The sequence below is a fragment of the Castor canadensis genome, chromosome 12 (genome assembly GCF_047511655.1).
Source record: "Castor canadensis chromosome 12, mCasCan1.hap1v2, whole genome shotgun sequence".
Taxonomy (NCBI): domain Eukaryota; kingdom Metazoa; phylum Chordata; class Mammalia; order Rodentia; family Castoridae; genus Castor; species Castor canadensis.
In genome coordinates, this window is record NC_133397.1 from 71,597,861 (window position 1) to 71,669,949 (window position 72,089).

Here is a 72,089-nt window from a genome sequence, read left to right on the forward strand (position 1 = left end):
GGCCAAACAGGTTCTGCCTGGAAGCAAGGGGGGTTGGGGAGGAGAAGGTAGGGGCATGGGGCAGGGAGGATGTATGCACATGTGAATAAATGAATAATAATAATAAAAAAAGGTTGACAAAATGAATAGACTTTTTTCTTCACTTTTAAAAATCACCATGTTAAAAGACATATCATGACTCATCTGACACTAGTACAATCAATATTTACAACTAATTATAAACAAATGAAGCCTATGGTACACCTACATCTTTATTTTTTCATGATTTCCTCCATCACTTGGCTAGGCACTAAATCCTTGTTATGCTCTCAAATGCAAATATATCACCTACACAAGAGTAGACTATTCTAGTATTCTTAATTAGGGCTATGCTTTCAGTTCACAGGACAAATTAATACAAGTAGTATAGGAAATATTCATAAAGTAGTACATGAAATTAAAAACTCTGAGGAATTAAACAAATTGTCAAAAATACTATGGGGAGTAAGCAGTTGAGTTAGAATTTGAACTCAGGTCTCCTAACCATGAATGTGGTAAATTGATTCCTTAAGCTACTTTTGATTTTTCTTCCCTTTTGCTTCATAATATGGAAAGGTGATACTTCCTTCTCTAAAACAAAACATAATGTTTTAGAATCTTCAAAAACATTTTCCTTATCCAATTGATGGGTTATATTTGAAGTTCATAATCTCATAATTCTTTTTAATTTTTTTCTTTTTTAAAATTGTTGTGCTGGGTGTGTGTATTTGCAAAAGTTCTTACTGTATATTAAATATATCATACTTGAACTCACCCCTCCTGCTGCTCTCTTTCATTCCCCCCCCATTCCTGGAACAATCTCAACAGGTATCATTTTGCATACATTATTTGCACCACCTCCCCCCTTCCCTCCCCCTTCCCAATGCCACCTGCCCCCCTGCCCCACCTCTGTGCAGAACCTGTTCTGCCCTCTTGTTCTCTGATAATCTCAGAATTCTTGTCTTTTAAATAATAGCTTTCTTTCACTTCATGCTAGAATAAATGTCTCCAAAGGATATATAATAGAAATATGTATAACATGAGTTTCTCCAGTGTCCCTACTTGAAACCATCAGGGTTTTTGATTCTGTGGAATAAAATATATTAAGGTTCTAAAACTCTCTTTCTAGTTGAAGAATTTTCCTACAGAGACATAACATCATAATTTGTTACAAATAGTATATTGTACTTACTGTAAGTAAGCATGGAATGTTGAAGTTATTTACTTGCTGAAATCCAATCACTATACTGAAGTACATATTTAGGTAATTAAAAGAGGTCTGACTTAAACTTTGAAGATATTATATGAAAAGAAAATATCATGAGTATTTTGGGGTGGAAAAACCAATTTGACAAAGGAAAGGAACATTGCTTTGTAACGTTATTTTGTGTGTTCTGCGAGAAAAAGACTTCACAGGCAGAACTTATTTATGTATTTGAAATTACTTCCTATTTCTCACCTCAGGTATCTCTCCATAGGTGCCAGCTGTAATACATCAATAGGTAAATAGCTTGCTGACCTCAAGTGTTTTTGCTTATGCCTGACTAAACGATGGAAGGAGCTGCTCAGATTTTAGGCCCTTGTAGAATACTTCTCCCAGCAGATGTTGTAAGTTTGGTTTCTTCTCAGTTTCTGCTTTTTTCCATCAAAGAACCGGTGTTTGGTGGTTCACTAGATGCCTATAATCAGGCAAAAAACAATCTTTACCCTGTCCATGAAACCAAAAGGAAGCTAGATGTGTTGGTGGACATCTCTAACCCCAGCCCTTAGGAGCCTTAAGAGTTTGAGAACAGCTAAATGCTAAATAGTGAAACCCTGTCCCAAAAAATAAACTTATCATAGAGCCAGACAAAGGGGCTCTCACCTGTAATCCTAGCTACTCAGGAGGCAGAGCTCAAGAGGACAGCAATTTGAGGCTAGCTCTGGCAAAAGAAAAAAAGTTCATGAGGTCCCCATCTCACCCAGTAAATGATGGTAGTGGTGGTGAATGCCTATCATCCCAGCTACTCAGGAGCATAAATCAAAGACTTGTGGTCCATACTGGCCAAGACATAAACACAAGACCCAATTTGAAAGATAAATAAGCAAAAAGAATTGGGGTATGGTTCAAGGGGTAGGATACTTGCCTAGTGTGAAGCCCTGTGTTCATACCCAGTACTAGCAAAATGTGAATAAATAAATAGGTTAATTAATTAATTAACTAATGAAGAAAGAGGAAGGAAGGAGAAAAGGGAGACTCTGCCAATGTAGAAACCTCTGTCATTTACTTTATTGAATTAAGATTCCCAATAAGTTATAATGTATTATTTCCAAAAGAAACTTAAAGTTATACTATCCTGAATGTATTCACTTTCTGATTCCATTTCTTATGCCTAGGTGGCTGAGAAAAGGCCACAAAATCTCCTGGGCTTTTGTGCCATGCTTTCTCCATGTGCAGCAGTCATATATATTAATTACCATGTTTCCAAGCATAAGAGCATTTCACTTCCCTGCCCTCTTTTCAGGTAGCCATGACAATATGACTCGCCATGACCAATAGCAGTACAGTATCTCATTCTTGAAAGGAAGGTCTAAGAGTTGGAATGTAATGCTCCATACTGTTTCCTGCTGTTTATTGAATTTTATTGGAAATCTATTTCAATAAGGAGCCTCTCATATCCTAGATTCTGGAGCAACTATGATGATTCAAAAGTCCAAGCTGATCCAAGCTATTTGTGAGTAAGAAATGTATTTTTATTAGGTTCATGCACTGTGATTTTTCCCTTTACCTTAGCTTAACCTACTATCTTGACAGATACACTGTGTTCTCTCAGAGTTTGCTCAATAAAAATACATTAGTTGAGTTGTGAAAATGAACTGGAACTCTACTGAAATGTAGCACTGTGTATATATTAGGTTTTATTTATGTGAAATTAAATTCAGAGAAATTTGCTGTTGCTACTAGCAACTTGCTCCTTATTAACCACCCAAACAATATTAAGAACCCAAAGCATGCTTACTATAAAGAAAGAAAGACAGTGTACTAAATATTCTTGCTGCTCCTCTCCAACTCCCCATATTATCTCGGATTTCTCATGGAAATCTTCAGAGCTGGAGTCTTTGTGTACTTCCTAGACTCTCACGTCCTCATGATCCTGGCTGTCTCATCTCAAACAGACTATTTTTGGGGAGGAGGAAGCTTTCTCTTGATCTCTCATATTCCTTTTGTTCCCCCAAACTGACTTAAATACACTTTTAAAACAGCTGGCTCTTGACTCAGGTCAACTGGGTCCAAATGTTGACTGTACTATTTGCTAACTGTAGGGCAGTGAATGATTTCATTAAACTTTTCTCTTTTTCACCTTCATAAAAGAATAAAGGAAAGTACGTTCTAACTTATAAGAGAATTATCTGAAATATTATATAAGATAATTAGTATGGATAGTTTTACACAAAAATGCTATAATTACCACCTGTACCAAAAGTTGGGAATACAGGAAACTTGCTACTCTGTCTTCCCATTGCATCCTGGGAGAACCTCTCTCAAATATTCCACAATAGTGCAAACACACATTACTTTGTCTCTATCTTAAAATTTAAGAAAGCTCTCTAGAATGGTTCACAAATAGGACTTTTTAGCTTTTGTCACAAAGGCATTTTAATACTGTTTACTCAGTAACTTTACTGGATATTGTAGTCCAAAACACCTTTACCAATACTTCCTCTGGGGAGGATGTAGGTATATATTGCTTTTATTCAGAAAATTCAGACCTAATTGAACAATTAAGCAATTTTTAAATCAGTGAATAAAAATTATCTCATTTTACAATTAAGATCATCGGAGTTTTAAAAATACCTCCAAATCTTTGGTTATCCATTCACTCTTGTACACTGCATTCAAGGAAACCTGGCCCATAACACTAGAGACTTATTTAAAGAATTTAACATGACATCCTCCTCAAGGCAAAGGTGTGCTTTTGGATTTTTCTGCATTTTGTTTTTCATTTCCTAATAACTATTTAAAAATCTTGGACATATCTTGTTCTTACTATGGAAACAATTTTGTCCAGTTTAAAGGCATTCTGTTTTTTGCCTTGGAATTAGGTTTAGGAAAGGTATTCTTCTAATCTTATGAATGTTGTCTTCAAAAATATAATTTTCTAAATGGTTTAACATAAAGGTCCTATGTGCCTGATGCACAGAAAATATTTCCATTATTTTACACAAATTTTGAATTTTATACTTGTAATATAAAATGATTCTAAGATGGGAAAGAATAGGAGATATTAACAATACACAGGAATCTAACAAAAAATGAAGAAGTCCTTTATCTGCATAAGAACGGACATTTAGATTTAGCAGATACTTTTTTTAAAAATCTACTTTTCATTGAGAGGAAAATTACAATGAAGTTACATAAATAGTCTCATGTCAAAATCATAGTGGAAATGTTAGATTGCTGGACTGTCTTTCTACATCTCATTATCTTTTCAAGAAAGAAATGGAGATGCAAGAAGTACTAAAATCTAATGAAATAAAAAGCCACTAGAAGACTTTTTCATCCAACAGGTGAAATGCTTGACAATTTTTATATTATAATTATTGTGAGAAAAACCTGGAAGTCTGTGGTTGTTGGTTGTCTTTTTTCCAGCTTCAGAGATTATGATGGTATTCTATCTATGAGCATAATTATATATAATTTGTGTTTCCAGTAAAGGCTTCAAATTAAACAGAGTTTTATAGAAGAACATCCAAGGTTTAGCTTGTTCTGTAACTGTTACTTTTTGTTTTCAAAGCTACTCAATCAAAATTAAGTAAAAAATAGGAGAAAAACACTTATAAGACATGGTTTTTGCAGCTATTGTTTCTCTCTGACAATTTGCCAGTGCAGAAGAAAGGTGAGTTACTGTATTTTTATGATGTAGTATATTTGGGGTATAAAAGTTGAGGTCTGAGGCAAACATAAGTGTGGGCCTGATAAAACCCTCACATTTGAGGTAGAGATCCAAAATCCTTAGAAAAGGGCATAAATAACACTAAATAGTATTTGCATAAACTGTAGCTCAGTATTGACTAATCTTCAGCACTCTAGATATAGTTCAATGCCCAAACACCAAACATAGATGAAGGCACTCTAAAGTTTTAGTCCACTTGAGCACCAGAAAGCAGCAAATAGCAGTATCCTCTAAGAGTTTAGCATATCTGGGCACCAGAAAGAAGCAAATAAAAGTTCTTAGTAAGTAATGATATCCTAGACCACATTGTTTTTCTAATCACAATTTTTTTCAAACTTAACCAGAAAAATAGGGAGACAAGGCAGTACAAACAAGAATCATCATTTCCAAAAGATAATAATTATAAGCAGTCTTAAAATTGGAGCTATCCTAAGAAACTTGATACATATATTGCTTACCATGTTTACAAACAAAATATGAGAAAAAATGAATTTCAAGGAATATGTACACTATTTTAAAAGCTAAAAAGCAGATTTTTAAACAGAACAAAATAGGATTTGTAGAACTCTAAAACAAAATAATAGCCAGAATTAAAAATATAATAGTTGATTAAAATAAAGAACAAACATTTCTGAAGGGGGTTATTTAACTAAAATATAAGTCAGTTGGATATTTCTAAGCTAAAGACAAAAGAAAGAAATGAATAAAATAGAGAGCTGTTAAGAGAATAAGATATGAATAGGGAGATCAAACTTTTAATTATCTGGACAGCTGAATTGACAAGAGGGGTTAAGAAGCAAAATACAAAGAAAAATCTTCTGAAATTTTTAAAAGGTATTAAAGAAATCTAAACACAGATTTAAGAAATCAAATAAAAATAAGAAAAACCAGGGACAACAAATGAAGTCACATGCATAAATCATCACTAAAATATTGTAGAACATCTAAGAAAAGGAGATATTGAATGACAAAAACATTAATACATTTGAAGGAGAAATATTTAGACTGACAAATAATTTCATCACAGAGAAAAAAGAACATAAATCTACAGCGTGATGAAAGAAAATGTCTGCAACTTTCTTTAAGTGTTGCTATATACTTAGGGAAGACATACTTTAAGATATAATATTTAAGAACATTGCAAATGTACCACACAAAAGTTAACAGGAGTTAATGTCAAGAAAAAATTTACTGAAGGTAATAGAAAATGCCTTTCAAGAGGAAGAAAAATGATACCATATGGAAGTTGAGGGATGAGGAATGAATTGAAAGCCATGAAAATAAAAATGTTTACATGATACATACATAGTTGTACATATATATATATATTTCACACATTTTGTATATATTCACATTATTGAATTTGTAAAAGTATTATCTCATAAATGTGTGTATGTATGTGTAACTATGTTATGTACTCAAATAGATATATAAATTCATGTAGTTTGGGAGGGAACCACTAAATAAATTTGAACTTAAAGATCTATATATCATTTGTAGGAAAGTTAAAAACAGAATTACAGTAGGCTTTGAAATTTCATATACATGGGTTGTAGTTCTTAGGATATTCTTTCTAATATTTCCATTTAAATTTAAATAAATTGATTAAAATTTAAGTAAAATGTCATATTAGCCACATTTCAAGTATTTAATTGCCATATGTGACTAGTGGCTATTAATCTAGACAAAATAGATATTTAGCATCTCTCAGAAAGCTTTATTGCAAATAAGTGAATACATAGCAATGAGTAAAATAATAAGTATGTGATAGTCCAGATAACCAAGAAAATTAAATACTTTTTGAACACATTTACCCACACACATAATATTTCTAATGTTGCATGTAAGAAACTGGAAGCTATAATCCCATCCTAAAAACAAGCAAAAAGATGAATGAACTAAGAAAAAAATAGGCGTCTTCAACTCTACTTAGTTATGTAAAAGAGGTATGGTCTCAGTTTTTCCAAGTTGGAAAAACTGGACGGTGAATAAAGAGAGACTCAGAAAAGTAGGAATGTAAAGCTACATCTGAACCTGTGGTGAGGCAGGAAAACCTGAACTGTAGCTGATGTACTGCTGGAATTCTTAGTTCAAGCCTGAGAGATGAAAGGGCAGAAAGACCTATGTATTGGGAGTCATCATGCATGTGGGATTTTACCTCCAGGATCTGCACAAGGCTCCTACTTTGAATAACAGAGAGAATTCCCTTGGATTGCCAGGAGAAAAAGGTAAAAGAAACCAGTTAAAAATATAGTAGAACATCCTGTTGTTCTTAACAACGTCAGTTTCTAGGAAAAAGAAACTAAGCACAGCCTAACATTACATCTTTTATCTGAGTCTAAACATCCTGGGAAAAGAGAAATAGCCTAGTGACAGCCAATTTTAACCTTCCTTGTGATGGGAAGAAAATGCCCAACTCCAACTCACTGTAGCCACACTGACCCTTTGAAGGAGATAAATAAAAATGAGAAGCACCTGTGATGTTCACAGCACAGAAGTTGAGGGTTAACAAAAGACCTCAACATACTCAGGGGACTAAAGAACACTTCCCATCTCTAGATTTTAACAGCATATCACGTATGTGTGTGTGTGTGTAGGAAAATTTACAGTATTGAATGCATGTATTAGGGAAAAAGATGTAAAATCAGTCACATAAGATTCCACAAGTTAAATCCAACGTTAAGGAGAAGAAAAGAAATTATAAAAGAGCAGAAGCCAATGAAATTGAAACCAGGAAATCGATAGAGGAGATAACTAAAGTGAAAAGCTGGCTCTTTGATAAGCCTCTCTCTAGACCAAGAGCTGCAACAGTAACACCACAACATATTGTTACAACAAGAAAAACAGCAACATCAAAAAAAGAAAATTTACTAACACTCAAAAGGAAACAGGGGTCATTACTACAGAGCTCAAGGACATTAAAAGGATAATAAAGGAATATGAGGAACAACCCTATGTAGATTTGATAACCTACATGAAATTGACCAATTCAATTACAAAATGTATATCAGATGGTATAAACAATCTGAACATGTTGAAAAAATTGAACCAGGCCAATGTGGGCTCACTGATGAATGCTACCTAACATTTTAGGAAGGAATTATAGCAATTCTCAATAGATGCAAAAATAGCCTTCTACAAAATTCAGCATCCTTTCATGATAAAAACCCTGATGAAACTAGTCATAGAAGGAATGTACCTCAGCATAATAAAGACTATATATGACAAGCCTGTAGCCAACATCATACTAAATGGGAAAAACTGAAATCATTTCCTCTAAAATCAGGAATGAGACAAGGGTGCTCAATATCTCCACTCTTACTCAACAAAGTCTTGGAATTCCAAGCCAGAGTAATAAGACAGGAAAAAGAAATGAAAGGAATATAAATAGGAAAGAAGTCAAACTATCCCTATTTGCAGATGAAATGATCTTACACCTAAAAAACCTGAAAAACTCCACCAAAAAAACTGCTTAGATACCATAAACAGTTTCAGCAGACTAGCAGGATACAAAATCAATTTACAAAAATCAGTAGCCTTGCTCCACATGAACATTGAACAAACTGAGAAACAACATAGGACAATAATTCTATTTATAGTAGCCTGAAGAAAAAACAACAATGAAATATCTAGGAATAAACTTAACAAAGGAAGTGAAAGACCTCTACAAGGTAAACTATGAACCACTGAAGAAAGAAATCTAATACTTCTTAAAACCATTGAAGAAATCCAACAACTCTTTAAAAGAACAAACTGTCAGTAATTAGGAAAAAAGGAGAATTTTCTCAACTTATTAAACAATGGTTACAGAAAACTTACTGCCAAGATCATTGTGGCTTAACATGCCTTTCCAAACAGAATGGGACCAAAGTGTTTGTGACCTTTTTTTGATATTGAAATGTCTGCATTACATAATGAGATATGAGATATTGTGGGGATAAGGGCCAGGTCTAAACCCAAAGTACATTTATATTTCACATAGGCTTTATATATATATATAATTTTGTGCATGAAACTAAAAGGTTTTTTTGGCAGTATTTATATTTGAATCCAGGGCCTTATACTTGCATGACAAGTGCCTCTACTACTTGAGCCATACCTTTTGCTTTTTAGCTTGTTATTCAGATAGCATCTTCTGCCTTTGACCAGCCTTTGACCTCCAGCCATAATCCTCCTACTTCTGTCTCTCAAGTGTCTGGGAATACAGATATGCACTATCATATGACTTGTTTTTGACATGGAATTTTGCTGATTTTTTTCCATGCTGGCCTTTATATGTGATCCTCCTGTCTCCCAAGAACTGGATGATTTTGTAAAATGGTTCCCACTGAGCTATCTGCTTCATTAACAATAGCTTTTGTCTTGGAACTTTCCTTTTGATTTTATAAACTGACATGATTTCTTCTTGTTCTACTATGAATGCATACTTCAGTCCTTCAGTGAGACCACTGCATATTTCACAGTGTCATCAGGCAATTTTTCTGCAGTTCTAGCAATACCATCTTCATCATCGTTATTATAATCACCTTGATACTGAACCATTTCAACTGTCAGGCTATGCATCAGTGAATGAACTGGAGCTTCATTATTAATGTTAAAATCTTCAATACTCACTTCTTCCAGGTTACTGATGGACTCAGCAGGTATGCTTTTTGCACATGTAAAGAAATCAGACATTTTTTTCACTTGACAGGTGGACTCTGTAACCTTGCTCATCATGAGTGCTGAACACAGTTGCAGTCCAGAGGTTGTATCAGGCATGTTTGCTTTTTGGTCAATATCTGCTAAGCATATCCTGCACCCTTCATGCTAAACAATTTTTGAAAACTTTCTATACCCCAGTCTCTGTTGACTGCTGTTTGCAATGTTTTCAAGAATGTGTTTTTGTATTTACTCTTCATTGATCTTGCTTGAATTAACATACAACTGAATTAATAAAGTCACATTTTGGAGAAGCATATGGCATAAAAATTTCTTTTGATGAGAATTTCAGTTAAAGAATGAATAGTATAGTCATCAATAGATAGATAGTAAAATCTCATATGTCATCCAGCTCAGCTTCCCTGCAGTGAACACAAGTCACTGATAAAAATGCTTATGAAACCAATAAGAAAAAATGTGGCTGGTAATCTATGGTCTTTTTGTTAGCAAAATAGTGAACTGGTAAGAAAATCACTCTTTTTCAACAGTGAGGGCACAGCTTTTGCACATCACAGCAAGTTAACTTTTTCCCACTGCATTGACATAGCTCATCACAATTATTTTGTCCTTGGCTTCTTTAATTGCTGTAAGTGCTATCTTAGCAGCTGTACTCAGTGTCTTTCTGCAGCAATAATGCCAAAACAAGTGGTGTTTCATCAGCTATATAGATGTCTTCTGTTGTCAGGTTTTTATCAGTGATGACCTTGGAAGCTCATCAATAAATTTCTCCACTGCTTCATGCGTTTTTACAACACAAATCTTTAGAAATTGAATGCATGTCTTCTTACATTTCTGCAATCAATGTATTGCATATTCACAGTTCTCCTGCTTCATAGTGTGAATATATTATTGAAAAATGTCAAAAAGGCCTGCAGATACCCTCTGGATAACAGTGATAAGAAAAAATGGAAGCATTTTTGTTTAACAATAGCATGAAAGTCAAGCTGTTATCTGTCTCAGCTTCACTGGATCACACAGGTTCAGTGTATACTTGGCATATTTTAAGGAAGAGAGAGAGGGAGGAACCCTCCTAATGCACTGCAGACCTGCCCCAAAGTGGTCTTTCTGTTCCTAGGAATGTGATATTTTGTGGTCTGGGGAGCTTATCTCATGTCAAGTCACCAATATTCCTAATTGTTCTCTAGCCAAGGCTACCTTTGATGCCATCTCCAAGATCTCAATTACCTGACCTCCAACCTCTGAAAAGAGATTTGTTCATCAAGTCTCCTTCTCAGGTACTGCTGACCCACCCAGTGCCTTTGGCTGAAACTTGTCACCAAGCTAGGCTTTTTTGTCATGTGTTAGCAAGCTCAGAGGCAGTGTTGGTGCTGGTTACAAAGCCTCATTTGTTTTTGTCAGGAATTCACTGACCAGCTTATGAAAACCTATACCAAAGTCTCTGTCTAAAAGACTGAGGCTCCAGCTGTGGCTACAATATATGTCAATATATGTTTTCTTTCTTTTTTTTTTCCAGTACTGGGGCTTGAACTCAGGGCCCACACCTTGAGTCACTCCACCAGCCCTTTTTTGTGAAGGATTTTTTCGAGATATCGAGATAGGGTTTTTTGAACTACTTACTTACCTGTGTTGGCTTAGAACGGCAATCCTTTAGATCTCTGCCTCATGAGAAGCTAGGATTTCAGGCTTGAGCCACTGTGCCTGGCAACATATGCTTTCTATACAAGATAAATATAGTGCATTAACCCTGTTTAAATAAAAAAAGAAAGTCAAGCTGTTGACTGAACAGTGGGTGAATATTCTTGTTCATCTTTGGTTCGTCATGATTGATCTTTGTTTGCTTCATGATTAGCATACCATTAAAGAATACGTGCTCACTGGTATACACATCAACTCTACCAATATACAACATGTCCATATTTAACTTTAAACAGAGCTATTCCATTTTTCATTAACCTGTGCTCATAATTTTAGCATAGAACTTCAGTAGCTTATCCTTTTGCTTCTTCAGGTTACATATGGTAGCCATTCCAATATACTATTTTCTAAGACACTTAACTCTATTTTTGTGGAACTGGAGTTTGAACTCAGGGCCTTGTTCTTGCTGGACAGGAGCTCTACTATTTGAGCCATGCCCCTAACCTAAGAAACTTCACTCTTAAACCATTATCCAGCTTGTCCAACATCTTGACTTTCTGTGCTATAGATAAACATAAATACTTCCATTTTTCTTATCACTATCATCCATAGTAGTATTTGTTTGTGTGAACTAGGCATATGAGGGAAAGTTGTATCACAGCTGAAATGGGGAAAGGGCCATTTTTCCCTTGGGAATACTGAAAAAATTGTGAAAGGCAAATGTATATTTTGGCTGCAACCCATAATATATGGTCAATTGTAAAATATTCTAGTGATTTTTTTTTTTTTCCTTTTTTTTCCGGTGCTGGGGACCGAACTCAGGGCCTTACACTTGCCAGGCAAGCGCTCTTCCACTGAGCTAAATCTCCAACCCCTATTCTAGTGATTTGAAAATAGGATTCAAAGATTTTAGATTTCAGAACATTTCAGATTTCAGGTTTTTGGATTAGGGATGCTTACCTTGTACATTATTGACAAAAAGGCAAGGGTAATATAATGGGCATGAAATCGTCTTTGCAACAAATGGTACTGGAATAACTGGACAAACATATGTAAACAAATGAATGTAGACATAGACTTTACATCGTTTACAAAAATAAACTCAAAGGGGATCACAGTCTTATATGTAAAAACAAAGCTATAAAATTCCTAGAAGATAATACAGGATAAAATATAGATTACCTCGGGTTTCACAATTACCTTTTACATGTAACAACAGAGGCATAGGCATGAAAGAAGGAATTGATAAACCAGCAATCTTATCCCTGTTTAAAAGACTGCCTAAGGTATTTTGAAGTCCTAATGGAATCTTTTGAAGTTTCTTTTACATATCCAGAGTAGACTGGGTTATGAACTTATCTCTTAGTATTAATTGTCCTGCAGAGGAGTTGGAGGTCATACTAGTATGATTGGTCAAAGCTTTTCTCAGTCTTTTTTTTTTTAAGTCTTTTTTTTAAAGGTTTAGTACCTTGTATGGCCAGAGATAACTGGAAGTAATTTAGGGGTTTAGTACAGTGAGAGAGGATCCAGTAGAGCCTGCTTTAAATGCAGTCAAAAAGGACATTTCCAATGAAAACGTACTTGTGGAAAAGAACCCCCAAAGCCTTGTCCCATTTATAGGGGAGACTACTGGAGATCTGACTGTCCCCAGCAGTGAAGGACTCTGTGGCCAGACCCCTTCAAATGTCTCAGCAACATGATTGAGGGGGCCTGAGGTGTCCTCAATTAGCTCCCATTCTTCAAACTGACCTTTCCAAACTAGAACCTCCAGTGATTTTAAATGTGAAGGAAATGCCTGTAAATTTCCTCCTCAGTAAGGGAGCTAGTTATTTAGTCCTTCTTTTGAACCCTGGACTCCTGTATCCACAAAAGCCTCTAACCAAATAATTCTCTCAGCTATTCAATTATAACTTAATGGCATCCTTTTCACACATGCCTTCCTAATTATGCCAGAGAGCCCAACCCCCTTATTGGGGAGAGAAATTTTGACTTATATGCACACTACTATTTTCATAGAACCCAGACAATTGTTATGTCTACCTTTAATGGAGACTGTTATGGATGGAGAGTGTGGGCCTCTCAGGTAAAATAGAGCACTTGATGCTACCACTGTTAAAATCCGTCTTGAAGTCCTCACAGCTTTCCCTCACCAGAGACAACATCCTGTAAGGTATAAAGCAAAGAAAGGATTACAAACTAGCAGCTATCAATCTACTATACTGTTTCTATAAATGACAGGTGGTTTTGGTAGACTTTATACATTTTTTTTAATGTTTTTATGATTCTTCTTAAAAAGCCTACCTGTTTTATCCACATATAAAAACATCTTTTATTTTAAAGGATGGCTTTCACTAATTTCTGTTTGATTTCTCTTGTAGTAAAAAATAAATAGAAGGCTCTTGGTCCTGGTCCTGGCAATGGGTCAAATAAATTTCCTGCCAACTAAATTTCCCTTGTCGCATCCTGGGTTTGGGATAAGGATGGGAACCTCAAATAAAGACCTCTATCTACCAGGAACACTTCAGCCTCTGTGAGAGGGCCCTGACTTCCATTTCCTACCAATTCCCCTTTCTAGCTCAACATAGCCAAAGAACAGTAGTCACCCCTTTTCCCTAATGGAAGTAACGGTTACTTCTTCAGAGGAGGGGAATGAGAGAGGAAGGGCCCTGGGAAACCTCCATTATGACCTCCCTGTGACCTTAAAATATGGAAAGAAAGAAAAGCAAGACAGGTGGTGTGAGGATCATGACCAACCAATCAGACCATTGCATTCATAACCAACCAAAATGCTGCTTTCTGCACACCTGGTTAGCAGAGATTGAACAGCGCCATGGAGAAAATGTATAAAACCCTCAGACTATGTCACTTCTCAGGCACTCTCTCTTGGGAAATCCACCAATTCTGGGGGCATTACTCTCCCACTTTACACTTTTCTAGCTCAATAAACTCTTCTATTTTACACTTGAAAAAAATGAAAAATGTTTTGTCTTTGAAATATGCTATCTAGAGAATGTATTGGGGTTATAATAGATATATATATAATACACATAATTCATTTATGGAAATATCACAAGGAAACGCTCTGTGTTTCACAAACAAGCAAAAATGTCATTTTTTTTCAATGTGTACCAGTAAGAACTGGTACATTCTGACAATCGAATGTTATTCAATGCTAAAGGGAAATAAGCTATCAAGACATGAAAAGACATGGAGCAAACTTGAATATGTAATGTTGAGTGTAAAAAGCCAATCTGAAAAGTCTGAATGCTGGATTTTGCATTATACCAACTATGTGACAGTCTGCACAGATAATACAATGGAGGCTGTGAAAGGACTGGTTTCCGGGAGTCAGGGGAAGGGAAGAATGAATAAATTAAGCACAGAGGATTTTAAGATCAGTAAACTACTATGTAGATGATATAATGGTGGGTATATATTTTATGTTGTTGACCAAACCCATAGAATGTACAACACCAAGTGATTCCTACTATGAACTACGAGTAATAATACATTACAATGTATGGATATCAACTATAACAAACTTACCACCATGGTTGGTAATATTGATAACAGGGAAGCCATACCTGTGAGGAGCAGAAAGTATGTAAGAAATCTATACCTTCTACTAGTTTTATTGTGAATATAAACTCACTTTAAAAATAAAATCATTTAAGCGCACACAGACTTTAAGAGTTCAAGAGAGTAGAATGTGTGTAAAAATGATGGCAGAAATTGAAAGCATACAATGATGTGGTTAATTTTAATTCTCAATATTGGCAATTACCTGAATGTAAATGGACTAAGTTCTTCCAATTAAAATATCAAATATTGTCAGAGAACAGAAATAAAATCCACTCGTGTAATCTTTTTGAGAGTATTAGCTGAAGGCTGGCAGAATGACTCAAGCTGTAGAGCTCCTGGCTAGCACATGTGAGGCCCTGAGTTCAACTGCCAGGAATCCTCTCCTACAAAAAAAAAAAGTGCCATTGGAATCATCAATACATGAAAGAAAATATATGATACATCAATATATGATAGAGAATGTTGTATCATGCCAAAAAGCACAAGAAAGAAGGTATAACTATTTTAACGTCTAATAAACACCAATAAGGAATAAACTATTGCTAGACATGCATAGAATCTTTAGATTTTATAAAACTTTTGGGATTGCAAGTAATTTTATAATAAGAATTTTAAATGTATAAGTGAAACCGATATTTTTTTTGACAAATAACATTTGCCAAACCTGATGGAAGGAATAGAAAATGATGACATGACTATAAAATAAACATCAAGTTTGCATCAATCATTCACTAAGAAATTTTCATTAGCGATGATGAAAATCACCAGATGGCTTCACTGGTGATTTCTATGAACAGGTATAGACAATATCAAATTGTGATAGCATTTCTCTTATTTTCTACAGTGCTACAATGATATAGTCTCAATAAAGAAATCTAGCACAAGTAATAAAATTGTATATTAGTCTCAATGTGAATATATGAATCTTAAAGGAAATATTACCAAACTAAAGACTAAAGATATATAGCAATGTAGATAATATTGATAAATATCAAATTTTTTTAAAAAAATTGTTTAAAGACCATCAATAGCTATTCACTTTAAACTTTCAGCAAAGTACAGATTAAAGTTGTCTTACTTAAAATATATTTTTTTAATTTATTTATTTATTTTTGAATGTAATTTTTTATTATTCTTTTATTATTCATATGTGCATACAAGGCTTGGGTCATTTCTCCCCCCTGCCCCCACCTCCTCCCTTACCACCCACTCTGCCCCCTCCCTCTCCCCCTCACCCTCTCAATATCCAGCAGAAAGTATTTTGCCCTTATCTCTAATTTTGTTGAAGAGAGAGTATAAGCAATAATAGGAAGGAACAAGGGTTTTTGCTGGTTGAGATAAGGATAGCTATACAGGGCATTGACTCACATTAATTTCCTGTGCATGTGTGTTACCTTCTAGGCTAATTCTTTTTGATCTAACCTTTTCTCTAGTTCCTGGTCTCCTTTTCCTATTGGCCTCAGTTGCTTTTAAGGTATCTGCTTTAGTTTCTCTGTGTTAAGGGCAACAAATGCTAGCTAATTTTTTAGGTGTCTTACCTATCCTCACCCCTCCCTTGTGTGCACTTGCTTTTATCATGTGCTCAAAGTCCAATCCCCTTGTTGTGTTTGCCCTTGATCTAATGTCCACATATGAGGGAGAACATACGATTTTTGGTCTTTTGGGCCAGGCTAACCTCACTCAGAATGATGTTCTCCAATTCCATCCATTTACCAGTGAATGATAACATTTTGTTCTTCTTCATGGCTGTATAAAATTCCATTGTGTATAGATATCACATTTTCTTAATCCAGAAATGGTCTCTAAACTGAAGAGAACACCCACAGAGTGGGAGAAAATATTTGCCAGCTACACATCAGACAAAGGACTGATAACCAGAATATATAAGGAACTTAAAAAATTAAATTCTCCCAAAACTAATGAACCAATAAAGAAATGGGCAAGTGAACTAAACAGAACTTTCTCAAAAGAAGAAATTCAAATGGCCAAAATACACATGAAAAAATGCTCACCATCTCTAGCAATAAAGGAAATGCAAATTAAAACCACATTAAGATTCCACCTCACCCCTGTTAGAATAGCCATCATTAGCAACACCACCAACAAAAGGTGTTGGTGAGGATGCGGGGAAAAAGGAACCCTCTTACACTGTTGGTGGGAATGTAAACTAGTACAACCACTCTGGAAAAAAATTTGGAGGCTACTTAAAAAGCTAAACATTGATCTACCATTTGATCCAGCAATACCACTCTTGGGGATATACCCAAAAGAATTGACACAGGTTACTCCAGAGGCACCTGCACACCCATGTTTATTGCAGCACTATTCACGATAGCCAAGTTATGGAATCAGCCAAGATGCCCCACCTCTTACTTAAAATATAAAGCAAATCGTGGTGATATAAACCAGTTAATATTCTACTCAAATGTGAGGATTGGAAAATAATTTAACTTGACACCATTTGCAGATGTGATTACAATGTAATAAATCAGAATTTTGGCATGGATTATGAGAATTAATAAGTGAGTTTATCAAGAGAGTTGGACATAATCTTAATACAGAGAAAGAGCCATATTTTATATACCAATAAGGAAAGGTGATAGAAGTATTGAATAAAATCAAAGTGCAGTATGTGCATATATGGAAATATCACAATGAAACCCCTTTGTATAATTAATAGATGCACTAATAAAAAAGAAAAAGAAGATACTAAAATTAAAATAATTTTATTTTTAAAATATCATCAAGTCTTAGGAGGTATAGCTCAGTGGTATAGCCCTTACCAATGATTCTTAAGGCCTTGGGTTAGATCCCTAGGACTGCAACATAACCAACTGTCTAACTAGCTAACTAACTAACTAGCAAACTAAAATACCAGTAGAATTTAAACTACATGGAACCAAACCTAGCAAACAATATGTAAGGGATATATATAGAAAAGTATAAGTTACTAAGAACTTGTGAAGACAAAAGTAAATACAAAGATATACTACTTCCTTTGACTGTAAGACTGAGTATTATAAAATGTCAACCCTTCACTGAAACTGATATATTGACACAATGAAGCTCCAAAAATGCTAGCAAATTTTTTGGAAGTGGGACTTAATAAGCTATTTTTCAAATAGAAATAATTCAACAGCATTAATGACGCCCTGAATAATGAAGAACAATTTGGAAGACCATTTACACAATGAAAAAATCCTCATTTGTTATAGAGATTTAGTAATTAGGACATTGTGATATTAAGAGAAAATATTGACATAGATAAATGGAACATAACAATGAATCCAGAAATAGAACAGCACATACATGTACACTTCATATGTGACAACAGTGGCACTTCATTGTAATGTTGAAAAGAAAAAAATATGTAAATATTCCTATACATGCATATTATGTTTGTATATAATGTTAATGTATTACTTAGAGATTCATAGGGTGCATGTAACAATTCTTGGCTCTATTATAGACCAAACCAATTCATTATTGCTTAGATCTCAATGAATAAATCAGAAGATACTAAAGGATATTATTGAGACTGCAAAATAGAGAAAATCCAAACAGGATATAAATTCTTTAACATTATAAAGTAAAAGTTGTACTTCATTTTCAATATTGGATAGAATATCCAGATTGAATACCAGTAAAGAAAGACTGGTTTTGAACAACACTGTAGACAGAAATTATCAAAAAGATTTATATCTAACTTTTCACCCAACAGCAAAATACACATTATTTTCAAATGCACATGGAATTTTCAACAGCACAGATCACATACTAAGTCATTAAAACTTTTAATGGCTTTAAAAAGATGGAAATAACTGAAAGATGAAGTGAAGAGCAGAAGCAAAATTAGAAAATCCAAAATGATGTGTATAATAAGCACACTTTGAACAGTGCAGTCAAAAATGAAACAAAGAAGGAAATTGGAAAACACCTCAAAATGATGACTGAATTGCCAAATACTTACAATATTTACTTAAATAAATTCTATAGAAGTATACAATCTTATCGAAACTGCTATCAGCAGCCATGTATAAATAATTTTAAGAAATATAACATCATAACTATATTGACATTTTGTAAAAAGACAAGATTATTTACACAAGATTTTTTTGCCTTTCTATGGAATATTCTTGACACTACCATTGATCTCAACTAAAAATTCACATTAGAGAGGATGGACAGGGTAAAAGAGGGAGATCAATAGAAGATGGGTAAAGAGGTACAACAGTGTTGCTGAATATGAAGGAAAACTTCTAATGCTTTATGGCACAGAAATTGTCACATATTTCAAAAATATCTGTAGTGAGGATTTTAAATGTTCCTAATACAAAAAATGATAAATGTATGAGGTGATGGTTATACCAATTAAACTGATCTGATCGTTACATATTGGATGCATGTATTAGAATATCGCATTGTACATCACCAGTATATTCAGTTATTCTGAATCAATTAAATATTTCTAAAACTACAAGTGAAAAAACTGATCACTTAGGCTGTTGCTTCTTCTCAATCCTTTCCTTCTGCTTAGTTTGAACACCTTCAGTCTCAAAGTCAATAAGAACAAAAAACACATTCTTTTTTTTTTTTGTGCTGGGAAAAATTTTTAATTTCATATGTCTTACGAGTACATCACAAACATTTATTCTTGATGAAACAAATCTAGTTACCTGAAGAGGATGGAAAATTGCAATAAACACTTTCAAAGCCTATTTCCACCAGGTGCCTAGCTACTTTGAGGGCTAGATCAGGAAGATCATGGTTTGAGGCCAGTCTGCACAAATAGTTTTCAGAAAACCCTCTCCAAAATAATCAGAGCAAAATGGACTGCATTTGTGGCTCAAGTAGTAGAATGCCTGCTTTATAACTGTGAAACTCTGAGTTCAAACCCCTGTCACATCAAAAACAAAAAAGTCTATTTCCAAGCTTTTGTAACTTCCTTCACTTGAATATTCTCCACATTATAGACTTTGTGATCTTCCTAAAATGAAAGTGTAATTTATTTTTCTCCATGAGATTCATAGGACATTTTTATATGTCTGTTTTTCATTTATCCTCTCCTACCTCCTAGTACTTACCTTCCAGACTCTTTCTTCTTCTGTATGAATTGTATGAAGTAGAGGAAACAAATATTATTATCGTCCATTACTTCACTGGCCAATCAGCAGGTTGAATTGATTGATCCAAGATTAATCACTTACCTGAGGAAAGCATTCCATTGTTAAAGGGAAATGGTTCAGTGTATAGATGGAACCCTACTTAGTTCAGCAAGTTATGAGGGAATTTGGTTAAAGTGGTGTCAGAAAAGAAGTTTTGTTGACTACAGCAGAGCGTCACCAGATGAGACACTCTTATTCTGAGTATTATGTAAAGCCATTTTTCCCCATGAAGGAACCCAGCATCAATGAGGAAAAAATGTAAAGGGAAGAGGATTTCTTAGGGAAATAGCCCTAGAGTCACTAGGGTGAGTCACTCCTGAAGCCCTTTCACCCTCTAGATTTACATTTGCATTTGCACGAGTCCACATATTTTCACATGGTTTTACATGCTTGAGTTGAATTCCCAGTTTCTTGCCATTAGTACCATCTAAATTAACTTATAACCCTTCTTTGACTTTCAAAATATCTATAAAAAATAAATATTACCTTATTTCCCAAATTGCAAAGTTTTTCTCTCAATACAACACTTTTGAAAATGCCTGGAATTCCATTTTCAATCCCCTAAACTTTGGCTAATTCTCATACAACATTTCCATTTCATCTAAGATGTGCCCTTCTGATGTATCAACTAACCACCACTCTTTTCTGTGACTCTTTTGTCGTGTGATAATAAAGGAATATAGACATTCTTTATTGAAACCTCTACACACAGGATTGTATAGAATTATATTTTTATCACAGTAGGATAACACCAAATACTGGTCTTACTATCCTAGTATGCATTTTTCCAATTTATGAGTCTGGAATACAATAGTGTCTGAATAAATAATATTAAGTCAAATTACATGTAAGTGAATGAATGGATGCATGAATGAATATAAAATGTAGTTTTATACACTCTAATCTCTCTGGCAATGCTGGATAATACTTCACATGGTAAGGAAGTAAACTCTCTTTTCTCATCCTTTGTTACTCTATGTCTTCAAGGGCAATGTGAATACTCCAAAATTGCTATAAGAGATACCAGCATTGTATACTGAGATGGTGTCAATATACAACTGTATATTGAGGTCACCAGTATGTTTCATGAATATTCTAAATAGCTAACTGCTAAAAACACCAAATGAGTTGTGTGTGTTCACATGTAGTTTATAAATGTGTATGAGATTATTGCAGCCATCATTAAATAACAATTTTATTCATTTTTCAATAGTTTCATTAAGTGAAATCCTGTAGTATAGGTTGATTTTTAAGTTTTCATTTGCACAAAATGAATAAATTATGTAGCACATAAGAATTAGATCTAGAGTCCTGAATAGAAACTACCTTCTAGCATTCATATGCTCTGTAGTTTTGGGCACCTGGATCTGTTTCTTTTGAAATATGAGCTTGTGATTCCCATATGATTTTCTAAATATTCAAAATAATAAAAAAAAAATTTTAGGACAATTTCTTCTAATTTTAATAATAATAAGTTTTTGATAAACAGTGGATTTTGTTGCTGTTGTTATTATTAAAGATCACCATGTAGTTTAAAATTGTTTCCAGAGTTGTACTATTTAATATAATACTTCCATGTACTTAAAAGGAAAAATAATGCTAACAGAACTAAATGTACCAGCTGTCTAACTGAAACCATTTATCTTTGTTTTGTTTCAGTTCTTGAGAAAGTATGAGGTTAGGAGCTGGGAGAGTGAGATGTTGACAAGAGTTATGAAGAGAGGGTGAGATGTGGATGATGTGAATGTGAAGCTCAGGAAAAGAACCAGAACTTGTTGCTTTCCCATGTGTTTCACTTATGATTATTAATCACATTCTTCAAAATAAAAATCATAACAACCATTTTATAAATGAGTAACTGATGCTCAAACAACTAAAATCACTTCTCTAGATCACAGAGCTAGTAAGTTTCAAAGCCAGGAGTCAAGCCTAGATTTTTACAAATCCCATTGCTGTAGTTTTGTACTATGAGATTTGTCTTCAAATTAAATATCAGTAGATATTTTCTATTAAACTTTAATGGCAAGTGGAGATGAATATACCAAAATGTTAATAGCTTTTAAGAAGCTAAAATGGGAAGGATATGCTATCAGCCATCATGGCTAACTACCAACCTAACATGAAACTGATATAATTTAATGAAAATAAAGGTACTTTTCTTCATAACACCAAGCTTTTCATTAATGTGTCTTTTGCATAAAGGAAAGAATACTCTTATAGAGTAATTATTTCTTCAAATAAAAATATAAAATGATAAAATGAATTTATCTACTTGCTATAGTTATGACAATGTAAGCATATTAAATTGTAAAAGCAATCAGAGAGAAAATATCAAAAATGAAGGAGTTGGTAAATTAAGACAAGAAAATTATGATTTTCCTTCAAAATTTAAGTAATCCTGAGACATTTCTTTCAAGATACAAAATTAAAAATGAAGAAATTCAATGTTATAGAACTTAGATTAAAAAAAAAAAAGAACAGAGGAAAATGTACCAGAAAAGTCAAATTTCAGGGAAAAATACATAGAATTCATAAAACAGATATCATGAAATTCAAACCCAATGTTCTTCATTTGTATTGTTTTGGAAACATTTCTCATTTTTACCTCACAGAACATTGAAACTTGCCACTGCTATGAAATTATTCACTCTTTAATTTTTTCATATCTTATGATTTTGGGCTTAATCTATGCATACAGCATACTGCTAGACACAAAACAAGTTCAAGTTTGATCTAAATTCCAGAAGAGTATAAGTCCATTGCAGAGGAAGGATATTTGAAGGTTTCATAGCATAACCCCATGCTTCTAGGTAATAAGATAAGGTAGAATATTATCAGTGCTTAGAATGGTTAGGGCAGATATGTTCCAGCATAAGAGGGAATCAAGATACCATTTTGGCTAGCATTTTTAGAGAATGCATCACAAAGATGAAGACCATGACAAGACAAGGGATTTAGTCCAGCAATAGCGTGCTCATCTAGGATGAATGAGGCCCTGTGTTTGATCCCTGGCACCATGAACGATGTGAAGACCTTGAAAAATAAGCTAGACAACCTCAGAAGGGTAACAATACTTCCCTAAAAATAAATAAATCGTTTTTATTCCATAAAGTTATAAATCTAGACATATCTCTACCTCTTTATTCAAAAGTGACTTATTCAATTCTTTGCATTATCAGCAATCAGTAAATTATTTAATCATTTATTTATTTTATAAATATTTATTGGCATTAATTTATTTGAAGTATTATGCTAGATTAGGATACAGAGGTGTGTTAAACAGACCACTCTTTGTTTTGTTTTGTTTTAGTAACATTAATAGTCTATTAGGAATCAGGATCTAATAAATAAATAGCTCAAACTACTACTTCTGTACTGTTTCCATTTGTGATAAGGATCAGGAAAGAGAGATATAGGTTGATAAAGTAACAATTATGAGGAAAATGTAGATCCTTGGCATAAGCCAGACAGTCTGTGCACACCACAACACCAGGAACATCTTTCACAAATATTACAGTGAGAATGTATTTGAATGTTAATTGAATGGGAGAGTACTGCTGGGAGTGACATAATCAGCTATGCATTGGTCTGGCCAAAATATGAAGAATAGATTTGGGACTGAAAGCAGGTTTGGTATAAAAAGCACTAACAGTTTTTTAATGGACTGTTGGACAAATGGTAATGGTGATGAGAACAGAGTCAGAAGAGGTGGGTGAATTTATTTAGAAAACAGAGAGACAAGACTTGCTGTCGGTTGTACATAGAGTGTCAGAAAAAGAATGGTGCAAACATATCAATTGTTATTTACTACCAAGGACACAAATTTGATGAGAATACTAACAAAATTGTAGGATTTGTCAATAGAAATCTTAAATGGCAGCATCTACCTGGCATTAGGAAACATATAAATTGGACTAGAGATTTCTACTTGAAATGAGAGTATATAAAGTAATCTAAAAGAAAGTAATACTGACAACAGAAACTAGGATTCAAATCATTTCCAAAGGCACAGTATGTAAGTGAACTTCATCATTCTTAGCACATTAGCTTGATTCCTTAATTCACATTTGCTAAATTTAAGGCTGGTAGGAACTCTTTCCCTACCCTTATGCCTTTATCTTTGACTCTTGGCTCAGCACCAGTATGGGCTTCTGATATTCCAATAGGAAGTCCTTGGCAGATTCTGCAGGATTCCAATACATTTAGTCTAGGAAAGCTCCCATGAGCTATCCTCTCTGGCTCCTAGCCTTCTATTTCATTTGTCCGCAATGATAAACAGACAGACTTGGCTTAAATTACAGCTGTTCTTGCTTTGAATGAGTGACTCCATCTATTCTATTCTACTTTGTGAATATTAAATATGTAACAATGCCCAGCATATATCAATTGCACAACAACTATTTACTTTATGTTTTCTTCCAATGGACAGTCTCACTGCTTTTATTTCCTTCTACTCTACACTTCTGATCATGGGTTTTCCTATCTATAAGAAGTTATACATGTTTTCAGTCCAAGACCAGGATCTCTATTGCCCCATCATAGTACAGGCCCTGAATCTATTTCTGGATGATTTATTTTAAGGAAAATCTTCTGTGGGATCAGTGTATGCACATAGATTGCTGTTTGTTTACTGAGTAAAAATATATAATTACAGTGTACAAAGAAGTGAGGAGGGCTTAGTAATCAAAACCCAATTACAGAAAATAGAGTGGAATAATAATGACTTGTCATTTCACAGGTCAAAGAGGGCTCTGGAAGATCTGAACTAGTAATAATTCTTATTATAGACATTTTTAGCTTTCAAGATATTTCACATGCATAATATTTATTAATGATAATAATTTTATGGGGAAATAAAGGGTGATATAATTCTCACTTTAAATATAAGAAAATAAAGGCTCAGAGAAATCAGTAGGTTTAGTGATTACCCAAATGGTTCAAAGAGATATGAATTCTAGGTCAGGCTCTTATTAAGCCAGCTGTTTTTACAACTCACTTACACTCTCTGGGGTGCTCAGTCTTCCTTATTGGAAGGCACATGTCTTGTTTAGAATCTATTTTGTGCTTGAAAGTAATGACATGGCACATTTTAGCTAACAAAAGAGGTAATTGATAGAAAATTTGCAAGAATTATGTTGACTAATTCACAGCCTCTCCAGTGAGTTACCATGCTCAAGGCACTGTTCTAGGCTCGGAAGTCATAAAAATTGTGATTTGTTCTAAATACAACAAATCCGGTTAACAAAAGAAGATAGAAAAGAACAGACAGGAGCCATACCAAGTCTTAAAATATTCTCTTGATGCCTCCCTGTTATTGAGCTTATGATCAAGATACTGCATCAGCAGGACAACAATTCTTAGTAAAGACTATAGTATACATATGAAAATCCAGGACACAATGTAGAAGTAGTTTGTATCAGTAGTTATTAAAGAATTAAGGCTGGTATTAGGAATTTGACATTATATTTTTAAAGTAACAGATAAATGAGAAGGAGGAAGAATGTCTAAAACACTAGAATGTTTTAGAGATGTAGAAAAAGGATCGTATAAAGTCTTCTCTGGATATGAAGGGATTATAGAATGAGCTCCAACTTCCTGGATTGCTACCTTTCTCCATGGCATTCTAAGTAAGCACTATTACAATATCTTCTAAATAGGAATCTGTTGGAAATAAGTATGAAACTCTTTTTTTTCTCTCTTTTTACTAGGGTCAGATGCATAACCAGGTAATAGAATAATGTAGTGGTTAGTAAGCTGGACAGCATCTCACTCATCTCAACAACCATGTTTTGTGTACTTTTACTCTTATGTAGATTCTGTAGAGCAGGAAAAACTATTTTCACTTTGCACTCTGCGTAGGAAAAGTTCCTTGGATAATATGCATAGATAGAGTAATGATAGAGATAAAAATGGTCAAAATATTTTTCAGTTCCTGAGAAATTATCACCAAAACAAAAGATATATGTATTTTTACTATATATTTTGTTTAGTTTATAAATAGCAAGAACTGGGAATTTTGACTAGGATATCAGTGCAAATAATAATTTAAAGAAAATAACAGAATTTGTTATTTAATTTATTCAGCAAATGTTTAACAAGTGCATATTATGCTTGAAGCATCATGCTTGATATTAAGTATAAATATGTATGTGAACATTAATATAGATTATTTAGATACAGATTTAGATTGAAAGTATTAACAGTCTTCTGGAGACAGATATGTAAAGCATAATAGAAAAGAATTCTGTACAAAATTTTCAGGTGCAAATTTCTTCCCAAAATGCAAGCATAAAAGGATTTAGCACTGCTGGGGGAAGTTAGGGAAGACCTCACACACTGAAGGTTTTATTGAAAGACTTGAAGAATAAGCATAATATGAAGAGATCTAAATATAGACCTTATACAAAACAAAAAAAGAGAGAACAAGTGACAAATTGTTCAATAAAACTACAAGGTTAAATGTTTCTGAATCCTGGAACAAGATTTAGCTTGGTAGAAGAGAAGAATTAAAAGGCATAGAGACAAGACCAGAACATGAAGTGTTTTATAATGTGTAAATAAACTTAAATTATATCTTGGAAACTATGGGAGAAAATATTGGGGAATTTTAAGAACAGAAATGGCATCCAAAATATCTCAAAAAGTTTCTTTTTATAAGGCTGGTTAGTTTTAGGATAGGATTAGTTTTAGGGTGAGGAACATATCCTTGATGCAAGAATGAGGTTAAGGAGTTATTTTACTCTACCACAGGTAAGAGAAATGTTTGAAGTAGGGACCTGATCTTGAAGCTTCAAAGCAGAAAATACATGCAGGTTGACACATCTATATAGGCTTATTTTCTGTGCTTCATCTCAGGAAATAGAGAGATAATTGATACAATTCAACAGAGTCATCCTACCTGAAGCAGAGGAAGGGGAAAGATGAAACATTTGGATTTGTAGGTATGTTAACCTGAAGATTTTTGCTAGGTTTTCCAGACTTCAAATCAAATGTTAAGTTCCAGAGTGAAGAGGCCATTGAAGGAGAAAACCACATTCATTATTTACTACTGATAATTGCTAAGTTTAGTCTAAGGGGCAATCAACTCATCAATTTAAATGTAGTTTAAGTTGCTTTGCTCGGTCATTAGGATATGATTGTTTATGTAAGACTCCTGTTGCATATTGTGAGCAATCACATTGTTATCTTGAAATATTAGACTATATTATTTTCAGTGTTTTGATAAAAAACATCTTTTCTTTTCAGGGGAACCATAATATATTGCTACTATTAAGATTATTGGAATATCAAAAAAGACATGGCTAAGCCACACAGCTGTTACTTTCAACAGTTTAAAAATGAACACAATTCTTCATTTAAAGCTCCTTAGCTTGCTGTGGTGCCACATAACTATTGTTGCCTGCTACATGGGAAGTGGAGGCCAGTCAGGGCAAATTTAGTAATACCTTATCACAAAAACACAAACAAAAGAACCACTGCTTGACTCAAATGGTGGTAGAGGGCATGCATGAGGCCCTGAGTTTGATCCCCAGCATGGGGGTGGGGTGGGAGTCGTAGGGTAAGGAGCTCCTTATGTGAATCAAATATAATGTTCTAGAAATGTCTTAAAACCAGGAAGCAAAAGAAGAGTTTCCAAATTCCCATAAAATTAAGTAATGTCAGGACCGTTCGCTTGCTTAGCCTCCTAGGAATGTATTCACTGTAAAGATGTGGTCATCTTTATGTAAAATTTGATTAAGTATACTATTTAAACCACAATCAATTAAAAAAAAAAACTCTTACTATACTGACAGCCCCTAAATCATTTGTACTTTAGTCAGGTGTTGTGACAGCTTCTGAAATAATGAGGTACACTAAATATGTTAACAGGGAAATCTGAGCCCAATAAAGACAACATAACATATAAAGTGTCCAGTTATAGTAAAATATCAACAACAGACTGGCTAACAAGTGACATTAACTCAGAGTATTTTGTTAGTCAACAGAGGAAAACACAATGTCCAAAAAAACTTCCAATGTTCATTTGTGAATAAAGCTTGATAGATATTTTCCTAAATCTGACAAACATCCCAAAGATGTCCATGACATTACCCATAACAACTTGAAAAGTAGAGAAAATAATAATAAATAAATAATCATGGTAAAACAATATGTCATTATTTTTCCTGTATAGGAAGTAGTATTAATGTTCAGTCTTACGAGCAAGTGACTTATAATAAAAATATAGGTCTACGGGAGTAAAACAAAGTACTTGAGGCTATTCATACCTATAAAAATTGTGTTACAGATTTTTAGTGCCTATGTTAGTTTTTAAATTTTAAAATTGGTCATGACTACTGGTTCTAAGAATTCTGCTTCATATCTTTTTATGTTCATTGTTTTGTATAAAAGAGGCCTCTAAATTATGTAAGCATTGGGTGACACAAAACACTGTAACATTCTTTTTAAAGTTCCTAGCCCCACACCAAGTGTTCTATATAAAATTACTTGACGAGAATTTAGACACAGGGAACTCCAAAGATAAATTACTCTCAGTCCTATTAGTTCATTCTTGAGTGGTTATTGTTGGAACTCATGAACCAGATGGGGGTGGAAAATAAGTTAATAAGCTGTTTGGGCATGGAACTTGACAGATGTCCAGACCTTGGAGAAAGAGGAAGCTAACTGGTATGAGACAAGAGGAAAAAATAAAATGTCACCTGTGCTTCTGAACCTGAGAGAAAGAGTCAAGAAAGGTGAAAATGCCAAAAAAAAAAAAAAAAAAAAAGAGGAGGAGAGGAACAATATAGAGGGGAATAAGTGCATAGGAGAAATGAGAGGAAAGAATAGGATACCAAAAATTTGTACTAGGTGAGAAATGACAGTGAAATTCCCCAATAAAATAGAAACTGAAAACTACTTTAAGAATTATGAAACTTTTTCTCCTCTTTGAAAAATATAACATTGTAATAATGCAAAGTGTTCTATCCTTCACCCATCCAACTCAATCTTTCTCGGTCATGAAATGTCAGTGAACTTTGCATTGCAAAAAAACTTGTTTTTCTACCTTTAAATCAAAAACATGATGAAATTAATATATAATAAGAACAGAGAATTTTTTTTAAAGTGGTAACTTGCGAGGAAGAAAACATTTGAAATTTGAAAATTGGTAGAAATTTTGAAAAAAGATTGAGATTTCTGCAGAGCATTAAATTTAATGATAGGCGATTTTTCCCACATCATCATAGGCAGATAATTGTCTGAGTTATCTCAATGCTGCACTAGTCTACCCTTTCTTCTTCCCTGTTAAAAGAAAATCAGAGAAATCAATAGAAAGGCAAAGAAGGAGAGGGGAATTGGGAAAAACAAAGGAAAGAGAAAAAAGAAATAAATTACTAAAGAGAAAGAAGGAAAACAGAAGAAATTAGACAAAGTGTTTATCCCGTGGGAATTTCTCAGAAGCTATCTCAAACTCTAAAGTCCAATCTTCATCCACCCACCACTAAGTCAACTTCTGGAAGCCCTACCATGACTCGGGGGTAACCAGCAAAAAAGGACAAAAACCCAGAATACCTGTGGGCATGAACTCTAAAAGAAAAAAATAGTATTTAAGGATGAAATGATAATGACTTCGAGATTTCACAAACTACATTTGATTTGAACTTAATGGTAGTAAAAAATCAGCAATTTCCACAAAAAAAAAAATACTAAAGAAAAGGAGGAAGACCCAACTTAGGAAATTTAGTGAAATGGTTATGTTTTAATGTAAAGATTCAGAAAGATATGACTTGGTGTTTTCAGAGGGCACTGCGGCAATAAATAGCTATGATATTTGAAAAATGTTCGTTTTGGGAACAATTATGCTTGATTGATTGAAATTGAATATGGCTTTAAGAAGCTTTAAAAACAGTCTGACTGTATATTATGAAAGCCTGAAATAACAACAAAGGTAGAAGAAGAAAAGCTGAGACTTAAAACCACTGATTTAAAATCACTGATTTTGAAAATAAGGCAGAAAGGAAGAATTGGGGTAAGTGTCTTGATCAACCTTGCCAACTTTAGAAACATTCTTTGGCAACAGGGAAACAGAACAGGTAAGGGAGCAAAGAAACTTAAAATGCTATGGTCTCTCCTTAGACTAGCTGGTATCTCAGTTACTGGGAACAGGGAATATTTTGACATTATAGTGTCAAACTTCTCAGCCTTCTGAAATCTAATGATTATTCTGGTGGCCACACAACCTGAATGTTGTCAGTATCCTAAATTGTGTCATTTCTAACATCAAATATACCGAACACTCAAATTAGATATTCTTGACTTGATCCCATATACTTACATATTATGTACTCCTAATATGGGTCCAAGAACAGTACCATCATTCCCTTTCAATGCAAGTCTTACTGAACTTACGATTATTTTCTTTTACATCAAGTCCTTCATCCCATATGAAAAATAAACTCCTTGATGAAGTAGATTCTTGAGGAAGGTGCTTAGAAAATACCCAGCACTTCTAGGCAAACAAAAGTACTTTCCAATGAAAACTGATTTTAAAACTGTACTTGAAAAAGTAATTCCAAAGGCTTAAATTTAACTTATACAATTCCAAGGATCCATGTAGCTAATCTTTTACTTAAAAAATTCTCATTTTGGGTAAATCACTTATTCCATATCTCATTTATGTCATGTATAAAATAAATAGATATTTCTAATGTTTCTTTGTATATCTCAAGTGTTCTCATTTGACTTCAATGAGACATCTTAAGATCTCATTAGGACTGGTGGTGTGAAAGCTCATGCCTATAATCCCAGTTATTTGGGAGGTAACAATAGGAGGATTAGGATTCCAGCCCAAAACAGGCAAAATATCACAGTACCCTACTTCAACTAACAAGCCAATCATAGTTGCTCATTGCTATAATCCCAGATATGTGGCAGGCAAAGGTGGAAGGATTGCTGTCTGAGTCTGGCTCAGAGAAAAACATGAAGTGAAAAATAACTGAAGAAATAACTGAAGTAAAAAAGACTAGGGACACGGTTCAAATAGTAGAGTGCTGTCTAGTAAGTGTGAGTTTCTGAGTTCTAACCCAGTATTGCCAAAAAAAAACTCTTTAAAAAATGAATGAAATATTATAAGTAAAATAAAATAAGTTTGTATGTTGAAAAAATGTGTGTATACGTCTGTTTACACTATTTATTGCCAAGGACATAGCTCATCGATCTTCTTTCATAACAGCATATATTTTAAACTCCTTGTTTATTTGCTTTAGATATAAAGGCATAAATTTATATTTCCATTTATGTGCCAGCAAGTTGGAGTTGTGAGTACAAATATAGTAAAATGTGTGTTGATTTCCACAGTCTCTGGAAACTGGCATTTCTATTACCTCCCTGTCCAGACATTTTTAATTCACATTAATGTTAGACTTGCTGTAGGGTTCTTTCTTAAAACATCTATGCCTTTCTGAAAAGTTACCTCTCCAACTTTCTGCAGTATTATTCATTTATAGCACACAGAATGGAGAGCAATGGAAATAGCAGAATGGAGACCCACCTAGAGGCAGCATGTCTAAATTCTGAAGTGCCAGAAATATATGACTAGCTGGCTATCTTTCTTACTTATTTCTGTATAGCAATTTTTAAGGTGTTCATGAAAATGATTTTTACAGATCACCCACATTTATGTGTAAGCAATTGGAGTTTATTTTCACTGAGTAGGAACATGAAAGCAAATTGTACTCTGAATTACCCTTTGAGAATAACACTCCATTCTTATATTGCAAAGGAACGTATACACAGTGCTACATAGTGATAAATATGCCATAGAACATTTTGAATTTTATAAAATTCTTTAATATATATCTCATTATAAGCCAGGTAGTTTGGTGCATGTCAGTAATCCCAGCTACTAGGAGGGTAGAGACATGAGGATTGAAATTGGTAACATGCCTGGGCAAAAGTTAGCAAGAGTCTGTCTCTGAAAAACAAGGACTTGGAAATGAATCAAGTGGTAGAGCAATTGTTAAGCAAGCATGAGTCCCTGAGTTCAATCCCCAATACTGGCAAATAAAATATTATTATAGTCTCAAAATAAACTTTTGAATTAGACAGGGCTGGAATTGTGATTTTACTTAAAATAGGGTGAATATATAGGAGGGGACAACCACAGATGTTTGGGATTAAGTAGAATCTATCAGTAAACAGTCTGATAAAGCACTGACACAGTCCAATGTTAAAATGTAAATGGTGTGGAGTGGGATACAACAGACAATTTTGCACCATGGTATTGATGGATCTGTGATTATTGTTAATTGACTGTATGTTTTTATCCCTTCATGTATACATAAAACACAATGTCTGCAATGAGGGCAGAAATGTTGCAACTGCTGGTTGCAGTTAATATAAATGTTTGAATTAGACAAAACAGGATATAAATCTCTATGCAAGCACTTATTGCTACCTTTGTGTTTTCTGAAAAGTTGCTTCTTTCCTCAGGGATTTCATTTCATTATCTTTTAAAATACATGAAACAATGTTTTTTCTTGGGTGTTATAAAAATTAAGTGAAGTAGCATGTGCAAACTGGCAAAAACATGTTGGTAAATGCTATTCCCTCTTGACTTTAGAGAGCAGTGAGGGTGCAATTCATATGGCATTCTAAATATATGTCTAAGGTTTCTACCCCTATATCACCCTGGCATTATGCCGTTCAGTTTTTTAATATGAGACACAGTCTTGCTATATAGTCCAGACTGGCACGGAACTTGCTTTGTAACCTAGGCTGGCCTCTTGCTTCACCTTCCCAGAATTGTGATAGGATCAAAATTCTGCACTAACATGCTGATCTGATATTACAGAACTCTTATAAATGAAAAACACAAAACTTGACAAACCAAAAGGACAAATTATATAATAAAGAACCAAAAATATCCAGCAAATCATTCAATTAACATTAATATTCCAGGTGAAAGGGAAGAACTTATGATATTGTGCTGAGCTGTAAAAATTAAAACCTCTCTACGACTGTTGGAAGCTACAATGAAGTATTCCATTGCAATCATTCATCTAGCTTGGTCTTCTCCTCGTGAAACCAATAAGTTAATATTGTTGACATGGTATGGTGTAATTCAGCAGTTAGATGAATTTTAATGAAATAAATGTGTCCATCTCCATTTCGACTGGTTTCATGTGAAGCTATACAAACTGTTTCATAAACGCTGTTACCCATCAGTGTATGACACTTTTAGATTAATTGTTATATGTCCATAAGCTACATGTACACAAGAGGTTAAACAAGTATTTATTTGGGACAAATGGCAAAAAAACTAAATAGTATCTGAAACTATTTGAAGCATATTTTAGAGTCTTACTAATGCAGACACCTAGTCTTTTCTTTGAAGTTTCTCATGTATATACATTTCAGTTATAATTTAGCTAATAACACCAGTACTCATCAATAAGATTAAAATTTCAATTGCCATTATATCTTAATTATGAGTATTTAGAATAAGCACAAGCTCTACTGCTTTAGCTCTTCCGTCCACAGATCACTAGGTAAGTAACTGGTACACATGGTGATGAATAATCAACCGCATCACTTCTCAATCTATTTGTGATTGGTTACTGTGAATTGGTTTTTTCGTGCACACAGTGATGGCAAAGTATGGAGCTGTGTTTCTTCCTTGTCTACCAGAGATAAGCTCATAGACCTTTTAGCAGAGAAAGAGGGAATTGGCAAAGATGAAAATACAGCAAAGAAAGAAAAGTGAAAGTGTTAGAAGTGAGACTTGAATTGGACGTAATTGGGATTTATAAGACAAATAGCTGATTGTGGGAGTATTGAAACAACTAAAATTCTGGAGACTAGACATGTAGCCAAAAAAATTAGTAAAGTCCATTTTGTCAATGTAAATGTGGACAGTGCATATGTTGACAGAGATGTCCCAAGAAAGTTAGTAATAGTCAGAAAACAAATTTAAATAAAAACAAAAAAATCCTTTAAACATTTTATGACCTTGAAAGAAGTACAAGAAGTTAAATACTAGAAGCTGATCCAAGCTTAGAACAGAGTATGACACTTTGCCAAGCAGAGAAGATACTTGTGCTTCATTATAATTATTCAGTAAGAAGCCAAGCGAAACTCAAACTACTCAGTTTAATTTTCAATGTTTCTAATGTCTTTAAGTACAATGTACAAAATAATTAGTTTTACTATTTTTGTTTTCAATTTTTTGACAAAAAATAAAGGTCACGGAATAATCAGAATGTTTCACATTGATTGCTGTGATAACTTTGCATGATTTCGGACCATATAGGTGTATTTACAGTTCCATACTACTCTGCCAAGTGAAGACCTTTTTGTAATTAAAATTTTGAAAAATATAAAAAGGAACCTGTTCCCTGGTTTCAAACTTTAGATGAAAGAAATGACTGAACTTAGGCAATCTTTTTTTCTTCCAGGAGTCCTAACCCCTGCTTGGGTATCTTCATACAGTTTCATCTCTTCATAGTTACCAAACAGGCAGGACATCAAATATAATTTTTCTTTTACCTATAATTATGGAGCTTAGAGATAAAGGAATAAACAATTGTTGTTCCTAAATGCTCTCCATGAGCTACCCACCAGATGAAAATGATTTTTTTCTGCCTTTAATTGGGTGATATACTACAGGTGAGGGTATATAGCAAAATCAACTTTGGGGATTTTCAAAACTCTTTACCCTCATTCTAAGATGTTGGCATAACTGGTATATATTGAAAACTTCTCTAGATGCTTCTGATATTGATTAATACACACATCCATGGACATCTATCCTTTAGTGACTAACCTTTTTACAGGTATCACTTATGTCAATTTTTGCTCATTTTCCATTACATTTGTACAAATGCCAGTCTCCCCTGGATTGAACACAACTTTTGCAGAGAAAGTATTATATGTTTATATTTTCCTATGATCAGATGCTCTTATGTAGTAGAAAATAGATTCTCAGTGTTTGTGATTTGAATAAATGAATAAAATTTTTTGCATATGGTACCTCAGAAGGGGATGCATGTGTAGGAACTTAACCACAGTCTGCCATGTCAAATGTCTTTGATTCAGGGTGACTGTAGATCCTTAAGTCCTACCTTAGATAAAAGGTAGGACTGTTTGGGGAAGAAAGTCAATGAACAATGATGTTTCAGGATCTTGGCTTTCTTTACAATATACCTACTTTGGTGTAAATGTATAAAGGTACACTTTGTCAAAGGTATAAAGACCTCTGGGTCTTTTTTCGAACCTTTTCTGATGTTTCTGTTGTTTGGTTTTCTGTTTTGTTTTGTTTTGCTTTTGTCTCTCAGATCATTTTCTGTTTGTTTTTATGGGTCACAAAGGTTGTGTATGCAATTGACCACAATGGAAATCATAAAGTTGTCAGGATCCCCAAAATCAGACTGTACAAATATTTGTACCCATTCTTAAATCAGAGTACTTAGTCAGTTGAGTCTAGTATCTGCCCTGGAGATGGTGAAGTCCCCAGGGTTAGCACCAGCTCTTACAATTTACATAAAAACCAGGGCAGATTCTTCACTTCTCATTTTGTTATGTTCATATAGCATCCATCAAGGACAACTTTGGACTGATATTACTTTGCCTTTTAATTCTTCAACTAATTACGATATGCACATGAGTGAGATACTGTTAATGATATGAAATGGTTCCTACAAAGAATTGTTTAAAATGGTGAATTACAGTATTATAATACATTGTCATGAAGGTGGAACTTTTTATAAGTATAACAAGGTAATTCAGCCAAGTTAGTTATGATGTTCTTACTTTTTATGAAATGTCATTTTCTTAAAAGGAGTAATTACTGTTTACTTTGCTGCTGATTCAAGGTTCATTAAAACTCACCAACACAGTGAAGAATTATTTAATTAACTCCATCTGACCTTGACTGTGTCTCTGGATCGCTTCACTTGTTATAGTTTAATCTTCTCCTTACATAAAATATTTTGAATTAGTTTGTAATATAAAGTAATGTAACTAAATACCAAGTTATTTGGTATGTAACATATGTAGCTTGGTCGTGCTTATTATGAATCACTTTTAAGTGATTTATGTTAATTTTACCATTTAATCATCATAACAAATAGCTGCTATTATTTCTATTTTATATCGGGGTACAATGAATCTTAGAAAAAATTTCTTTTTTTTTTTTTACAGCATATCCATGAAGACAACTTGATAAACATGCATATTCCAGGAACACTCAAGGAATCCATTAAACCATAAGCCCTAAATTAACACCTAGAAATCTGCATTTTTCTAGGTGTTCAGAGTCAGCTTAAAAATTAAAGACAACCAAAATAGATTTAAGTGGGTGTTCAGTTTCCTCAACTAGATTTCTTGTTTCTGAAAGAAAAGCAACAGGGGCTCCCAATTTCTCAATTGTTATTTTGAGATTTTGTTCAGCATGAGATAATGCTTGGTAAAGGAAAGGGCATGGGAGACTCATCAGATCAGTTTCAATGACATTTCTGGAGGAGCAGTGAGATAATATTTCTCAGAAAGATATTTGGCAATTGCATTCTATTTGCTGAATCCAAAAGGAAAGCTACACTACCTATTTACAGATAAATAATGCCTATAAACAGTTAACTGTAATCAAGTTTGTAAACTTTCACATGTAAATCATATTCCATGTGATTTAAAATGTTCTTTAAAAGATTAAAGCAGTTTAGGGATTAGACCAATAATAAAGATTAGAAATAGAAGATCAGAAGTCAAGTCTTTTACTGTCTCAGTAAACAGGTATACAATTTCAAGGGATGTCTGTACAGGGAAGAGATGAAATGCTCTGTTTGACACTCTTGCTCTGGCCAAACACAATAGCCAGAACAGGAGAAAGTTTTAATTATGCTCTGTAAAGTTGTATTCTTATTAGGAGACAGATTCTCATAATGTGTGCACACTAATCACTGATGCGTGGACCTCATGGGATTTTTAGAAGTGTCTAGTGATTAAAATTTTACCTGGAAACCACTGCTCAGGCAATGTCCTTTCCTTGTATTTTGATTAGAGCCAACACGTTTTGCTTAATACCTGCCAGTACTGAGCAGTCCTTGGCAGTTGCTCAACTTTATTGCCCTCATTGCCCCTCTTCTGGGATCACCTACTTTTCTGGATGCTGGTTCTAGGATTCTCTACTTCCATTTGTACTTAGTACCCTTCGACATAGCTCCATAAGTAGCAATTCTTACACTTTTTTTCCTTTTGAAAAATTTCCAATGACTTCAGTTAGTGAGTGAATAAGAGGTGAGCACAAAACAAATATCTGATGATCCACTGAATGTACTGGATCTGCACACCCATAATCCTGTTTCCCATTTAGGATGGACCTTGTCCTAACCACATTACTACTTTTTCATATAATTAAAGAGATCAGTTCCTATCTTTCTTAAATCTGCTAATGACTGGTTAGAAAAGGGGGCGGAATTCATTAGGGAGCTGGAATGAAAATTTAACATAATGAGTCTCATCTCTGTGACACATTGGTATTACCTGAAGAGCTCAGAAAACTACCTATGACAAAGTGTCTCCTCTACAGGCTCTGATTTAATTTAATATCTTTAGGTATAAACGTGGGGTTTTTATAAGCTCTCCAGGTTATTACAATATGCATCCAAGTTGGGGAACCAGTGTTCTAAATAAAAACTTGTTTAACCTAGAAATATTTAGTGTAATGAAATGATAATTAAAATAGGAAGAAGCTAGGAATAACTGATGTAAAATGTGAGTATTTAGAAGGAGGAATGAGTGTTGCTAGGTAATGGCATAACCCAGCCCAGGAAAGGATTATTAGGATGATGGGAACACAAAGCCAGAGGGGAAAGACACTACTAGAAGAATAGGGAACACTTCACTCCTAAATTGTGTGGTCAGGGAAGAATAGAGAGCCCAATGAATGCCCTTCCAACTGAATATATATACATATCCATGAAAACAAATTATTTTTCCCTAAGGTTGAGATGGTTCTTAAAATAATTATTATTTGGGGAGAGTGATGCCTTCAGCTGTTATTTTTCATTGTTCTATTTTTAAATGTTGTTGAAGACCCAGAGAGGTTATAGGGAAAAATGAAAGAAGAGAACCTGCTGACTTGTCATGGTTAAAGTTATTCGTTTGTTTGGAGGAGGGAGATAAATGAGGAAAGGAGTCTAAGACTTTAGTTCACATATACTCACATGCATGTAAAGAACACAAATTTTAAAATCTAGATCTGTCTTATGTCCACCATACTACTGGTTTGACTTTAGGCAATTTATTTAATTGCCTTTACATGTAATTTTCTTACAGAATATAAAACTGAGGTACTAATGGGATAATCCATAGTTTCGTTGCAAGAACCAAATGAATTAAATAATGTGGATGCTACTTGCTTAGGTAGCACATAAATTTTCAGCTAATTATCTAAATCAATGTATAATATATTTTATTTATTCAATAAATGAGTTTCCAAAGTAGCATTTTCTCTCTAGCCCTTAACTAGTCATTTTGCTCAATTTATCAATATTAGATGTTACTTCTTTTTTAATTCCTGTCTCTGTGGAACATAGAAAAAAATAGACAAATAAGCAAAACTATTGCACTTTATCCAGGTAAACAGGTTAATTTTTTTTCCTAAGAAGAAAGTTATGATTTTATGTGAAGACCACTGATGTGTGCTCACAGTGTTGGTTCCATGAATTGAGCTATGTGAGCCATAAATTCTCCAACAGGAATCAAAAATTTTGCTTACTTCCACTTGGTACGTGCCTTGACAACTACTGGATAGAAAGTCTCGTTTCTCTTTGAATGATTTCCTCAAACGTCTCCATGTATCTCTTTATTTTTTCCTTTAATAATTTCTGTGTCCCATGTTTACCCTTTTTTTCCACAAGAGTGGCTCAGCTGGCTTCAATATAAGTCTCAAAATGCTGTTACCTGACATAAAGTTTCTATTCCTTAAAAACTATAACCATTCCAATGCTATGAATTGCTCTAAACTGTGTATGAGTTTAGAAGCCACTGAAGCTTTAATTATATATCAACAGCTTTATTCTGATTAAATCAGGGAGAATATTTGGGAAGACAGAAGGTTTGGTGTGTACCCCTAAAGTATACCATGAATATGGTCAGGCCTTCATTTCCTCATTAATATAGCTTAGTTTTCCCCTTCACAATGATCATTCAGTGCTATGTCATTAATTTAATTTATTCATGTTACATATAAAATTATAGATATTTATAGGGTACCATGTGACATTTCAATATATGTATAAATTTCAATGTATGTATATAATGTTTGAATCAGGGTGTGCTAATCTACTGCCTGAATATATATCTTTATTTGTGGTAAAAACATTCAATATCCTTTCTTGTAGCTTTTTTGAAATTTTGTTATTGCTATTTATAGTCACCTTACTGTGCTAACATCAGCTATTCTTTATTATTTTTACAATAAGTCTATATTCAATTTGTAAGCTATCACCTCTGTGTTTAAAGATGAGGAATTTTCAGTAAGCTGGAATGTCTTTAAGGATTTAAATTAACCATACATGTCCAAAATAGTGTTGCATACACACCATAGACCAATTGCACAGCTTTGTGCCTACAAAAAGGGTCATGAATGTGAGGGTCCTATAATCTTTCATAATCTATCAGTGGTAAAAAAAATTCTGAATGACGTATTAATTAGCCAAGTATTGTAGTAATAATAGCAAAGGCTTATAATGTTTACTATGTGAAAAGCATTGTTCTAAATGCTTTGTACTTATTAATTTATTTCATGTTGCTATTGATTTTGTGAAATGAGTAGTAATTTTTTTCATTTTATACCCAAATCACATAATTAGAAGGTGGAGAAACTAATATTCTAACTTTGGTATTTGAAATTTTGTTTTTCATAAGTCAATATGTTGCCCTGAGTTTTAATGGTATATGTGTTTTTGAATGTATAGATGGAATCTGTAATGTATCATGCATACTATGCAATTAAGTAAAATTAAATTTAAAGCATATGAATTTCTATCAGTTTGATTAAAAACAACTATGATTTTAAAATATTTTTATAGAATAATTGTCATGTACATTGTATGTTTTTGATAGATTGAATAAAAAATATAATATTTCAAGTCTTTATATTGGTGTTCCAACTGTCAGTATGGCTTTCTAGCCTCATATGAAATTATGAGAAAAAAACTGTGGTCAAAAGAGAATTTGGATGAAGAGACAAGTGCCTCATAGCTATATAGTTCTCCAAGGATTTGTCCATCTAAGTATCATTTCCTTTAGGAAGAGGCAGACCAAGATTTCAATGTGAGAACTAGAAACTATAACTTATATTCAAGGTAAGAATTTTAAATAGTATTTCAAGGTGTATATGAGTGCTAAGAAGCAAGAATTTTCAACTCCAGGATTCTTGCCAAATTAACTGAGAACAGTGATCAAAAAACAAAATTAAATTCATTTTGATGGAACTAATTAGTTATACTAATATGCAATTATTTGAATTTATGAGGAAAGTGGACCATCATTTTTTCAACTCCAGTGCTTGAAATAGTGATACCTTGCTTAAATAGAAGTTCAATCATAAGTATGACCATCTGTGTAGAATAAAGAAAATGTTGGAAAAAAGTAACCTAAATATCCAACCAGTTAAAATTATGTCTCGACAGCTGAATTTTATCAATGTAAATAAAGTGAATTTTCTGCTTGCTTGTTATTGTATTGCATGTAATCAGCAAAATGAATGTTGATACTGTTAACATAATATATTATGGTGGCACAATTAAAAGAATAGGTTATATCCTAAGTAGGATAATAGTCCCCAAGATGTTTATACTCAAATCCTCAGAAAACGTGAATATATTATCTCACATGGCAAAGTGGAATGAAGGTAGAAGATGGAATTAAAACTACTGATTAATGATGAATCATCTAGGGTGGGCTCAAAGTAATCACTAGTATCCTTTAATTGGTAGGTCCTTAAAAGATTTTGAAAAGTAAGATGGAAGATGAACATCAAGTGGCCAGAGAGTAACAAGGAGATTGTTTGGCTTTCAAGATGGAAGAGGGCCATTATCGAAGGTATTCACACCATCATTAGTAGATGGAGAGGACAGGAAACATTGCTTCTCTAGAGCCTCCAGGACAGAATGCAGTCCTGCCTCCAGCTTGATATTAGTCCATTGAGATCCACTTCAAACTTCTGACCTCCAGAGCTGTAAGTAATATGTTTGTTGTAATTTGGTACAGCGGTGATATAAAACTAATATAAGTTATTTAGTTCACGAAAAATTCAGTTTGGAAGAATTAATGAACCCCTCTAACTACAGCATAAAGAAGATAAGCAGCCATCATTTGAAGATTGATTGCTATGCATTTATTTTCCTGTTTGCACTTAGTTTCACTCTTTCCACCTCCCCTGCCTCCATTGGTAGTCTCTAGCAGTGATTTGGTTCTTCTTTGTGCTTCAGCTACAACTCTTATGGAATGCTTGGCAGCTTTACAAACTTTTCTGTGGTCCCAATTTAATCTGATGTCCCTTGTTTTGGTGTTAGCCTTGGTTTTGGCCCATGTTAGATGACCTCAGTTTCTTAGCTCTAGACAGTCTTTTACCTTTGTGTTTTAGTTCTTTGACTAATTGCCTATCATCAAGGATCCTCATCTTACCTGATAGTCTTCTAAGCTTCCCTATCATTCATATAATCAAATCCTTTTGATTAATTTTTTTGTGTTTGAAATGCCTAGGGAGATTTTGTTTTCCTCACTCAAAACTGTGATGAGTATAATTGGCAAATATTTTCTCCCACTCTGTGGGTGTTCTCTTCAGTTTAGAAGAGACCATTTCTTTTGATGAACAGAAGCTTTTTAGTTTTATGAGGTCCCATTTATCTATGCTATCTCTTAGTTGCTGTGCTGCTGGGGTTTCATTGAGAAAGTTCTTACCTATACCTACTAACTCCAGTGTATTTCCTACTCTTTCTTGTATCAACTTAAGAGTTTGGGGTCTGATATTAAGATCCTTGATCCATTTTGAGTTAATCTTGGTATAGGGTGATATACATGGATCTAGTTTCAGTTTTTTGCAGACTGCTAACCAGTTTTCCCAGCAGTTTTTGTTGAAGAGGCTGCTATTTCTCCATCGTATATTTTTAGCTCCTTTGTCAAAGATAAGTTGCTCATAGTTGTGTGGCTTCATATCTGGATCCTCTATTCTGTTCCACTGGTCTTCATGTCTGTTTTTGTGCCAGTACCATGCTGTTTTTATTGCTATTGCTTTGTAATTTGCCAATTATACATCAGACAAAGGACTGATAACCAGAATATACAGGGAACTTAAAAAACTAAACTCTCCCAAAACTAATGATCCAATAAAGAAATGGGCATGTGAACTAAACAGAACTTTCTCAAAAGAAGAAATTCAAATGGCCAGAAAACACATGAAAAAATGCTCACCATCTCTAGCAATAAAGGAAATGCAAATTAAAACCACACTAAGATTCCACCTCACCCCTGTTAGAATAGCCATCATCAGCAACACCACCAACAACAGGTGTTGGCGAGGATGCGGGGAAAAAGGAACCCTCTTACACTGTTGGTGGGAATGTAGACTAGTACAACCACTGTGGAAAAAAATTTGGAGGCTACTTAAAAAGCTGGACATCGATCTACCATTTGATCCAGCAATACCACTCTTGGGGATATACCCAAAAGACTGTTACTCCAGAGGCACCTGCACATCCATGTTTATTGCGGCACTATTCACAATAGCCAAGTTATGGAAACAGCCAAGATGCCCCAGCACTGACGAATGGATTAAGAAAATGTGGTATCTATACACAATGGAATTTTATGCAGCCATGAAGAAGAACGAAATGTTATCATTTGCTGGTAAATGGATGGAATTGGAGAACATCATTCTGAGTGAGGTTAGCCTGGCCCAAAAGACCAAAAATCGTATGTTCTCCCTCATATGTGGACATTAGATCAAGGGCAAACACAAGAAGGGGATTGGACTATGAGCACATGATAAAAGCAAGAGCACACAAGGGAGGGGTGAGGATAGGTAAGACACCTAAAAAACTAGCTAGCATTTGTTGCCCTTAATGCAGAGAAACTAAAGCAGATACCTTAAACCAACTGAGGCCAATAGGAAAAGGGGACCAGGAACTAGAGAAAAGGTGAGATCAAAAAGAATTAACCTAGAAGGTAACACCCACGCACAGGAAATCAATGTGAGTCAATGCCCTGTATAGCTATCCTTATCTCAACCAGCAAAACCCCTTGTTCCTTCCTATTATTGCTTATACTCTCTCTACAACAAAATTAGAGATAAGGGCAAAATAGTTTCTGCTGGGTATTGGGGGGGGAAGAGGGAGGGGGCGGAGTGGGTGGTAAGGGAGGGGGTGGGGGCAGGGGGGAGAAATGAACCAAGCCTTGTATGCACATATGAATAATAAAAAAATAAATAAATAAAATAAAATAAATCTTTCTCTCAACGTAAAAAAAAAAAAAAAAAAAAAAAAAAACCTGTGATGAGTAAAAGCAACCTGTCCCAAGCAGTATAAGGTTGCAAAGCTAGCTTCAGATGTAATTCTAATAGTCACAGCTGTTGGTGATGAAAAATATATTTTGAATGACTAACAGTAATAGGACCCTTGGGTAGTAAACAAATCAGAGAACAGTATCAATCAGAGAACCCCATCCATATGGGGTTAATAATAATGCCACTATTGCTATTCCTCTCTTTGGTGACCCAAAAACAACAGAAAACAACAATAATATTAACAGTCATGAAAGAACGATAGAAGTGGAAATTTATTCAATGATGGTTTTGACTTGAGCCTTTACTAACAAAACAAGTGGTACCTGGGAATGTTGTCTGCTACTTAATAGATGTGACCCTTGGATAAATCACTCCACTGCTCTGACTTGGTTGCTTCTGCTGTTATTTGGGAATGACAGTACTATGTATATTAGGGGACATATTTAGGAAAAATATTATGTTAGATACATAGAAAGAGCTACACTCAAATGACAGGGTAAATGCTCATTTTTAATTTTGTACCTCAGTATTAAGTAATAAGTTTGCCCCTCCTAAATATGATCATTCACTTAAAAAATAAATCCTCTCACATTTATCTAGGATTCAGCATTTTACAATTCCTTTTACTTATATTCCTAGTGAATTTCTCATCTAGCACAAGAAATTCTGAATATTGTTTTTTCCAAGCTCATAGGTTGCCCTGCTCCATCTGCCTGATTTTAAACTCATGCTACCTGTCTCTATATATCCTCAATGCTTAGTTTTGTTTACCTGATTGGACATTTTTCAATCACTTGCTTCTAGGCTGCTGCTATGCCATAGAAATTATACCTGCCTCATTTAACCCTTCTATGCATGCCCTAGGTAGTTGTAGAGACATTTTAGGTGCTTTACATATTGCTTGTGAGCACTCATATGTGCTGGAGGACAACAATAATAACTACATGTGGCATAAAATAAAGAGACTTCTTCCACATATTGAAGACTACTGAACAAATTGTTGTTCCTGTGTTTTATGAAACAATGACTAAAGCCATTTTCTGAAAATTAGTATTGTTAATCATTGGATCATTCACCTTTGCAATGTCAATGTGTTCTCCATATCAAATTCAGTTAAATGACTGCCAAAGGGAATAGTTAAGAGAACATTTCACATAGATGAACACATTAATGCTTTAATTAGTTCTAAATGCCCTGTGAAGGATTTAGGTGAGAACTAATCTAGGTTAAAAAAGCAAAGTACTAGAAAGAATAATTTCACAGCAAGAGAATGTGATTTTGACAAGTAAAATATAGCTTGCCTTCAAATCATTTGTATTTCTTTGTTCCCTACTTTTCATTGCATGTTATATTTTGCTTTCTCCCTTTCAATATAGAACACACAGAAGCCAAAATACATACAGAATAAAGAAGAAAGTATCACTATGTGTAAGCATGAGTATGTGTACCACCCTGAAGTCCAATTGTGTGATAGGAATTTCCCTTTCTGGGTGGGAACAATTTATCTCAAGCACTCTTCATAGGCATGGATACTACTTGTTTTATGGCTCTGAGTCATATTTTACTTTCCTCCTTGCTCTGATGCTCTATTGTTCAGATCACCCTAAAATACATGAGTTTTAAGTTTAAGAAATTTATGTATTACAAGAAGATGTTTCTTGGATTAGCTCCTTACATTTAAATTTTATTGGCTTTTTGAAATAACTTCTATAAACTAATCTTACCCAAATGATGCAGGTTGAAATCAATAATAAGTGTTCACTAAGTGTGTAATGTTCTGCTAGCTTCCTTTTTGGATTTGAACAGCTTATTAGGAGAGATCAGCAAAATATGTTAAAACTGCTCGGAACATAGAAAAATAATACTTTATATTGGCAAACTAGCTACATTCACAGAAAGCAACTTGATAGAGAATAATTGGTAATGTTGAGTTAAGACATACCATGCAGTATAAGTTGTTAGTCATCTAACTCCATATATCTGAATATGCGAGACTCTTAATGAATGTAACAAGATTATACATGCGTGTAGGTTATCCACTTTCTCAAGAAAGAGAAGTAGAATGAAATGGACCAAAATGGTTTTTAATGCAAGATAATTGACTCAAATATAATTATATAATAGTAATTTGCACTATACTGTGTTTTAACTTATGTTAATAAAAAATTAGTTATGGCATGCTTCCAAAAAGTTTCTGATACTTCCTATATCTAAAACATCACTGAGAGTCTCTGCTCCAGGTCCTAACAAACATAAAGACCTTTAGTCTTTGGATCTTTGAGTAAGGCTTTTGAGATTTGCTATTTCAAAATTCATTCATCAAAGCCTTTCACTTTACGAATACCATCAATCACCTTCAATTTCTCCTGCCATATCCACATCATTCATGTTAGGCTGCCTCTATGCAATTCCAGATTAACCAGTGAGCTTCATCAAGGGGATGAAAATGTCTGTCAAACCAGTCATTCCAAGCCACATCAACAAGACAACTTGCTGATTAAATTAATACTTCACTGTTCAAAACACTGCACTGGTGTCATAAAGACAAAAGCTTTATGTCTTGGTTTGAATATATCTTAATACAGGACTACTTCCAGCCACATTCCTTTGTGAACAATTTGTCTTCAGCTTATATTACTGCATATTTTATACCCCATTGGTCTTCTCTAGGAACACCTGGGGCTCCTATTTTTTTTCTTTAAAATCTGATCCTAAAATTAATTCTCCTGATAAAAAATTTATATTTGTCAAGATAGATATTACTGCATACACAATCAAAAGTCCTTAATATGACTTTTACATGATATATTTCAATAAATGTCTTAATTTTTAATATTATGCCTCAGTTACCATTGTGGGAGAGGTGTTTTGGAGGACTAAGGAGTTTGCCTGGTGGAACTGAAATCACTCCATGCAGATAGCATTAGATATCATGCACCTTTATAACCTCTCATGCTAGTAGGTTTATATGATATTGTCTATCATTCTGAGAGTTTCCTCATTTAAGTCTCTGTAGAGCCCTAAACTTAGAAGTATAAGTAGGCCTGTAGAGAAGGAAAACAAAGAAAGGCTTGGAAAAATTATGTGATTGTCAATGTCTACATATCTAGCTTGTGACTAGGGCTGGAATTCAGACATTGTGGCCTTTAACCCAGATTTATTTCAATTATTTCAAACTTTCTACCTCACTTTAGGAATGAATTGGAACATAAACTAGCTCATATAACTATACCTTTAAGTAAGGTGATCATACATCTTGGTTTGTGAAGGACAGGTCAATTTATGTCATTGTCTAGGGTAGTTAATATCTCCACCTTTCATTCTCAAAAGTGTCAGAGTTTGGCTGTTAAAGTATACAATTGCCCTAACTTCAAAATTGTAAGAGATTTTTCGTTTGAAATGAGGCCTTGGTTCGTTAGTAGTGTTTTCACTAAACTGTACCTATTGTGAAAGCTAGCTTTATGCTTTATTAATTCCTGTAGTTATTAACATCAAATTTCCTTATGAAGCCAAAATTTTTACTTTCCATATTGGACTTGGAGTGTTCAGTTCATGACCCTGCTTTTATTTTGGTCTTTTAAGTTCTGACGTCCTCTGCCCATGCTTCCTGGTTTTAAAACTCATCCATCCTAAATTAGATTTTCCTTCTTATAGCTTTATGCAGACTGGAAAAATCCTTTCCCTATTGTAACATGAGTTAGCATTCTGTTTTATTTTCCAGACTCCTCTATGGCTATTATGAAAATTCCCAAGTCCTCTGACATTATCTGACACTTTCTATGGCAAACACCTCAATTATGAGGCTTTATGACTCAGAATAGTGAGAAAAATAGTCTAGCTCATATGATAAATATTTCTAAGGAGTTTCTACATGCAGCAGCTGAGGGGTTTCTATGTCTAGGATTTATTATTCAGGTTCTGTCAGAGCCTTCCAGTTGGATCCTAGCTGTCCATTTGGCAACTAGAAAAGGAAATAATTAATGATAAATGCATCTTCCCCTCCAATTTGTAATCTCATGATGATAAACATTACACATTTCCATTGTTTTTTATAGACTTGGAAGGTGTTTTATTGATCACTTTTAGGATGGGCTAGAAATTAGCAAAGTAAATGAAAGTGTGGTTTCAAAAGCCATGCTATTTGAATTCAAACTGCATCTTTGTTAATCACTGTGTGTTCTTCAATATATTCAAAACATTACTGAATCCTGTTATGTCTGTTTCCTTATCTGTAAAATGGAGATTATTATTATCATTATTGATAGCACTGGGGTTCGAACTCAGGGCTTCACACTTGATAGGTAGGCACTCTACCACTTCAGCCATTCCACCATCCTTTTTGGTGTTGGGTATTTTCAAGGTAAGTTCGAACTATTTGCCCAGGTTGGCTTTGGTCTTCATTCTCTTGATCTCTGCTTCCTGAGCAGCAAGGATTATAGGCATGACTTACTACCAACTGGCAAAATGGAGATTATTATAATAATCTAAGTTATGCAGTTACTTTGAGGATTAAATGAGCTACAATATGTGATGCATACAGTATATATGGTCAATTAATATTTTTCTAAAAGAATTAGTTTGGGAATAGATAGCAATCTGTAACATTGATTAGACTGTGTATTTCCTTTTCAGGTGAAGGTAAATGTCACATAAGTTCTGCTTCTTGAAATCATTCTTTCTGCTGTTAGCAGTCAAGTATTCTTCTTGTTTGCAGAGAGCTGATACAGCTGAAGATCAAGAGGTCAAAGGAGGGAAGGCTAAGTTTATATTGTAGGAAAGATGGCCTCTTTTGATGACTTTTTTGGAGAAAATAAGAGGACTAAGCTGGTCTACAAGAGTTTTGGGATCAAAACATGTAGAAACATTGTCTATGACACAAAATCAATGCAAAAATCAACAGAATATAAAGAATTAAGAGGTAAATAATAAGAATGCTCTGATAGCTCTAACACACAGCACACAATTAAATTTCAGAAAATGGAATAAAAGATAATCACTCTAAAGCCAAAGAAACATCCAAAGAATTCATGAGAGGAAACTGGAATAGTAACAGTCTGACCCTATCAATATCAGACAAAAGATTTGGTTCCTTTGTAAGTTGCAGGGGAAATCTATCCATATCTGAAGAGTAAGCAGTAATGAAATAATCATTTTAGCATGTACAATCTCACTTAGGAAAATGCTGTTGCTCTCTGCTAAGGATGTCACTGGAATGGCCATTTTCAGACTGATATCCCCATCATTAACACATAATACCTGGAAAAAATATGAAGGACCTATTCACTGATTCTTTTACCCTATTTGTTTAGAAGTCATTTTATGTCCTTACAGATCTACAAAAACATAATTAGGTTATATTTACTTAATTAATATACACAAATTAACACTGTTAATAAAAAAAAGAAGAAAGACAAAGGTAAAGAGTATTGGGTCATTGTGCATGTTGATTTAATGATCTACTTAAAACTACGATTGACAAAATACAATATTGAACACCACATGCCTATAACACACAGATGGCTAACAGACTCATGGAAACGAATATTGAATCAAAGTCCAATGGCTGAGAGGGATAAAACCAGCAGAAAGGTGAAACTTGAGAAAGAGTATCTTATTGAAGGAATAAAGTAGGGGATAAGAGAGAACTAGTTATAGGAAGTTAAGAATGAAGGAGAGAAAATCTTAATTCATATCCCACAAGCAGGGTAATATCCATGTTGCTCAATGGCTTTTACAAGCATTGACAAACTAGTGATTAAAGGAAGTAGTCATGGCATAAAATAAACTCAAGTAAATACAGAAAAAACTTTCCCTAGAGTATTACTGAATCAGCCACTCCATACCTCTCTTACCTATGGATTCTAATTCACCTACTCCAACCCTAGATACAAGCAGAACTCTTTCATATTTTTATCAATATAAGAGAGTCTCATTAACCTTAATGCACTATTAGTAAAAATAAGAAGGCAAATAAAAGATCATAAAATATTGACAAATACAATTCACATTGCTCATGCATCATTCTCTTTTTGTAATTCTCTCATTCTTCTTGCTTAATGTTTCACATACAATATTGTTTTGGTTCTCTACCTCCTTACCCACAATACACATCACATTTTTTTTAATCTATCTGGGCCTTGGAGATTTAATGGTAAAGAGAAAATTTTACATTCCTACACTGATTCCTAACAAGGAGTTTGAAAAAAATTGTTTCATTAAAAGTTTATGGATTCCACTAACAGCCTTTCTAATTCATGGTATCTGCCTTGGAGTCTTCACTTAACTGAAACAAGAGTTTTCCAGAATCTTGATGAACAATTTTAGTTGAGAAACTCTATTAGAAATAAGCATCATAATCAATACATGGTACAAATTATATTCCTCTCCTATATTTCCTATTTTAGCAAATGATATGTCATGATTGCAAGAATTCAACTTCAAAATCCTCTATCTTTGATTTTTTCAATCCCTATCTCCAACCAATTGGTAAACTCATAATTTCAGTTCTCCAAAAAGACATATATCATCCATTTCCCTCAGCCATTCTGTACCATTCAAATAAAAAATTCACTCCCTTCTCTTCTAAAAGGACATATTTGCTTCACATCATCTTTTTTTTTCCCTCTCCCTCAATCCATTTTCATTTCCACTCCTAGAAAGCAAATTGATATTATTCATTTTTAAAGTATTTTATGTTTATATGATTATGCTCACAGTGACCTTCTACAACACAGGACAGAAATGAAAGAGTATGGATTTCCATTCTCTCCATTTTAAGGTTCTCCAATGAAACAAAGTCAGTAGGACATATGTATACTGACAGATTTATTACAGGAATTCATTAATGTGTCTAAGAGTCTGAAAAGTCTAAAATTCTCAATGTTGGTCAGAAAGCCTGAAATACAGGAAGGCAGTGATACAGTTCCTGCCTGAAGTCAGTCTTGCTTGGGAGGTCAATCATTGTCTTACTCATGCCTTTTATTCATGAATTAAAAAAGAAAAACCTCATATTAGGAAGGGCAATCTTTTTACCTAAAATTTATAGATTTACATGGTAGTCTTATCCCTAAACACTGTCCAAATTGACATGTAAAATTAATCATGACATATCCTGAAACTTAAAACTAGCTAATCAAACATTCTGTCTCCTCTCTTTTGCCTACTACATACCCAGTGTTTCAGATCATTAAAAAGTCTTTCCTTCTTTTTCTCTGTTAATTTCAAAATACACTTAGATCTTATTTTGTGCTAGACACTGAGGAGAATATGCAGATTAGCTGCAGTCTTTGTTCTTTTGTTTCTTCACCTTTGTTCACACTTTCTGTGCAATTTCTCCCAATTCTCTAACCACGATCAGGGATGGCAAGTAAAACCTGGCTTATAGATTTTAGGTTTCTTTAAATCATTCTAAGTCATTACCATATTTATTTTCCCCCTCATTATCAATGCACATTTGCATTAAATTATCATCAGACTTGCCAGGCAAGATTTCTCATGCTTATAATCCTAGCTACCAGCAAGGCAGAGATTAGGAGGATCATATTATGAGGCCATCTCAGGCAAAATGTTAGTGAGCCTATCTCAACAAATCATCCAGGTATGGTGGCTCATGTCTGTAATTACTGCAAAACAGAAGGCATAGGTGAGGATATTGTGGTTAACACTGACCTAGTACAAAAAGGGAGACACTTCCTGAAAAATAACCTAAAACAAAAAGTCTGGAGGCATGACTTAAGTGGTAGAGCACCTGCCTAGCAATGCAAGGCACTGATTGTAAACTTGAGTACCCTCCCAATTAGACTTTCAAGTTTTTAGTATATATATGTACTTATGTGCATTTTTAAAAATTGCTTATAATTAACTTTTTGCTATCCTATCATGAATTTCTGAATGAAGGAACACCATACTCCCAATAACCAACCAAACTCCTGGTATAAAAGGAATATGACAAATGGAAACAATTTCAAAGAAGAAACACTTAGTGCCTCATTCCAAAAGTGTATAAATTCAGGTTTTTATGCCCACATGAGGAACAGATGTCCATGTGCTAGGGCATAAAGATATTTTACTGCCCTTACAATTTGGTTTCACCAAGTTGATATCCCTTAAATATCAAATCCAGCCCCCTCAACATAGAGAAGATTCAGTGCCATTTGATTTTCAAAGGAAATATTTTTAAAGTAATATGTTTAAGGGAAAACAACATTTTGCATATTTTGTCAAACTTTCTTATGACATGTACAAAGATCCTTCTCTTTTCCTTTCCAAGGACTTAATCTCTTTATATTTCCTATGTCAGACATTTCATTCTGGAATTTAAAAGGGGATGATCAGTAAAGCTGAGCACCCAAACTGAATGAGGAGTCTATTTCAATAATTTTCTCTCTTTTCTAATAATGCCTCCAGCTTACATATTTTTATGGGGTTATAAATGTTATCTAATTTGAGTAATTGTCATGATTGACTACATTATGATCATTAGGTTAATTCATAGTACTGCTAAGCTCCATACTATCAAATTTTTACTTAATAGGATCTGGGATTCCATACATTCCTGCATTTTTAGCATTTTATAGTCAAAGATTTTGTCAAATCCCTTACTTCTCAACTGAGGGGCACTGAGTTACTCAGTCAGTGTTACAGTTGCATTTGGAAGGCAGCTAGCTATGTTCACCACCTATACCACCAACGCTTTTATTGCATTTGAACTCAGCACTCCTGATTGCTGGTTTGAGAGTCTGCTAGTTAACATTGCCACTTCTAATAATAGATGACACCTTTTATTAACCTGACTAATAAAAAGGCATATTTATTGAACTCCAATTTGGCAAAAGTCATAGGTCTTAGGATCCAAAAATTCCATAGGAACCACCTGTCTCCATTTTTCCTGTGCAAAGCATTAGCTTGATGAAAATGCAATTTCTGTAAAGGTGACAGAATGATCAATTTAAAACAAAGCCAGAAGAATTAGCCTCATATACATGGTGTTACAATCAGCTTAATTAGGAGGTAAGCCAGGATGCATAACATCTCATCTTTGTGCAAATACTCAAAAGGCAGCAGAAGGAAAGAAATAGTGTCACAACCTGGATGGACCAATAGAGCCAGTAAAAAATTCAGCTGACACCAAGGCCACACCTCAGGTGTACTTTGCCCATGGACTGGCACATTGAGCATCTTGGAAATAAAATTAGGAACGAAATCCCTTGTATTCAAAAGGTACAAAGAATTAGTGGAGTTAATAGGTTTTATGGATGCATTTGCTGGTAGTTCACTCAGACTGAATGTAAAGGCTAACCTTGTAATTGCAGAATAATGAAGCACAGTCCAAGGCAGGGATGGTAACATGGTAACGTCCATGAATGGTAGCAACTTTATCAGCTAAGAAGGGATTTTCTACAGCTGTTTAATCCAAACAAGATGATTCAGCTAAAGGTGTAACTATTTTCCTATTATGATAGTCTGCTGATCTCAAATGAAAGTAAGATAGGAGAAGGAGGGAATGGACAATAAAATGAACAATAAAATTCCAAGTTGTGCTCTGCAGTTGAGACTCCTTATGTAAAGGCAAAGTGAATAATACGTATTGAATCACTGAAAAAATATAATAATATTATTTTTCATTGGAAATTATTATACCAGCATCCAACATTTTGAGAAAGATGGCACAGAAGAGTTATGTAAGAATGTGAATTATTCATATATATCTAGAAATTTCCAACTTATTTGAATACAGGTTTTCAAAGTAGTCCTTGATTTCTAGGATTTCCTTGGTGTTTGTTGTTATTTCACCTTTTTCATTTCTAATTTTATTAATTTGGATCTTTTCTCTCCTCATTTTTGTCAGATTTGCCAGGGGTTTGTCAATCTTGTTTATCTTTTTAAAGAACCAGCTTTTTGTTTCATTGATTCTTTCTATAGTTTTTTGATCTCTATATCACTGAGCATCTTGTATTATTTTTTATTGTTCTTGTTTTCCTAGGAGTTTGGGATGCAGCATTAGGTAGTTTATTTGAGGTCACATACAAGAGCGTGAGGGTAAAGGAAGGAAGTTAAGAAGGTGAATATGGTTGATGTACTCTCTATACAAGAATGAATATAGAATTTTTAAACAGGTTGAAACCACCATAAGAAAGGGACTAACGTAGAAAGACGAAAAATAGAGGAGATGAATCAAGTCCAGCTATGATACATTTATACATGGAAATGTCAAAAGGAAACTTCCTATGTAACCATCTTAAACAAGCAACAATGTCATTTTTTTTTTGCAAAATTTGCAAACAGGAGGGCAGAACAAGTTCTGCCTGCAGAAGTTAGTACCAGTGGGAAGGGGGAGGAGGTGGTCAAAATGTGTAGGACAGTGAACATGGTGCAAATATTGTATACACATGTATGTAAACAGAAAAAATGAGACCTTTTGAAACTGTTATAGGAATGGGGGAATGGAGAGCAAAGGAAAATGGTGGAGGGGGTTAATTCAAGTATAATTTATTTGATAGATTATAAGAACTTTTGTAAATGCTACAATGTACCACTACCCAGAACAACAATAAGAAACAAAAATGGAAAAAAAAGAATTTGAAATTTTCAATGTTTTAAAAATATTTTTGCTTGGGGGAATATTTTTATTTTGATGGAATACAGATTATGACCTTGAAACTGTCTACAGCATTTCTTCTTTTAAACCCATTTAGTTGATAGAGACTTCAATCTTCTGAAGAACAGGTTTTCAAAGACTGGTATAGTGATCAGGGTCATATTGGAGGTTTCAGAATCAATTGGGGAATTAAGAATTACAGAGCTCTGGTTCCTAATATAAATTTTTATTTAATGGTACTGAGGTTGGTCTAGAAATCTAAAAATCTCTTTGTTCAGATACACAATCATTTTAGAATATTATGTTGGATTATAGGAAGCCTTGGCAAAATCTTGGAAAAGTATTTTCTAGCTTTTATTATACAACTCTCATGAAAAGAAATTGATTATCATATAAGTCACATTTTGAGTCATTAGGTTGCTCTATAATAAAAACAAATTAATCTTTGTTTTGACTTCTGGAATTAATCCATCTACTATGCTTGCTTCAACATTTGTTTATATGAATCACTAAATTCAAGAATACAAAAGCAAATTCAACTCAGACCTCTTTATTTCATTTTCATTTTCACCATTTCCAGCTTATTGGTTATAGTAAAATAGAAATAAATATCTGTCAAAGGAGCTGTCTTCCTGCACCCAAATGCCAGAGTGCATCCAAGATTGGTATATACATAGCACCATACTCTGCACCATATCACAATGCGTACGGTCTTTTATTCCTTCAAAAGTTAACACTTTCTAAGGATGGGAATAGAGTCCAGACATTTAGATATTCAAACTCTTCTTGTTCCACAAATAAATTAATCCAAATGGAAACATTACCCAAAATAATAACATTTAACTGAATAACAGTAACTCTACATTAATTTAAAAGTCTTATTTGTGTATACAGGTGAATATCTATCCAGAGTATATTGAATACAAAAGAGGGTTGCTATAAGTATGGATAGATGTTCCCATGGGCCTTAGTTATTCAAGCAAAAGTATGGGAATAATCTAGGTGAAAACATTGTTATTCTTTGAACTTCAGTTGGTCAATTTGAAAGAGAAGATAAAATGATAAATGAAAATATTTTTTCTTTGATTTTTTATTTTTTTTGAAAGGGACAATGACCAATATGATAGAAAGATTGGTACTGTCAAAATCTAGGTAGACTCTGCCCTTGCTCCTATTTCTGAACATAGAAAGATAAGTATAGAAAATTATGAAAAGTGTTCACGTTTAATTCTCATGGGTTTTATTTTTTGTAAATATTGCCCTTTGCTTTACTCAAATTAACCTCCTCTTAATTTGAGAAGCTATAATTGTAACCATCACCCCCACTCAGGTATAATTGATTGACAAAAAGTTAAAATACTATACTTCAAGGCTGTTTGAGTTTTAACGGGAATCAAGCTTCCCTAAATAGATTTCATTTTAACTATGGAACTTCCAGTCTTTAACTGTTCATTCTTTTAGTACTCATTCTCTGAGTGCCTTAAGTACCAGGATCTAGTTCAGAATTAAGGATATAAAAATGAATATTGCTCAGTGTCCCTGATACTGAGTTCTCCAAAATCATACATGTGAGAAAGGTGGATGATTATAAATTGCACAAAAGGTAGTTAATCCAGGTTGTTCTGGGGACACAGAAAAAGAGCATATAGTTGGATATTGTATTTTGGTATGCACAAATAGGGGTGGGTTACTATTATTTTTTTTTTAATTGACCAAAAACATAAGTTAGTCTTGATCATCAAGAAATATTCAGCTGAAATGTGATTGATAGAAAAAGGACAAGGGAACAGAATTCCATATGGAACAAAGATATGTGCACAGATACAGATGCATGAGAAAGAGGAGTGTATTGGAGGACAACGGAAACCCATAGTTTTAGCTTGTAAAAGCAGATATCAAAGATATTCCACTTTAGAATAGAGAGAGAATTTCAACTTACTCTTAATGTCAAACATAAAAATGTGGTTTTTGACATCCCCCATTTTTTCTCTCAGAAAACATAATAGAGATGTATTTTCAAGAAATTAAATTGTGCTTTTTTGTTATTTTCATTTATTATTATTATTATGCATTGTGACATTTATAAAAGTTCTTGCAATATATAAAATATGTCATAGTTGAATTCACTCTCCCTATCATTCTCCTTTGTTTCCCCTCCCCCCATTCCTGGAATAGTTACAACAGGTATCATCTTTTCCACTTACATACATGTGTACAGAGTATTGGCACCATATTCACCCTCCTACACTCCTTTACCCTTTTCCCTCATTCTCCCCCTCCCAGCAACCCTTAGTCAGGACCTGTTCTGCCCTCCTGTTCTCCATTTTTGTAAAAACAAAGTTACATTTTTGTTTGTTTCAGATAGGTATACAGGGAGTTTCCTTGTGACATTTCCATTACCCAAATTGGTTCATCTCCCCTATTTTTTTTTGTTTCTACCTTAGTCCCTTTTTATGGTGATTTCAACAGATTAAAAATTCTACATTCATTCTTGAATACAAAGTACATAACCATATTCACCTTCTTAACTTCCTTTACCCCTCACTCTCTCGTATATGATCTCCCCTTATTATCTGACCTCCTCTTGCCATGACCTTATTGTCATAATTTTTCTTAAATTTGTACTAGGGTTATATTCTACATATGAGAGAAAATATTCAGCCTTGGTTTCCTAAACCTGGTTAACTTCACTTAATATGATGTTCTCAAACACCCACAGAGTGGGAGAAAATATTTGCCAACTATACATCAGACAAAGGACTGATAACCAGAATATATAGGGAACTTAAAAAACTAAATTCTCTCAAAACTAATGAACCAATAAAGAAATGGGCAAGTGAACTAAACAGAACTTTCTCAAAAGAAGAAATTCAAATGGCCAAAAAAACACATGAAAAAATGCTCACCATCTCTAGCAATAAAGGAAATGCAAATTAAAACCACACTAAGATTCCACCTCACCCCTCTTAGAATAGCCATCACTAGCAACACCACCAACAACAGGTGTTGGCAAGGATGCGGGGAAAAAGGAACCCTCTTACACTTTTGGTGGAAGTGTAAACTAGTACAACCACTCTGGAAAAAAATTTGGAGGCTACTTAAAAAGCTAAACACTGATCTACCATTTGATCCAGCAATACCACTCTTGGGAATATACCCAAAAGACTGTGACACAAGTTACTTCAGAGGCACCTGCACACCCATGTTTATTGCGGCACTATTCACAATAGTCAAGTTATGGAAACAGCCAAGATGCCCCATCACCGACGAATGGATTAAGAAAATGTGGTATCTATACACAATGGAATTTTATGCAGCCACGAAGAAGAACGAAATGTTATCATTTGCTGGTAAATGGATGAAATTGGAGAACATCATTCTCAGTGAGGTTAGCCTGGCCCAAAAGATCAAAAATCGTATGTTCTCCCTCATATGTGGACATTAGATCAAGGGCAAACACAACAATGGGATTGGACTTTGAGCACATGATAAAAGCAAGTGCACACAAGGGAGGGGTGAGGATAGATAAGACACCTAAAAAATTAGCTAGCATTTGTTGCCCTTAATGCAGAGACACTAAAGCAGATACCTTAAAAGCAACTGAGGCCAATAGGAAAAGGAGACCAGGAACTAGAGAAAAGTTTATATCAAAAAGAATTAACCTAGAAGGTAACACACATGCACAGGAAATTAATGTGAGTCAACTCCCTGTATAGCTATCCTTATCTCAACCAGCAAAAACCCTTGTTCCTTCCTATTATTGCTTATATTCTCTTTACAACAAAATTAGAAATAAGGGCAAAATAGTTTCTGCTGGGTATTGAGGGGGTGGAGGGGAGCGGGAGGGGGTTGAGTGGATTGTAAGCGATGGGGTGGGGGGCAGGGGGAGAAATGGCCAAAGCCTTGTATGCACATATGAATAATAATAAAAAAAACAGATGATGTTCTCAAGTTCCATCCATTTACTTGCAAACAACAAATTTTGTTCTTCTTTATGTCTAAATAAAATTCCATTGTATAAATACCACATTTTCTTAATCCATTCTTCAGTAGTAGGACATCTTGGCTGTTTCCATAATTTAGCTATTATGAATAATGATGCAGTAAACATGGGTGTGTACATACCTTTTTTGTAACCTGACTTACACTGATTGTACACTGCTGCAGAGGCAATAAAATGACAATTCTGAAATTGTCAGTCATATTTTTTAAATGTTCCATTAGACTGTTTTTCTTTGCTATTGTTTATTTTTTTGAGTTGGTGTCTTTCTGTGTAGTTCAGGCTGGCCTGAAACTTGTAATCCTTCTGTCTCAGCCTTCCTGGTTCTGGAATGCCAGGCATGCACAATGCCCATCTTCTGCTTGTTTTTTTAGTGTGCTAACAAGATTGACTTTCATTACATCTGTATTGTAGACTAAGAAAGTTTTTGTTCTACTGCATGTACTCACCACAACTAAGACAACCAATTAGATTTGGTTCCCGCTATGTGTATTCTTTAAGTATAATGTGAAAAATTCAAGTTGCTGATGAGATATAAAGATTCTGTTTCTGAGACAGAGTGAAGGTCAGGAAATGTTCATTTTGGCTCTTCGGTTTCAGTCCACGCTTGGCCAGGCAGTACGTCATAGAAGGAACTCATGGTATGGGAAGCTACTTGCTCTTATGGCTGAGAATGAAAGAAAGGGAATAGAAGACACTTGGGTCCGACAACCCTTTCAATGACATGCTCGTAATAACCTATGACCTCCCACAAGGCTCTACTTCTTGGTGGCACTCCCAATAGTGCCATAGGCCAAGTACCAAGCCCTTAACACATGGACCTTTGACAGACATTCCAATCCAAACTATAATAGGAGCTATGCATACATAGATTTAGAGGCATGTTTATTTACTTCTCCAAACAAAGGAAGCACCATTGACCCATGCTGGATATGAAATTTGACCAAGGAGCAGAAGGTAGAAATTATAGAAGGCATTAAAAATAATAATCCCTTATTACATTTGAATAAATCAGATAGGTGCACTTCATGTTCTTGGAATTAAGACAGATCCATAGCAATATTATAGTGCTGTGTAATTCCATTTCAATACAAATCACCTGTATGAATATTTGGTTATATAAATGTAACTAATCCATCCAGCCATTTTTCCACTTTCACTGATGTCTTTAAAGAAAGCTAGAATATACTTCCTACAGGAGAACAGTATATTTGTCAGAGATCTATCCATCTATTATTTGGTGGTTTCAAACCCAGGTTTGTCTACAATATTTATCTGTACTTTCCTTTTTATTTTACTTTTATCAAAGTTATACTTTTCATATTTGGAATAACAAAATTACAAAATGCAATAGTACAATATTTCATCTTGCTTTATTTCCTATCTTCATATTCATGAGTTCACCACAAAGCTTTATATTAATATTTCTTAATATTTGTTAATAGATATGTTTTAATACATTTAAATCATATTTATTGACTGATGGTTGTTGAAAACAACTTTCTTATACATGCAAAGTCCAATTCCCCATACTTAACCTCAGTATGTCAAACTTTAACTTACATCATTTTTATTTACATGACTACTATTCCATAATTAATCTTCACTTATAAGTCCAGAAGTTTCTGAGAAGACTTCTTTCTCTTACAGAATCTTTACAAACAGTTCTGCCACAGATATACTAATCATTCCTAAGATGAAAGAAAGTACAAAATAGTCTACTAATTCTGTGATTTCTGAAAACATTGCCCTCAATATATTTGTTGTAATAGGTTGTAATATTATATTGTAGGCAACCATTTGTTCTCTAACTGACTATAGCCTTTTTATCTAAATTGGTTCATAGTTGTTAGACTACTGACTTCCTGATTGAGATTGATGTTCCTCATATTTTCAAGTCATTCTTCTATTTTATCCTCATATCTTGGACTATGTAGTAAGAAAAAAAATTCTTTTACTTTCATTTTTTTGTGCATGATCTGTCTCTTTTGCCCCTATCATTGATCTAGGGACATTTCACTTTTTTTGTGATATTCCCAAATTTCCTTTTTAAAAACCATTCAACATACTGATCAATTATCAATCTGTTCATTGGATAATTCACATAATTTTTATTAATTATACAATATAAAGGTGTTTCAATATGACATTTTCATATTTGTATACTATTTACTTCAATTGTATGCACCCACCCATCCTCTTCTCTAGTCCTCTCCCTGTTCTAACTGGTCCCTTCTTCCTCCCCAAATAGCTACCCTTCTCCTTTCTTGTCCTTTAAAAAAATAATCTAGATTTTACATGTGAAAGAAAACATGTATTTGTCTTTGTATGTCTGGCTTATTTTTTCTAACATGAGGATGACAACTTCCATTCATGTTCCTGAAAATGATGTAATTTTGCTCTTCTTTATAACTGAGTAATATTATAATGTGTATACACATCACATATTCTTTATTCATTCATCTATTTGTGGGCATCTAGACTGATTCCATAACTTGGGTATTGTGAATAGTGGAGCTACATATATTGGTGGGCAGGAAACTTTATTGTAGGTTGACTTTGATTTCTTGAAACATATACCCAAGTATGGTATAGCAGTATCATATGATAATTCAATTTTTACTTTTGAGGAACTCTCCCACTCTGTAGGTTGTTCACTTTGGTAATTGTTTCCTTGCTGTGCAGAAGCTACTTATTTTCATGTATGTTGAGAGTGTTGTGGTATGTATTTTAAATTTTTATTTATTTATTTTTTCATTGCTATTCAAATTTTTATTAGTATATATTAATTGTAAAAATAATAAAAATTTAGAAGTGCTATTTCCATACATGCACCTAATGTTTTGATTATATTCACTCTCTCAACTACTTTTTCTTATACCACTCCCCTCTTTTAAAATAATTTTAATGGATTTCATTATTCTATTTTCATACATTCATGTGATATATTTCTATCACATTCACCTACTCAACACTCTGTCCATCTCCCACTAGCCCTTCCTTTTAAACTATCTCCCTTTTAAATGCATGTCATCTCTCTTGTTTTTTAGTTCTAAATTTTACATGTTAGAGAAAACATGCTATATTTGTCTGTGTCTGGCTTGCTGCATATAACATGATGTTCTCCAGTTCCATTCATTTTCCATAAAATGGCATAGTTTTACTCTTCTTTATGGATGAATAACTTGCCATTGTGTACATATACATTTTCTTTATCCACTCAGAGGTTGATGGCATTTTAGGCCAATCCCATAGCTTGACTACTTGTTGAAGGTGCTACAATAAGTAGGGGCATGCAGGTAACTCTATAATATGCTGGTGTACATTCCTTCACACATATGGCCAGGATTGCTATGGCTGACCATACCAATGGTAGTTCTCCTTTTAATTTTTTGAAGGATATGCATACTGATTTCCATAGTAGCCACACTAATTTACATTCCCACTTACAGTGCTTAAGGGTTTCTTTCACCCTACATCCTTGCCAGCATTTTTTATTTTTTGTTTTATTGAGGATTCCCATTCTGACTGATCTGAGATTGAATCTCAATATCATTTTTACTTGAATTTCCTTAATGGGCAATGATGCTGAATATTTCTTCCTGTATTTATCAGCCATTTGTGGTTTTTTTTCTTTTGAGAACTATCTGTTCAACTCATTTGCTTATTTATTGATTGGATTATTTGTTCTTTGGTATTTAAATTTTAAGCTTTTATATATTCTTGATGATAATCCTTTGTCTGACAAATAACCACCAATGATACTGTCACATTCTGTGTGTTGTGTCTTCACTGTGGTAATTGTTTCCTTATGAGGAAGCTTTTACTAAATGTAATCCTATTTGGAAATCACTGCTTTTATTTCTTGGGGCATTGAAGTTCTGTTCAGAAAGTTGTCGTCTCTGCCTGTATATTGAAGTGTTTTCCTACAATAGCTTCAAGTCTTACATTAAGAATTTTGAATTGATTTTTCTACAGGATAAGAGACAGTGATCTAGTTTCAGTTTCCTCCACGTGTCCTCAACACCATTTGTTCAAGAGGCTATCTTATCTCCAGTACAAGTTTTTAGCAACTTTGTCAAAATTCAGATGGCTTTAGCTTGAGGGAAATTATTTCTGGATCTTCTATTCTATCCTATTGATTTGTCTACATGACTATTTTTGTACCTTTATCATGTGGGAATTTTTGTTTGTACTTTTATTTTAATTTTTTAAAAGTTTTAACTGTGGTTGCATAGTACAATTTGAAGTCTGGTATTGAGATAGCAATATTCATTTTACTTAGGATTGCTTTGAATATTCAGGATCTCTTTTGCTTCCATATGAATTTTAGGATTGCTATCTATATTCTGTAAAGAATGTTATTAGAATTTTGAATAGAATTGAATTAAATCTGTAGATTCCTATCTGTAGCACAGCCATTTGAACAGTATTAACTATTCTGCTCATCTGGGACCATGGGTGGACTCTTCATCTTCTAATATCTTCTTAAATTTCTTTTTTCAGTGGTATATAATTTTCATTGTAGTGGTGTTCCCTCAGTTAAGTTTATTCCTTCTCATTTAAGTATATTCCTATTTATTATTTTTTCCTTTTCAAAGCTACTTGGAATGGTATGGTTTTCCTGAGTTTTGTTCTCAGCTTGTTTGTTATTTGTATATAGAAAATCTACTGAGTTTTGTATGTTGGTTATGTATCCTGCAAATATGGTGAGAGTGTTTATCAGATCAAAGAGATTTTTTTTTTGCATCCAGGGTCTTTTAAGTATAGGATCATACCATCTGTAAATAGGGACAATTTGACTTCTTCCTTTCTTATTTGCATCCACTTTATTTACTTTTCTTTCCTCATTCATCTGACAAAGAATTCAAGTACTATATTGAATATGCGTGTACAGACTGGACATGCTTACCTTGTTCCTGACTTTAGAGGATATGGTTTCAGTTTTTCCTTGTTTCTGCTAATGTTGGCTTTTAGCCTATCATATACAGCCTGTATTATGTTGAGTACGCTCCTTCTATTCCTAATTTCTTCAGAGCTTGGGATTTGAAGTCAGGACCTCATGCTTGCTAGCCAAACACTTTACCACTTGAGTGATGCCTCCAGTCCTTTTTGCTTAGTTAATTTTCAGGTAGTCTTATACTTTGAACATGGGTGGGCTGTGAACCACAATCCTCATATCTCTGTCTCCCACATAGCTGGTATTACCATGTATGCCAGCACATTGAACTTGTTCTTTCAGATAGATTCTTTAACTTTTTCCACAGGTTAACCTCAAACCTCGATTCTAATATCTCTGCCACCCTAGTAGCTTGGTTTATAGGCATGAGCTACCATGACTTTCCCATTAGTACTTGTTTTGATATATAGCTTTCCAGCTTTAATTTTATTAATTTAGGTCTTCTCTACCTTTCTTTGGTTAGTTCATCTAAGGGTTTGTCAATACTGTTTATCTTTTCAAAGAACCAACTGTTTACTTCACTGACTCTTTGCATCATTTTGCTATTCTCCATTTCATTAAATCTTTCATTAATTTAAATCTTTATTTCTTTCTCTGAATTGATCATGGGTATGGTTAGGTTTTGTTTTATTAAGAGGTATATCATTAGGTTATTTCTTTGAAACCTTTTTGATTTTTTATTGTAGGTCATCATAGTTAAAATTTTTCTTTTACGTACCATCTTTGCTGTGGCCCAAAGGTTCTGGTAAGTTGTGTCCAAATTTGTTTGGGCTCTAGGAATTTTCTTCCCCCATCCCATTCCTTCAGTGACCCAATGGCCATTCAAAAGTGAATTATTCATTCTCCATTTGTTTGTATATTTTCTGTAGGTTTTCTTGCTGTTGATTGCAAGTTATATTCCAATGCAGACTGATAAAATATAAGTTGTGTCATTTTTTTGCATTTGTTAAAACTTCCATTATGTCTTGATATATGATCTATTTTGGAAAAATTTCAATGGGCTGCTAAGAAGAATGTGTATTCTGTTACAGCTGTGTGCAATATTCAGTACATGAATGTGTGTTGTATAGCTATTGGATAGAATATTTTTTAGACGTCTATTAAGTCCATTTGATCTGTGCTGCTGTTTAATTCTAAGGTTTCTTTTTTCATCTATTTCTCTGAATAATCTGCATATTGAAGAGAGTTCAGTACTGAAGTTATTATTATTATTGTGATAGGGTATTTTGTGATTTTTGTTTCCAGTGGTGTTCGTTTTATGAAACTTGTCCTGTTTAGAATTGTTATTGCCTCTTGAAAAATTATTCCCTTCTTGAGTGACTTTGTCTCTTCTGACTAATTCTCGTTCTAAAGTTTGCTTATCAGATGTGAGTATAGCTACTTCTGCTTAATTATGGACTCCATTTGCTTGGAAAAATCTTTTGTGACTTTTCCTTTCAAACCTGTGTTTATCTTTGCCAGTGAGATACATTTCTTGTAGGTAACAAATGGTTTTGAATTTTAATCCAATTCACAAGTCTGTGTCTCTGAAAGGGAAAACTGAGATAATTAACATTCAGAGCTATTCAGAGGAATGTAGTAATTCCTGTCACTTTATTATTTTTCTAATGCTTGATATTTTACTATTCTTCATTTGCTTATGTTATCATCTAGTGAGACTTATTTTTTTCCATATTGCCATGGCTATGTTTAACTTCCTTTTCTGTACATGGGGTTCTCTTAAGGATTTTTCTATACTCTTGGCTATTTGTCATAATTTTTTTAGTTTTTTAATCATGGAAGTTTTTTTGTATTCTTTTAAAATTAAGGATAGTTTGCTGGTTACAGTAATCCAGGATAGCAGTTATTTTCTTTCATGACTTGAAATACATCATGTCATGCCTTCTTGCTTTTAAAATTTGCTGAAAACATTGCTGCTATTTCAGTATGTTTGAATTTATATGTGACTTGCTGTTTCTGTCTTGCATCATTCAATATTCTGCCCTTGTTATATACCTAGTGATTTTACTTTAATATGACTTCAGGTGATTCTTTCTCTTCTGCGTGTTTAGTGTCCTAAGCATCCTGCACCTGAATGACCATCTGTATTACAAGGTTTGGGATGTTTCTTGCTATTATTTTATTGAATATATTTTGTATGCCTTTAGCTTGTTTGTATTTTCCTTCTTCTATGGTCATCATTCATAGGGTTAGCCTTTTAATGGTGTCCCAGAGGTCTTAGATATTTCATTTGTATTTCTCTCACATATCATTGTCTGAATTTTCTAATTCATTTACCTTGTCTTCATGCCCTGATATTCTTTCTTCAACTTGATCCAGTTGATTGTGAGGCTTTCAAGTAAACTTTTTATTTGGCCTATTGGGCTTTTCGTTTGTGGAATTTCAAATTGACTTCTTTCCAGATTTCTGTATCTTTATTAACTTTCTTGTTCATATCCTGCATTGTCTTCCTTATTTATTCAACTATTTATTTGTGTGCTGTTTGAATACATTCATTTGTTGATGAACTCTAAATTTGTTGATCATTTTATAATCAGTAATTTGAATTTTTTGAGATTTCATTTTCTTCATTATCATTAGACTCTATTACTGTCAAATTTTTGGCTTTCAAAGGAACTGTATTGTATTGTTTTTCATATTTTTTGTGTTTCTGCATTGGGATTTATGCATCTGTACCCAAATCATTGGTTGGCACTTTTAATTACCAGTAGTTTTACAGCTGAAGTATTCTCAATATTCAGGCTTAGCTGGATGTGGCAGAGTTGATGTGTAGTTTCTTAATAAGGAGATATTTGTATAGTTCAATAGCCAACCATTTGTGATTGGTGTACCTGGTTCAATCCCCAGAACTTCTCAGAGAGAATATCAGCTCAGTCTCTTGTAGTTCCTAGTATACAAGTTGGTACACATGTGGGTTTGGGGCAGAACTGGTCAGAGGTCAGATATCTGCTTCAGAGCTGCTTGTACTTTAGAAGCTTCCTTCCTTCATGTACTGGGAGCCACTGCTGATATCAAGGAGCTTTGCAGCTTGTGGCTGGGCATGTTCCGACATGCTCACCCATAGTTTATGTCTCTAGCAAGTGTCCAAGCACAGAGTTCTCTTCCTTTTTCTTTTTTTTTTTAATACTGCGTTTTGAACTCAGGTCAGGACTATTCCATCAGCCCTTCTTTTGTGAAGGACTTTTTCAATATAGGGTCTCACAAACTATTTGCCCAGGCTGGTTTCATACCATGATCATCCTGATCTCTGATTCCTGAGTACCTAGAACTACAGGCATAAGCCACTGGCAGCTGGCTAGAGTTGTCTTCTGTATGCATCAGAGAATGTGGGTAGAAAACAGAGCACTTAATTTGAGATTGGAAGGGGAATCTTAGAGACTAAGGCACTCTGGTTGCCAGGAGGGCAGAACAGGTCTTACACAGGGGGGAGGGTTGGCACCAGTGGGAGCGGGGAGGTTGTGGGGAAAGGGGGTAAGAGGGTGAATCCAGTGCAAAAAATGTGTATATATGCATGTAAATGAAAAAATGATACCTGTTGAAATTCTTCCATTAATCAGGAGAACAGGGAATAAAGGGAAGTGGTAGAAGGGGTGAATTCAAGTACGATATAGTTGATACATTGTAAGAACCTTTGTAAATGCCACAATGTACCCCCACTCAGCACAACAATAAAGGAAAAAAATAAAAGCCCTGTAAAGCAAGTAGCCACTCCAGGAGGAAGGAACGTGGGGATATCATGCCATTCATTGTACTTGGGATCTCAGCTTTCAGTCCCAAATTATAAAACCCCCCACACAGCTGTGGCTGAGCACTCCTACAGTCATGGACTATGCAAAAGCATTTCAATTTGATGCAATACCATTTGTCAGTTCTTGCCTTGATTTCCCATCCAGAAAGTTTTTGCCTATACCTATATCTTCAAGTGTTTTCCCACGTGTTTCAAAGTTTCATTAAAAATTTTAACCTATTTTCAATTGGTATTTGCACAGTGTGAGAAATAAGGATCAAATTTCAATCTTCTAAATATGTCTGTCTAGTTTTTTCAGCAACATTTGTTGAAGGGCTGTCTGTTCCTCCAATAGATGATACCGGCTCTTTTGTAAAGAATCAATGGATAAAGCTACATGGACTTATTTCTGGATCTCCTATTCTATTCCATTGGTTGACATATCTGTTTTTGTTTCAGTACTATGCTGTTTGTAACTATGGCTCTGTAGTAGGATATGAAGTCCAGTATTATCATATCTTCATCATTCCTCTTTTTTTACATTAAGATTTCTATGGCTATCAATTGTCTCTCGTGCTTCCATATAAACTTTAGGACTGGCTTTTCTATTTTGTTGAAGAACGTCATTATAATTTTGATGGAATTTTCATTGAATACTTTCACCACCTCAGGTAATTCAGCCACTTTAAAAATGTTAATGCTACTGATCCATGAACATGGGAAGTCTCCACACCTTCTAGTGGCTACTTTATTTCTTCAGGGTTTTATAGATTTCTTTTTTTAATTGTTGTGCTGCATGGGGTTATATTGCAGTATATCAAATATATCATACTTAAATTCACCAGTGGTTTTCTTTTGGCTACTGTGAATGGGATTGTTTTCCTGATTTCTTTCTCTACATGTTCCTTATTGAGATAGATAGATAGATAGATAGATAGATAGATAGATAGATAGATAGACAGATAGAACTTTGAGTTTTCTATATTGATAGTTATCCAGCTACTCTGCTACTTTGCTGAAAGTCTTTATCAGAACAAAGAATCATCAAATGGAGTTTATTGACTTTTTTAATTATAGGATCATATCATCTACAAATAAGGATAATTTGACTTCTTCCTTTCCTTTTTGTATTGCTTTCATTTCTTCATTTCTGTAGCCTTATTGCTTTGGTGAAGAATTTAAGTATTATATCAAATAATAGAAGAAAGAGTGTATACTCTTGTCTGATTCCTGATTTGAGATGTTTTCAGTTTTTTCACCATTTAACACATTGTTGACTCTAGGTCTGCTGGATACAGCCTGTATTATGTTAGGATATGTTCTTTATAATCCTAGTTTCTTCAGAACCTTATTATGAAGAGATGTTGAATTTTGTCAAAAGTGTTTTTTCTGAACCTATTAGTATGATCATATGATTTATGTTCCAGGTTCTGTTTATGTGGTTTATTGCATTTATTGATTAGCATAATTTAAACCATTGTTGCATCTCATGAACAAAATCAGTTGGATTGAGGTGTATGAGTTTTTTTTAATGTACTGGTGAATTTGGATTGCAAGTGTTTTGTTGATAATTTTTCTGTTTATGTTCATCATGGAAATTGATCTAACTTTCTTTTTTTGTTGTACTCTCATTTGGTTTGGGTATCAGGGTGATAACAGTTTTGTGGAATAAGTTTTGTTCCTTTCCTTTCCATTGCATTTTACAGAATACCTTAAGAACATGGATGTTCGTAAGACACATGAGGGTTCTGGTTTTCTGTAACCCATGAACTTCCAAAACACTTGTATGAAACAACCAAAGAACCTTGTATCTCATGGTTATCTTGAATTCACAATCCTTTTGCCTCAGTCTCTCAGTGATGCAGTTATAGGCATGTACTACCATGCTTGGCTGTATTTTCATTTTAAATTTATTTGAATTTCTCTGCCTCCATTTTCCATCTTACTTTTTTCTAAAATGCCTATGATTGTCAGTAGTTGGACCTATGAGAATCAGTCCTTTTTTTGAGTATGTGTGTTTTGGGCTCTACTTTCTAGAAAATTTCCTTGACTTTATATTAAAACACTTTGCCTTTCTCCTCACTTTAGTTCTCTGTTTTTTAAAGCTTAAATGACTTCTAGATATTTTATTAGAGTTCTTTTGCAAAATTAACATGATAATCTTATGTATTTGAAAGTATCAAACATATGATGATCATTGACTAGTTATAATTAAGAATAAAGCAGTTGGCTGTGAGCTCAAGTTACCAGATGGAGTATTGAAATGGATTGTTTGAAGGAAGACCCCACAATTCAGCATTTCAGATTTTTAAGGTATTTTTCTATCACAGTGAGATATCTGGAAGCCATCTTCTTATGTCAAGATTAGGGATGATATGCAATGACATCACTATGATGGAAGGTGCCTGAAATACCTCATTATTCAGTTTTCAACTTCTACATTGTTTATGTTTCCTTTTTCAACCATTCTCTCCACTCACCCCTCCCCTGTCACTGTGCCTAAGCCTAGTGATTCTAAATGAAAATATTTCTATAGTAAACCTCTTTCCACAAGCTGGGTTGGATTGGTTATATGACTGGTATGTTGGGAGTGAAGGGAATGATACATGAGGATGACCATGGCATTTCTCTGGTTTTTGCCTGAAGCCTTACCCCTTATTATTTGGTAGCCTGGTCAATCAATCCCAGGTTTTTAGAACTTGTGTTCTGTGAATTTTTCTTCTTGTTTCTACCTTTTTCTTTACACACTACTCTTGTATGCTAAATGAAATATGACTCCTTAGACCTGTTAAATCTGTTAATACTTTCTGGTCCACATCTTCTTCTAGGATTCTGTTGGCATGCTGACTTTACTACTGAATAAATTCTCATTTTCTCACTCTTTATTGTTTTTTATCTTCTCCCACTTATTGCACCATAGTGAAATCTTCAGAGAAATAAATTTCTGCCTTAATTCATTACGTTTAGCTGCTAGTCAAAATTCAGTATTTTTCTCCCTATGTTTTTAAGAATGATTAAAGCACCACTGAACTTACCAGTAATTGTCTTTTTCAATTTTGCTAAAAGTTTACTACTGAAAGCATTTTTAAGGTGACTGACAGAAATCCTTTTCTATGATTTTTAGTACGTCTTCAATTCTTTCAAAAATGTAGCATCCCCTGGTTATTTAGAATACTTAAAATTACAGAGAACATATATAAACATATGTGAACATATATGAAGGCAAAAATATCTTATGGACAGTAGGACCCTAGGATTTCTGCCCAGCCTAATGGGTTCCTTTTCCCTCCCACTGACTATGGAGGGGAGAGATCATTTTAAGATCTGACAAAAACATTTTATGTTTTCATTAAAAACACATCAATGTCAACATTAAGGAATGTCCCATCAATTGTAATGAGACATTTATTTATATGGAAAGTAGGAAAATAAAAACAGGACCACATAGGGTACATTGAAATTCATTTACAAGAAGCCCATCATTTCTATAACAAAATCATGAAGCATTTCAGATGCATGTTTTATCACTGAATAATTGGAGAAAGATTTTGCTGCTCTCATTTTCGATGCTTCTCTCCAGGCCTTTGGTGCACAACCTACTTTTCCTCAATTGTTTTGTGGTTTAGCCCTTAGTTAGCACTTGGAAAAAGTAGTCAAGGCAAAGATGAACTTTACCCAGACCACACTGATATTCTGTGAGAATATGTATGAAATATTGATTAGAAACCTGACAAACCCTCTACTTTCCAGTACAAATCCCCAAAGCATCTTAAATGTATTGAAATAAATTATGACCTATAGTTTACTCTATGTCAAAATATAATATATGAAAATGAAAGTTCTTTCCAAACTTACTTCTTTGCTCTAACTCTATCAAGGCCACTTCTGCCTCCTGAGTCAAACTCCTGTTCTTGAACCCCTTCATTTTGTGTCAAACAGATAGCCACTCAGCTAATCCAGGGACATGTAGTATATTCTTGACTTTGTCCAGTTGAGTGTTTTCTTCTTGGTCTCTGGGATATTTGTACCTTGGCTTCCTTCTTGAACCTTGTCACTAAACATCTAGTTTTTCTTTCTAAATATTGCTTGTAGAAAATGGATAAGAGTTTGAAAACATTGGCATCAGTGGGAGGGGGCAGGTGGCAGAGAAAGGGGGTAGAAGAGTGAATAGGGTGCCAAAAATATGTACAAATTTATGTAAATGCAATAATGATACCTGTTGTAGCTATTCCATGAATCAGGGTGGAGGGAAAAACAGGAGTAGTAGAGGAGTGAATTAAAGTATGATATAGTTGATACATACATTGTAAGAACCTTTGTAAATGCCACAGTGAACCCCCACCCAGCACACCAATAAAGGGAAAAATAAATAATTGATGATAGAAATACAAGCATTAATATATATGAAAGTGAAGTACTTTTTTGTTGTTATATATACCCATTATCATAGTTGACTGCAAAACATATGGGTGAACCAGAAGAGAAACTGGACTAATTTTTACTTTCCAAGTTTGTAAAGATTGTAGGTGAGTTAACTTCATACAGTGAATGGGCAAAGTTGTTGATGTTTTCATAAAAAATATAATCTTTTTTCTAATTAGTATACTCTTTTTTAGCAGTATTCAGTTAAAATATACTTGTAGGTTTTTTTCCATTCTTAGAGACCACTCTGAATGACAGACCAAAGTAATTCATTATGCAACATTTTGTATTGATTTATATGTACATAACAGAGTGTTTGCTTGAGGGTAGAGAGGACCCAGTAATAGATCAGAGGATAGAAATATCTGCTTGTCTATAAAAAAGAGGAATTTAGTGTTGTTTTCATAGATCCCTAAAAATTGTTTAGATATGATGAGGGAAAATTATTCTCTTGAAATTATTTGTGAATTTATCTTTCCTCATTTTTATTCACTTGGGAAGAGATTTCAATAGCTTTCAGCAAAGACTGGTTGGTTATGTTAGTTGTAAAAATTAAGAAGACTAAGAAAATTTCTGAGAAAACTATAATTGAAAAGTTATCAAAAGGAACACACTTATTGCCAATGAATTCATAATTAGTTTTCAAATCAATACTTAGCAAATAACCACCTAGACAGAGGAAGCATTTTATTTAAATGTATAGTTTTTCCTTTTATAAAATTTAAAATACCTTGTATTTGAAGATTGATTATTTGATAGTGAGGAATTGATGTCTAGAGATGGTAAATGGAGTAGCCAAGATAACACACACTCCTAATTCCTTAAGTAAAACAGTAGTCTCA

The 72,089-nt window shown here is 34.0% G+C and overlaps 1 non-coding gene across 1 annotated transcript; it reads left to right on the forward strand.

Annotated features, from left to right (window-relative positions):
* Nucleotides 1-10,603: 10,603 nt before the first annotated feature.
* On the forward strand, nucleotides 10,604-10,741 carry LOC141415254 (small nucleolar RNA SNORA64/SNORA10 family). Its single transcript, XR_012440248.1, has one exon. It is a non-coding gene; the product is annotated as a small nucleolar RNA SNORA64/SNORA10 family (small nucleolar RNA).
* Nucleotides 10,742-72,089: the final 61,348 nt, after the last annotated feature.